This window comes from Aegilops tauschii, chromosome 5, assembly GCF_002575655.3.
Source record: "Aegilops tauschii subsp. strangulata cultivar AL8/78 chromosome 5, Aet v6.0, whole genome shotgun sequence".
Taxonomy (NCBI): Eukaryota; Viridiplantae; Streptophyta; class Magnoliopsida; order Poales; family Poaceae; genus Aegilops; species Aegilops tauschii.
In genome coordinates, this window is record NC_053039.3 from 482390403 (window position 1) to 482462491 (window position 72089).

General features: G+C 47.2%; 1 protein-coding gene and 1 pseudogene across 1 annotated transcript; both read right to left on the minus strand.

Moving 5' to 3' along the window:
* Positions 1–27961: 27961 nt before the first annotated feature.
* On the minus strand, positions 27962–38611 carry LOC109783719 (COBRA-like protein 3; annotated as a pseudogene).
* Positions 38612–40583: 1972 nt separating this feature from the next.
* Positions 40584–41729, minus strand: LOC109783720 (uncharacterized). The gene has a single exon (XM_020342311.4). The coding sequence runs from the start codon at positions 41384–41386 to the stop codon at positions 40787–40789; it is 600 nt and encodes a 199-aa protein (XP_020197900.1). The 5' UTR covers positions 41387–41729; the 3' UTR covers positions 40584–40786.
* Positions 41730–72089: the final 30360 nt, after the last annotated feature.

The following is a 72089-nucleotide window of genomic DNA, read 5'->3' on the forward strand; positions in this document are numbered from 1 at the left end:
CCATTGAAGGTATTATTCAAATAAACAAAGTAACCATTATTCTCCTTAAATGAATAACCGTATTGCGATAAACATAATCCAATCATGTCTATGCTCAACGCAAACACCAAATAACAATTATTTAGGTTTAACACCAATCCCGATGGTAGAGCGAGCGTACGATGTTTGATCACATCAACCTTGGAAACACTTCCAACACATATCGTCGTCTCACCTTTGGCTAGTCTCCATTTATTTTGTAGCCTTTTATTTCGAGTTACTAACACTTAGCAACCGAACCGGTATCTAATACCCTGGTGTTACTAGGAGTACTAGTAAAGTACACATTAATATAATGTATATCCAATATACTTATGTCGACCTTGCCAGCCTTCTCATCTACCAAGTATCTAGGGTAGTTCTGCTTCAGTGACCGTTCCCCTTATTACAGAAGCACTTAGTCTCGGGTTTGTGTTCAACCTTGGGTTTCTTCACTAGAGCAGCAACTGATTTGCCGTTTCATGAAGTATCCCTTTCTTGCCCTTCTTGAAACTAGTGGTTTCACTAACCATCAACAATTGATGCTCCTACTTGATTTCTACTTTCGCGGTGTCAAACATCGCGAATAGCTCAAGGATCATCATATCTATCCCTGATATGTTATAGTTCATCACGAAGCTCTAGTAGCTTGGTGGCAGTGACTTTGGAGAACCATCACTATCTTATCTGGAAGATTAACTCCCACTCGATTCAAGAGATTGTAGTACTCAGGCAATCTGAGCACATGCTCAACCATTGAGCTTTTCTCCCTTAGTTTGCAGGCTAAGAAACTTGTCAGAGGTCTCATACCTCTTGACGTGGGCACTAGTCTGAAATCCCAATTTCAGTCTTTGGAACATCTCATATGTTCTGCGATGTTTCAAAAAACATCTTTGACGCCTCAACTATAAACCGTTAGCATTATGCACTGAACTGTCACGTAGTCATCAAAACGTGTATGTCAGATGTTCGCAACATCCACAGACGACGCTCGAGGTTCAGCACACATAGCGGTGCATTAAGGACATAAGCCTTCTGCGCAGCACTGAGGATAATCCTCAGTTTACGGACACAGTCCGCATAATTTCTACTCTCAACTTTCAACTAAATTTTCTCTAGGAACATATCTTAAACAGTAGAACCAAAGCGTAAGCTACGGCATAATTTGCAAAGACCTTTTGACTATGTTCATGATAATTAAGTTCATCTGATTATTTAATGAACTCCCACTTAGATAGACATCCCTCTAGTCATCTAAGTGATACATGATCCGAGTCAACTAGGCCGTGTCCGATCATCACGTGAGACGGACTAGTCATCATCGGTGAACATCTTCATGTTGATCGTATCTACTATACGACTCATGTTCGACCTTTCGGTCTCTTGTGTTCCGAGGCCATGTCTGTACATGCTAGGCTCGTCAAGTCAACCTAAGTGTTTCGCATGTGTAAATGTGGCTTACACCCGTTGTATGCGAACGTTAGAATCTATCACACCCGATCATCACGTGGTGCTTCGAAACAACGAACCTTCGCAGCGGTGCACAGTTAGGGGGGACACTTTCTTGAAATTTTAGCGAGGGATCATCTTATTTATGCTACCATCGTTCTAAGCAAATAAGATGTAAACATGACAAACATCACATGCAAATCATAAAGTGACATGATATGGCCAATATCATCTTGCGCCTTTTGATCTCCATCTTCGAGGCGCGGCATGATCACCTTCGTCACTGGCATGACACCATGATCTCCATCATCATGTCTTCATGAAGTTGTCTCACCAACTATTACTTCTACTACTATGGCTAACGGTTAGCAATAAAGTAAAGTAATTACATGGCGTTTTTCATTGACACGCAGGTCATACAATAAATTAAGACAACTCCTATGGCTCCTACTGGTTGTCATACTCATCGACATGCAAGTCATGATTCCTATTACAAGAACATGATCAATCTCATACATCACATATATATAATTCATCACATCCTTTTGGCCATATCACATCACATAGCATACCCTGCAAAAACAAGTTAGACGTCCTCTAATTGTTGTTGCATGTTTTACGTGGCTGCTATGGGTTTCTAGCAAGAACGTTTCTTACCTACACAAAAGCCACAACGGTGATATGCCAATTGCTATTTACCCTTCATAAGGACCCTCTTCATCGAATCCGATCCGACTAAAGTGGGAGAGACAGACACCCGCTAGCCACCTTATGCATCAAGTGCATGTCAGTCGGTGGAACCTGTCTCATGTAAGTGTACGTGTAAGGTCGGTCTGGGCCGCTTCATCCCACAATGCCGCCGAATCAAGATAAGACTAGTAACGGAAAGCAAATTGAACAAATCATCGCCCACAACTAATTTGTGTTCTACTCGTGCATAGAATCTACGCATAGACCTGGCTCATGATGCCACTGTTGGGGAACGTAGCAATAATTCAAAATTTTCCTACGTGTCACAAAGATCAATCTAGGAGATGCTAGAAACGAGAGAGAGGGAGTGCATCTTCATACCTTTGAAGATCGCTAAGCGGAAGCGTTACAAGAACGCGGTTGATGGAGTCGTACTCGCGGCGATTCAAATTGCGGCAGATCCGATCTAGCGCCGAACGGACGGCGCCTCCGCGTTCAACACACGTACAGCCCGGGGACGTCTCCTCCTTCTTGATCCAGCAAGGGGAGAGGAGAAGTTGAGGGAGGACTCCGGCAGCACGACGGCGTGGTGGTGGAGCTTGTGGTATTCCTGCAGGGCTTCGCCAAGCTCTACGGAGGAGAAGGAAGAGTTGGAGGAGGGAGGGGTTGCGCCAGGGAAGGGGTGCGGCTGCCCTCTATCTCCCTCAATATATATAGGGGGAAGGGGGGGGTGGAGGAGGCGCCCTAGGATTCCCTAGGGGAGGGGCGGCGGCCACAGGGGAAACCCTAGATGGGTTTGGGCGCCCATACCCCTAAGAAAACTTGCCCCCAAGCCGGGAGGGGTGGCTGCCCTAGGGGAGGCGCCCCCACCTCTCCACTTTACGTGAGAGGGGTTGGGAGGGGCGCACAGCCCCTTAGTGGGCTGGTGTGCCCCCTCCCCTTGGCCCATAAGGCCCCCAACGCTTGCCGGGGCCTCCGAAACACCTTTCGGTCACGCTGGTCGTCACCCGGTACTCCCAGAACAATTCCGGACTCCAATACCCTTCGTCCAATATATCGATCTTCACCTCCGGACCATTCTGGATTTCCTCGTCACGTCCGGGATCTCATCCGGGACACCGAACAACCTTCGGTAACCACATACTATTTCCCATAACAACTCTAGCGTCACCGAACCTTAAGTGTGTAGACCCTGCGGGTTCGGGAACCATGCAGACATGATCGAGACACCTCTCCGGCCAATAACCAATAGCGGGATCTGGATACCCATATTGGCTCCCACATGTTCCACGATGATCTCATCGGATGAACCACAATGTCGGGGATTCAATCAATCCCGTATACAATTCCCTTTGTCTATCGGTATGTTACTTGCCCGAGATTCGATCGTCGGTATCCCTATACCTTGTTCAATCTCGTTACCGGCAAGTCTCTTTACTCGTTCCGTAACGCATGATCCCGTGACTAACTCCTTAGTCACACTGAGCTCATTATGATGATGCATTACCGAGTGGGCCCAGAGATACCTCTCCGTCATACGGAGTGACAAATCCCAGTCCCGATTCGTGCCAACTCAACAGATACTTTTGGAGATACCTGTAGTGCACCTTTATAGCCACCCTGTTACGTTGTGACGTTTGGTACACCCAAAGCATTCCGACGGTATCCGGGAGTTGCACAATCTCATGGTCTAAGGAAATGATACTTGACATTAGAAAAGCTCTTAGCAAACGAACTACACGATCTTGTGCTATGCTTAGGATTGGGTCTTGTCCATCACATCATTCTCCTAATGATGTGATCCCGTTATCAATGACATCCAATGTCCATGGCCAGGAAACCATAACCATCTATTGATCAACGAGCTAGTCAACTAGAGGCTTACTAGGGAGATGTTGTGGTCTATGTATTCACACATGTATTACGGTTTCCAGTTAATACAATTATAGCATGAACAATAGACAATTATCATGAACAAGGAAATACAATAATAACCATTTTATTATTGCATCTAGGCCATATTTCCAACACCCACCACCGCCCCCCCACAACCACCGTCCCCACCCGAGCCCCTCCATTCGCACCGGCGAACTCCGGCGGGCTCTGAAAAATCGACTGACCCAATTTTGAAATTTAGTCTACTGTGATTTAACTAGTGTGGAATATAAAAGGGGAAAACAATAAGCATTGGGAGTATAGTGTTGAGCGTGCCATGGAGGATCTGAAGGTGCAAACCGGACAAAGGCAACTTCGCAACCAATGTTTGCTTTCAACTAGCAAGTAAGTCATGGACAAGAAATCAGAGTAAAGCAGTGGCGATCTATTTTCTTGCTGCGATAAATAAGTTGAGCAGATACAAAAGAGTACCGCCTATGGTGTGGCGCCGTGTATGCATCTGCTGACAATTTGACGGTGTTGCGGTAGCGATGGCTGTCAGCGGCGTGGAAGCAGATCTAGGAGGGTAGACGGTGGCGGCGGGGCGCGGTGGACGAGACGGTCGTAGGAGCGGCACCGGCAACGTGGACGACGACGGGGAGGAAGCGAGAGGAAGGGATGCAAGGATCCCTGTCCGAAGCCGTGGATAAGAGAGGTCGATCTCTTGTAATGGACGGCGGCGTCGGGGTATCAGCTCCGGCATGGTGGAGGAGGACGGTGGTGGATGGGGTGGCGGACAGAGGAGGCTGGGGTGGAGAGGGTGTTTTGGCGCCCACGGAGTACGAATGGGGAAATGGAGGTAGAGAGGAAGGGGGGAACCATGTCTTCAGGGCGCGCTTGTCTCAAATGCGAGTAAATTTACAAACTTAGCCCCCGTTTCAAATTTCCTACATCACAGCAATATTAGTCGGTTGGGGATAGGACGGTAATCTTGCATACACCGAATATTTGCCGACGAGAGTTTGTTTTTGGTGCCCACCGTGTATGAATCGGGGAGGGAGTCGATTTCGGCCAAGGACACACTATGTTTTGGTGCCCACCGTGTATGAATCCTGGTGAGAGGCGGTTATGTCAGGTTTGAGTGAAATTACAAACCTACCCCTATCGAAACCTATAGAAATCGAGCAGATAAGCTTTACGTGGCAGGGATAGGCAGTAGTAATTTCCATCTCGCAGATTTTGGTTTCGGGCGGTTATTGCGACTTTCCCCGCTTCGTTCAAATTTTGCAGAGTGCACGTTTACTGTGCCAACTCAATTCGATTCCCGTTTGTATTCTATTTTTTTCGGGCGGGATCCATTTTCGATTGGAATAAAATTCTATATACATCATTTTTGATATATAATTTCAGAAGCACAACACCCTTTATACATAAATATAGTTTACAAATGGCATGATCTCAGATTCATAAGGTTGTATCCATCAATTTGGATTTTCAAATATTTGAAACCACTTTATGTTGAAATCCAATGTATGCATTCATCGCTAACTGTCTCCAATTAATGTGTGTTTCATGCGGTTTTTTTACTTCTCAAACATGTATAATGTGTTTCACACACGCAACATATAGTGTAATCCCGTTTAGACATTAATTGCATATAAACCATGCAGTGTTTCTAATTAAAGAATCTATGGATCACCAATATTGATAAACTATATAACATTACACGTGTCCCCAAATTCAAATGAATATGCATGTTTCATACACCAATTTGCGTTATGATATTATCGATGTCGTGATCTCCAGTTTAAATATTTGAATCCCATTTAATCCATATATTCGTCTCATATAACTATCACTCATGCTTATATAGGACTATCTCTCTAGACCTATATGCGTTCATCGTCTCTCGGGTATCTCTCGTGCTACCTGTATGTCGATAATGATCTTTTATCTTCGTAACACACTGACGGTACTCTCTCCCTCGACCTTCATCACTCTATCTCTCTCTAAGTATATCTCGCTCCCTACTATGTGTCTATAACTATGATTCTCCATGTGGAATCTCTTTCTCTCACACAAACACAAAACTTTGTCTCCCGGGGTCTCATTTCTCTCTACTATTCCCCTGTGTGCCACTCGCACACCCCTCATACAAAGATGTCTTTCGCTCCTTAGGTATGAGAACCTACGACTCTTCCTCTTAAATATCTCTTTCTCACACACAAACACAAACTCTGTCTTGCAGGGTCTCATATTTCTCCACTGTTCTCTTGTATGTCGCTCACACACACTCTCTCTCCCTAGAGATATCTTGCGTTCCCTTATATGTGTCTCTAGCTATCACTCTCGTTGTGGAATATCTTTCTCTCTCGCAGACACAAAACTCCGTCTCTCGGGATCTCATTTCTCTCCGATATTTGTTTGTATGTGAGTCACATGCACCCTTTCTTCATCTCTCTCACACCCACACACATAACTCAGCCTTCTGATCCACTCGACTCCTATCTCTAATGCACACTAGCTAGCATCTTTATCTTTCTATTTATCTGTTTCTCCATCAACCTTCTTTCATTTATAGGTTGATCTCTTTTGCACAATCATTGTGCCTCTCTCCCTCTACTCGCCATAGATGCATGCTCCAGCCCACGCCACTATCTCTTAAAGACAAAAACACATGCTCAATTGTCGGGCCTTCTTCCCTGCATTCTCACATGCATGCATATTGTCATACCGACCCGTCTCTCCCATGTCGTTGACCTTATGACTTATGTCTTCTTTCTTTTATCTCGATCATGCGGGCGCACACACACACATCCCACATATACATGTATACCTCTCACACATGCACGTTCAAGGTCTCTATGTCTCCATATAGTTAATTACCCTCAACCCTAACGCCACATCGAATCGTTCTCTTCTTGTGTGCACATAACTTCCGCCTGGATGGGTAAAACACACACTCACACTTAACAATCTCCTTCTAGCTACCCCCCTCTCACTCTTCCCCTATATCCCCGAAACCAATAAGACCATCCCTTCGTTTAATTCCCGCCTACATGCACCATCGATATATAGTAGTCTTCCTCGATGTCTCTCGAACAAACACGTTCTCTCGATGTCGACTCCTCTCACGCGCACACACCTTCTCTTCCCTCTCAACGGGCATTTTCTCTCTCGCACCCCATCGTTGGTGGCCTCTGCCATACACATCACCTCTCTATGATGAAGCCATGCACACTTAAATTACATCCGCCACCAAGGACCCCGCGACACACACACACACACACAAACACACACACACGCATGCACGCACGCACCCACCCACCCACACACACACACACAAACACACACACACACTAAGACTCCATCAAACACACACACGCACACACACACACACACACACTAAGACTCCATCTCTCTCTCTCACACACACACACAAACCCACACCCCCACACACACACACACACACACACACACTAAGACTCCATCTCACACACACATGCTCTAGGTGGAGCATTTGTTCCTACCACCCTTCATCCAACCTTACCCGTATGATAAAAATTCACCTTAATTTACTTGTATAACATGGACAAATTCCACTTCACTTTAGTAGTTAGCAAACTTATCATCTGTACCCTTATAAAAACCGAGTTGGCGATGATGGTGTGCCGGCCATCTTGTAATATAGACCGTCTGATCTATATCTGACGGATAGAAAGCAAACTATGATAATTTTACAAAATATACCCACACCTCTCTCCACATCCTTATCTCCCACAACCTCATTGCTGAGCAATTAAAAAAGAAAGTCTCTGGAACAATCTAGCATGGTGGGCGCTGCCGCCTGCTGGCGCCGTCCACCCCCATGCCTCCGCCCATTCCGACCATCAGTCACCACCACGCTCCACTCCTCCTCACCTTATCTCTCATCTTTCATTTTTTCGATGACATTCTCGAGATACCAGTTTTCCGATAAAATTCTCGAAATATCATTAGTTTTTACACATGGGATTACTCCTGCATGGGTAAATCACAACAGGTGTTTTGTAAAAAAATGCATATTGATGTTCCGTACAATGCACGAGCATCTTGCTTGTAATTATATAACGCAAATCACGAGCAGGAGTGACATATTTTTTACACAACCACGTTAACATGGCCACGTAAATCACTAGCTAAAGTAAATACCATTATACTTATATCCCGATGCAAAAGGTTGAGTACATGTCTGAAGAGTAGAGTCGCGCACACACACTCTGTCTCTCAGAATCTGTCACACACACACACCAGTTACGTGACGCCCACTTAAGCAGACACGTATGTTACAATTTGTGCACCCGCGGGTACACGTGATGCTGCGCATTTATGTAAGCCGGGCGGCGAACCCAAACAATAGCTGCATTCATTCCCCTCCCGGCTGCCTCTTCTCTGGTCGCCGTCGCCCGGTAGCCATGGCCCGGCCGAAGGTCATACGCCATATTCCCGCCGGAGGTGCGCTTTAATCTGGAAATTTTAGTGGTCATGGCTCCATCTTTTGTGCTAGCACTCCTATATAAGGGTTGACCGGTCGCTTCCCGCGGACGTGCGCGGGCGGTGGAAGAGGAAGGAGAAGGGAAGCAGGCTGTGTAGTAACGTTTTTTACCACAATTTCTTAGGAAACTAAGTGCAATAATTGAGTGGTTTTGCAAACTACCAGTACTACACCTGAAACGGTTCAAAACCTATACTCCCTTGCCAGCGTGCGCTTCCTGCGTGAAACGGTCAGCGTCGCCCTGGAGCGTCAGTGCCGCATTAATGCCCGGCCAGAGCGGAGGCGACCTCTCACTGGCGCCGGCTTTGAAGCGGCGCGACGACCGAGAGAGCGCCGCTTCCCGGTGCACGCGACTGCTCCGCGTCGAGGCTGGCCATAGGCCCTATTTGGATCCATGGGTTAGAGTTAGTTTGAGCTAGTTGGGGCTCAAATAGCCCTAAAGTATCCAAGCATGAGGGTTTAAATTGGAGCAAGTTGCACCGAACCCACCAAAAAAAAACTATCCCACCCAAGAGGTGCTAACTGGAGATAGTTCTCATCGAGACCACTGAAAAATCACTTTTCTCTCTCCATCAGGTGCATTTATTGTCAACCTAACCCTGTCACCCAAACACCTCTTTGGCTACAGTTAGTTCAGGGTTAGTCATGAGTTAGTCTAACCTCTAGCTAAGTTAGAGTATCCAAACAGGAGCAGTATAGGACATGCAAGTTGCTCAAAGCATACAGTCAAATTCGTACGTGAAAGGATTTTTTTTTTCTTTTTGAAAACGGAACGTGAAAGGATTTTTTTAGAATGCTCTTGGCATGTCGCTAACATGTGATGAGTTAACTGACCTCAATAGACGGCAAAAACGCCAGCCCGCCGCACTTTGAGAGAGACGAGGAGGGAGAAGCGATACGGGCTGCTGGATTACTAGAGATAGGTGTTGCACAGAAGCCAAGAAATATGATGATAGCGTGGGTTAGCCTTGTACTAGTATGATGTAACTACACTGGGCTGCCGTGTTTCGTACTCTTCCAGTCCACTGTGGAGATGATTGGTTGATTTTATATCGCTGAATAATATAAAATATTATGAGTGCAGATGCTCCACCACGAGGTTCCTTGCTCCTTCTCGGTCGTCGGGAATCTATGTTCTTCCACTCTGTTTTTTTACGTGAGCTTTGTTCATCCATTTGCCAACACGCGAGACATCTAGCATCAAGGTGCACGTGTCATGCAAGGATCGTTCCATCTATATGAAGAACACGTGGGACTGGAACTACGAGACGGACATGTACCCACTAGTGGACGTGCGAACCTGTGTAATGTAGCGCAGTAAGTGAAGTAGAAAGGCACAAATAGTATGAACATGCGTGGCATATAGGCATTTCTCTCTTACTACCACTAAATGTTGTGCGTGCAATGCCCGGTGATGTTATGGAGTACGTGAATAAGTACTCTACTACTACTATATTAATTGGAGGCACATATTAGGAATGTGCAGTCATCTTGGCATAGTAGTATTTATAACCGAGTACTACTAATACGCTCCTAAGTGGGAAACCGTTTAGGTTGTGATCGGTGTGAACAGGTTTGCAATTAAATATAGCATGGTACTACCTCCGTCCTAGTTTATTAGTCCCCTTTGTAATTTGTGCCAAATTTTAACTAAATATTTAACTTAAAAATGTTAGTGCATGTCAACAAAAATTATACTATCGCTGTTCTGTTTCAAAAAAAAGCATATAAGCTGTTACTTCTTACCCAAAGGATCTTTATATCCAACAACACAAAATATCCATTCGACTGTTCGAAATTACTTTCACTGCTGATCTGATGTCGAGGTAATTGATGCATCGCCACCAAAACCCACCATCTCTTAAGCTAAAGTAGGCCGAGCTAACCCCAACATTAGCATATTACTAAGATAAACAGAAGGCACTGTAGAATCATTTAGGACGTGAGCTTGTCAATCTGAATGTGGAGGGACACCAGCTTAGCCCCGGCCAGCAGCTTGGGTGGAACTGTGAAGAAGGTCAGCTCCTGCACGGCGACGTCGCTGGGATCCCTGCTGCTTGTCACCTCCATTTCCACCTTGACGGCGTCGGTCCTGCCTTTGGGCTCCCCCGGCGGGCCGTTCGCCCACAGCTTGGCCACGTAGTGCGGCAGTGGGGATGCCCCCGCTCTGATGCAGACGACCGACACGGCGATAGGCGCACCGATGTCGAGCACACCGCCGACCAAGAAAAACGCGCGGCCGTCCTCCTCTGCGAACAGCAAGAGCCGTGGCTCCGACAATGGCACTTGCAGCTGGAGCGCCTTGCCGTACTGGATCCTGTGCACGGGCATGGGATGCACGGTGCTGATGTGGTGGGAGAGCACCGGCGGCGGGCCTTCGTAGCTGCAGACGGGCACGGGGCATTTGCAGGGCGCGAGCGGACACACGCTCTGGTAATCGGCGAGCTTGTGGTAAGTGACGTAGAGCCCACAGCCTTCATGCGGGCACTCCACCCTCACCGAGGAGAGGACGGCGTCCACCGCCGTGTTCCGCACGTCGAAGCCACCGCCGCGCTCGCACTTCTGGCACTGCCGCTGGTTCCCGGGGCGCTCGACGCGGCAGTCCGCGCAAGCCAGGTGCCCTCCCTTGTACTGCACAAATCAATCGAACAACACATCAATCAAGAAACCTGCACCTTGCTCGATTAGCCGAACGGACGAGGTGTATTCGAACCTCATACACTGGAGGCTTCAAGGGGCGGAGGCACAAGGGGCAGTGGAGCAAGGTGAGGTCCATCGAGACCATAGAGAGCTCCATCGTCGGGTCCTGTTCCGTCTGCATGATCTCGCCCTCCTCGTGCACAACCATCTCTCGCTTTATTAGTGCCGGGGCATTACAAAGCTTTACCGTCACATATTCATACTACTTCAAGGTGCATTAAATCAACACATGCAAGTATCAAAAGGAGAGTCACGGCATGCATGCATGCGTTGTAATTAATGCATCGGTAAACGCAAATTATTGAAATATATCGAGTGCAGTGCTTTGATGTGTCGCGTCAACTCGGACAAGACCGAGAAGTTTGATTACTACAACGACCTCTCGCCTTAACCGCACCTGCCTTTGGCTGCATGACAGGTGGGCCACCGACCTATTGGGCCCACCTCTCATAGACGCAAAGGCAAGAGAAGTAAGTCAATGAAGCTGCGTCCCTCCCTTGCCCATGAGCGTGGTGGCTGGCAGGACTAGGAGAAGCTTTCGCTCGCTACACGCTCTCCCTCCCACATGCGGTGGACATGCAGCAATTCAATCGGTGTCAGATGGCCAGAAGCATACTGTAGTACTCCTCCACTACAGTAGTACTCCATCATTGTTCGACTTCCCGAAGAGGCAAAGAGCCAAGCGCAGCCCGGACGCTCGTGTGGCAGTTTCATGTGTAGAGTAGTCTAGGATAGCGTGTACCGTGCCTGTAAGCTTAAAATCATTGGGGTCGGCTCCATGCTTTATTTTTTTGATTAAAATAATCTTCTGGCCCTACCTGTCATCCTGGTGATTCTAGTTTGCACGCTCATCTGGTCAAGACATGAATATATATTTTAATTTGTGGTGGGATAAATGTTAGAGGTTGCAGCAAATGGAGTATTGTACACTGCGGGTCTTTCAGCCAGGTTTAGAGGCAACCATGTGGGGCCAGTGCTATGATGTGTCGCGTCAACTCGTACAACTAGGAGAAGCTTGATTTTACTACTACACGCCTTCTCCCTCGCCCATGCGCGCGGTGGCTCGCAGACGAGGACAGGCTTTTGCTTATAGTACTACAACAAGCTATCCCTCCCGCTCGCGGTGGACGGACATCCAGCAGTGGATTCGATACTATAGAAGCAGCAGTAGTAGTAACAACATTGTTTGTCTTCTCGAAGAGACGAAGAGGCAAGTGCAACCCGAACATGGCAGTTGCGAACCTTGGAGCACGCATATAGCCAGGCTCTTGCATGAGACAAAATTGCTATGTGAGCCCACTATTGTAGTACTTGCTAGTATAGCCCTGTAAACCAGAAAGGAGTATTTGCCTTTCTAGAGATTTCAACAAGTGACTAGACTACACCGAGACGGAGTACATATGGAGCAAAATGAGTGAATCTACACCGTAAATAAATACGTAGTTCTCTCGTTTTCCTCTCGGCCTTGGTCGCGGTGCACAATATTGAGTATACTAGTACTATCGTCTTGAAATTTACGAAGTCACCATAGGCACCTCGTCGTCGACGGGAACGTCTCCTGACACGCGATAGACGCGAGCGGCAGTCGCCTCCATAGGTGGTTGAATGCCAAGGAGGGAGAGGGTAGCGGTTCCCGAGACGTTGAACGGTCAATGATGCATCCTCAAATTACATGCAGAGGGAATTAATTGGAGAAGCAGAATAGATCCAGCACGATGTGAATGCAATAGAGTTTGGATTCTCATATAAAGGGGCCCCACCACTCCAATCCATCTACTCCTTAGTCTCTGCGCAACACTGCTCACTCCAATCCAAGACCAAGAGACCAGAAGCCAGAAGCACCTATGGAGGCGATGGACGCGAGCGGCAGTCGGCTGTGCCAAATCATCCAAGGCGCCGGCTTGCGGCCCCGCACCGCGCAGCGTTTCCAGACGGTGCTGGAGACCGCCGGCATCGTAGCCCTCGCCGACGCCGGCTTCGCCTCTCGCATGGACGACATGATGGCCAACTCCATCCACAACTTCGCCGCCGTCAAGAAGCGCGCGGACGACCTTGCCGTACTGCTCCAGCCCGCATGCCCAGGCTCCTCATTGCCTGCCACCCTCATCGGCCTCCATGGTGACGAACTCTTTCAAGCCCTGGTGGCCCTGCAGGTGCCGGAGGTCGCGATGAAGAATGTGCACCTCGAGGCTGCGCTCGTCACGCAGCGCCTCGCCATGCAAGAAACCGTCGACTTGCACATCCACGTCTACGAGGAAATCGTCTACATAGGCCACTACAAGGCCAGCGAGGACAGAAAGACATTGGCCTTCTTCCAGCGGCTGGAATCTTTGGACGCCATTGTTCAGAAGCACGTCGACCTGGCCACGAAAGCCGCTGCTACTTAGCCGCCATTCGGTGGGCCGGCGCCCTGAGTCGAGGAGGTGGACGTCGTCGATGGATGCATCTCTTCTTCTTGCCTCCTGTAACCAGCACTGCATCGCCTCGTGGCCTTAATGTTTTATTAGTATAGGAGTATATGCCATTTTTATTCCAGTAGTAACGTTTTCACTGTGAGGTGGGGCCGCAGTTGAGCAAACCGACCATCGGCAAATCCCCACCCCGCCCACCGGGCGTCGGCTGAGTTTAGAATTAGAAGAGAGAAACGAGGGAGAAGAGCTGGTGCGGGCAGGGGAGATTTTTTTAGTTCTCTTTTAGTGGGCCCAAGGAGAACTAACCCAATTAGAACCTCTCCACCGGGCTAGTTTTTTTAGATGGGTTAGAGCAAACTAGCTCAAACTAACCCCTCCTGTTTGGATAATTTGAGGCTATTTCAACCCAAACTAGCTCTAACTCAGGGATCCAAACAAAGAGGAATAGTACTACACATGCTACAGTCTGGACCGTGGCACATTGTTTTTTATGGCCATATCAGCACATTGTTTTCTGCTGCTGATTCACTGGGCTGCCATGGTTCGCACTCCTCCGACGTGAGTAGTAGTACTACTACTCCTTCCGTTCCTAAATATAAGTCTTTTAGACATTTCAAATTGACTACAACATACGGATGTATGTAGACATATTTTAGAGTGTAGATTCACTCATTTTGCTCTGTATGTAGTCACTTGTTGGAATCTCTAGAAAGACTTATACTGCATGATTCTTCGCTCCTTCTTACTACTACGTACTACTTCGCCGACATGTGGGACAGCCAGCAGCATCCGGGTCGACGTAATACGTGTCATGCACCAGATTAGAGTGCGGAACGGAAGGGGGGCATCACCCCGGTCGTACTGCCAGTAATTCATGACTATAGTGAGTAGTCATATCACAAGTCTTTCCAGCAGTAACGCGCCGTCAAATCACACAGCCCGACCTTTCCAGCAGTACGTAAGTTGAATCCGCTACTCCCTCACCCTCCTCGCCTCTCTGTCAAACCGCCTACGCGAAAACTGCCACGCGTACTGCCTGAGAAAAGCCCCGCCCTCAACTTTTAACTACGCGAAAATAGTTCGAGCTTGTTCGTTCTATATAAATACTAGTACTGTATGTTTATTCACCCGTGGGGTTGTTCAATGAATGGAGGGCCGGGGAGCACAAGTGAACAATACTACTACTAGTAGTAGTAAGTAGGAGTCGTACAGTTAGTCACCTTAAATAGAGAGTTTCTTTTCTTTAATGCCACGTACACAAATTGAAACGCTTGTTGTGGTGAGAAAAAGATAATCACTCCACTATATATGTACGCAGGGGCCTGAGCGCTTGCTTTACTAGGGTTGCTCTCTTCATTCTCTCATCCTCTCCAGATATAAACAAGACAGCGGTAGCGACATTTTCTCTCTGCTCACCGCCGGTCATAGATCTGGCCGGATCCCTTCGGCTGGTGTGTGTAGAGGACTAGGTGCATCGTTCACGCGGTCATCGCCGGCGAGGGAGGAAACCCATAGCTGCCGGAGGGGCCCGATCCTCTGTCCGTGTCGTTCTCTCAGACACAGCGCCTGCTCGGGAGGTCCTCCGACCCTTCTTCCTCCCTACCGTATTGTCCGCAGATCCGACCTACCGTCGCCGACATCCCGATGACCCTCAGGTATAAGTTCTTCGAAAGCGGCCTTGCTCTACTGCCCCAGCTCCCCACGTGTCTGCATGTGCATCTTTTTCTACTCCCATCAGCTCTTCGAAAGCCACCTAAATTTTTAGTATTATTAGAGGTAAAGCTACTTCATGCATTCGAATCTAGGACTTTGTTCAAACAACGAAGAAAGGGGGAAAGTTGTAGCATGAATCTAGGACTTGATTCAAAGAGGAAATAATATGGTGAAAGTAGTAGAGACCGGATACCCAACCGGTCTCTTGGTTGAAAAGGGAAATAATGGGAAAACGCAGTACAAACTGGATAAGGAACAGATCTATTATTGGTTGAAAAAAGGATAGAAAGTGGCGGCTGGTGGACAAGTCAACAGAGTATGTCGAGGATTAGATTTGTTGCCCTCACATAGTAAAAGATCTCCAGGATTAGAATTGCTGCCCTCACATAGTAAAAGGTCCCAGGATTAGATTTGCTGCCCTCACATAGTAAAAGGTCTCCAGGATTAGATTTGCTGCCCTCACATAGTAAAAGGTCTCCAGGATTAGGTTTACCGCCCTCGCATAGTTAAAGGTCTCCACGATTAGATTTGCTGCCCTCACATAGCATGAACAAACTCGGCATCACCACTTTATGCCTCCTTGTAGGTACATTGTGCTGATGCGTCCACTGTCGCATGTCCTTATACCAACCTTTTGTTGTTGTTAATGTAAGGGCGCATGTAAAATGAAGCGATCACACTGTTACCTTAGGGACATGTCTAACCAGTGTTATTGTTAATCTAATGCCTCCAGTGATAAGATGCAATTAAACTGTGTTACAAATGGTACTCCTGCTGTTTTCCCAGTATGATAAGTAAGTTGCTCCTTTACGCTGCTAAGTGTCCTGGTGTCCCCACGGCCCCATGCCCTTAAACCAACTCTTTAGCTGCTGTTGATTTACTGTATCTGGTAAACAAGCAATGCCACCATTAAAGTAATCCCATATTTGACAAATGTCATTATTGTCGTAATGCTTCCGGTAACATGAAGCATTGCTGACGTTTTAAAATTTCTACTGTCCTTGCGTGATTGCCATGAACATAATTAAGATGCTTCTTTTCATTTCGTGTATGTTTCGTATATTCTTATTGACCAGCAACTGTTTACTTTCTATATTTTTGTGCAGATAGGGATAACCATTTCACCTTGTTGCTATTGTGACCTTTTGGTGAACTGCACAAAACACTTTTTTTGGAATGAGTGTCTTGTGCAGTTCAACTAAAATGTCACGTGGGCAACATCTCTCAATTTTGGTGTAACTGCACAAAATGGTGATTGGAGTTTCCAAAATCTTCGTCAAGTTCTGCTGGTAATCTCGTGCAACATTTTATTAGCCTTTGCAAAATGAGTCGTCACTGTCACCACAATGGCACTTTATTTTAGTGGAACTGCACAAAAGGATAAGCAAATTATAGTTGCACCTTACATGAGCCGGATAGCCATCCTTAATGTTCCTCAATTTTAGTGCAACTACTAAAGAAGAACCTACCAGCTCACGAGAGCAAGTACTTCTTGCTAGCTGAATGATGCAATCTTTGCTTCATTTCAGGTGAACTGCAGAAAAAGGCGCCTGAATTGAATCATGGAACTCAAGGCAGGCCTCATCCGAGTGGAGCTTCATGTTGAGTTCAAGGAGTGCCACAATTATAGTAATCATGCTCTTCTTGTTTGTGTTGTGCAAATAGGAATACTCAACTACAGATGTTGTGACGGTCAAGAGCATTCGCCAAGTTCTTCGGTTGTATGACATGGCTAGCCAAGATGGATTTAGTCCCGATATTCACTTTATCAAAAGCCTCTAATGGGTTGGTTCTGACTCTTGCAAGCTGGGAATCAATGAGATGTGTAGGCATATTTGTTGTACTTATTATTTGAATCTTATTTGTTGGTTATGAATCTTGCAAGCTGGGAATCAATGAGATGTGTAGGCATCTTTGTTGTACTTATTATTTGGATCTTATTTGTTGGTTCTGGATCTTGCAAGCTGGGAATCAGTGAGATGTGTAGGCATCTTTGTTGTACTTATTATTTGGATCTTATTTGTTGGTTCTGAATCTTTCAAGCTGGGAAACACGGCATGATGATGCAGAGGACAACAACCATAACAAACAGTTCAAACTTGGTAGTATTATCTATGTGAAAGTGCGACAAATGTGCTGATCGTGTGCGTCCTGAGAATAATAATTCTAATTGTTGTGCATGTTGATCATGTGGCACTGATAGAACGAGCCAATGCATTGCTTGTTTTAAGTATAAATTTCTATTAAAGCTAATTAAATTTAAGTAAAGTGACCACTAACTCCTGTTATTACAGTACCAATACAGACCCGCTCGTGAACCGACGTGTGGCCGGAGTAGGTTTCTTAATGGAGGCGTTTGAATGCGCCGAGGGTGCATCTTCTGCCGGGCGTGCAGCGGACGAGGGAGGGGTAGTAACTGTTGTCGCGTGTACACACTCAGTTTACTGTTGAATCCAGTTCCCCAAGAGCTAAAAAACGAACTGCTGCCGCTGCCTACCCACTCGTTCACTTGAAGAGACTCCAATGGCGATCCGAGGGGTGAGCCTACTGGATATGGACTTCAGCAAGGAGTTCCCATTTGAGTTCGCCATTCAGTCCTATGGCTGCACCAAGTTGAATGTGATGTACACCAACGATCCGAACTCGGTGAAGCTCTGCCTCGCCGAGTTCAAGCAGTACCTACAGGACGAGAAAGCACAAGGTTGCAGGACTAGACCTTGTGCCCATCCATTCGTCTCCTGACAGGGACCAGCGGATCACCGTCGCCCATGTATGTGTGCGGGACGAGGTTCTCATCTACAACTTCTATAGGGCCATCAGAGGTTCTGGAGCATTCGCCCTTTCATCGGCAGCGCCGACTGCACCTTCGCTACGGTGGAGAGAAGGAAGAACGTGACGATTCGGCCATCTGGTGCAACAAGCTTGTCGACATCTAGAAGCAATACAAGATCATCAGCAACGGGCAGGAGAAGGACTCCGTGGTTGACCTCGCCGAGACCATCATCGACCCCTGATACACCAACATGAAAGAAGACAACGATACCAAGGACCTGAACATGTGGGAGGTACCTTTGAATCTAGCCTACATAACCTACGCGGCCAAGGACGCATACGCATGCTACGACATGTACAGGAAGATCTTGGAGATGAGGGCATGTCTGCTTCCCGTAACCGATGAGTACACGGACAGCCGCAACGTCATGATCAAGCGTGCCAGGAAGGTCTAGATGTTGTACTTTATCTGTTTATAAGCACCTTTATCATCTGAGTGTTTCATGCATTAGCCTATGTATTGTAATTATCTGTTTTGTCCGAAATATTTCTTTTAAGAACCCATTAACCTGTTTGCTTTTTTTAGTGGCTATTTGCTTATGTATGTAACTAGTTCACTTGTCCGTTAACAAAAAAACTAGTTCACTCGGCTGCCGTGCTTTGAATCTCCTTCCTCCCAACATATTCCCCTCCTCAGGTGGACCCAGCAGGTCTCGTACACAGACATATGGGACCAACCACCTATCCATTTGTATTTCTTTATTTTGTTCAATCTTTCGTCCTCTTCGTATACAGCGGTTGGCCATCATAGCCTATGGAGTTGGCCAGGCCATCCCTCTACTACCACACATTGTCCGGCGGCAGCAGCTCCGCCGGCCGACCCTGCACCCGAACAAGTCAACACTTGTACTCCCCTCCGCCTGCGTCTTCCCCCGCTCTGGTTCGTCCGGTCCGAGGTCTCGACGTCGTCCTCCGCCTTGGTGCTCTAGCCGCGGCGCCGCCGTCTGTCGTTCCGAACATGCTCAGCAGAACAAGAGGAATTGGGAGACAACTGTTCGTTGAGAGGCTGACAGTCCCGGGCCCACCAGGTCCATGGCCTAGGTTTTGTTGTTTAACATGGGCAGCCCACGACATGTTTCAACATTTTTTGGATCCAGCAGGTATCAAGCGGCCTCCGGGCCTCCCAACCTAGCTTGTCTATAACATCAGCAGCCCAAGTTATGTTTGTTTTTTCAAGACGACGCACAGCTCAGTTCTATTTTTCTATAAGAATGCAAAACTGAACCTATGTTTTCTATAAGAATGCAAAACTGAACCTATATTTATATCTTATTTTATTACATATTAGAAACAACATAGGTTTCCGTTCAACTTGTCATTCGTCCAACCATTTTATAGACCTTCCCACTTCCTTTATTTTTCGTTTTCATTAATCCTATATCTGAATTTTCTCCCACTTTCTTTTTCGATGTAAACTGAGTTTTCTCCCAGTAATTTTTCCTAGAACCAACTCAACTGTCCCATGATATTTTATTTTGTAAGTTGAAAGTTCTTACAAAATAATAATAATAATTGTTTATATATAACTTGGCAAGTTAACTCCTAGTGATTGCGTACATAAGCTTGCAAAGACTTTACTGACCAATGCAGTAATAGACGTGCAATCATGTGTTTATGTTTTTATAACATTTCTCCGTCTATCCCAACATGATATTTTCACCCAGCCCAGCAAGTCCATGAATTTCGAGAAAAATGCAAATGGGCTTTAAATTCTACCATATATATAAACGGGCTGCATAGATGCTACATCATTGTTTCACCACCCACCAAATGGACTAAAAACACAAATGGACTGGCTGACATGTGGGTCAGTAGGTCGAAGCCTAAGAAGGCGTTGGATTTACATCCAACGGCCGGCATTCTTCTTCAATCTCTCGTCTTCTTCCCCCAGCGCCGCCGGGACCGCCTGCTCCAGCCTCCGGCATCAGCGGCGTTGTTTTGCGCGCCTCAGTGAAACGCTACCCCTCCGATGGCCAGGCCATCCCTCCACTCCGCACCTCCTGTTATTCTCTGCCGAGTGTAGGCCCACCCCGCACCCGAACCAGTCAAGTTTCCCACTCCTCTCCGTCTGCGACTCCACTGCCGCGTCTTCCCCATCTCCGGGTTGTTCCAGTCTGGGGCCTCGCCGTCGTCCACTGCCTCGGTGCGCTTGGCGTGGTGTGGTCAACATACGAGAGTAATCGGAAGAGGACTGTACGTGGAGAGCCTGACGGCTAGGACCCACGAGGTCCATGGTCGCACGCAAGGAAAGTTCCTCCTTATTAAGCTGTTTCCTCCCCCTGACAGCTGGGACCCACCAGCTGTATCTTCGCACGGAAGGAAGTGCCTCCTTGTTATGAGAAAAAAATATTCCTCCCGTTGACAGATGGGACTCATCAGATTTGGTGGCTGACTTGTGGGCCTACTAAGCGGACGTGTACGCAGGGCTTTGTCAACTTAATCAACAAATGATTCTTGCAGCTGGACCGTTGGATGTTAATCCAACAGCCGTGCTCCTTCTTCAACCTCTGTTCTTGCTCGTGTCTCCCGTGGGCGGCACCGCGGCAGTGCTGCCGCGCACCCGAACCAGTCAAGTTTCCCACTCCTCTCCATGTGCGACTCCACTGCCGCGTCTTCCCCATCTCTGGGTCGTTCCAGTCTGGGGCCTCGCCGTCGTCCACCGGCCTTGGTGCGCTCGGCATGGTGTGGTCAATGTGGTCAACAACCGAGAGTCATTGGAAGATGACCGTACGTGAGAGGCTGACAGTGGGGACGCACCAGGCCCATGGACGCATGCATGCAACTGCATCCTTTTTACCCTGAAAAATAGATTTTTCTCCCCCTGACTGCTGGGACCCACCAGCTACATCTTCGCACGCAAGGAAGTGTGCCCATATTACAGGCAAAAAAATGATTCGCCCCCTGACTGCTGGGACCCACCAGCTACATCTTCGCACACAAGGAAGTGCGCCCATATTACAGGCAAAAAATGATTCGCCCCCTGACTGCTGGGACCCACCAGCTACATCTTCGCACGCAAGGAAGTGCGTCCATATTACGGGTAAAAAAAAACGATTCGCCCCCTGACTGCTGGGACCCACCAGCTACATCTTTGCATGCAAGGAAGTGCCTGACTGTCGAGACCCACCCGGTCGAAGCGTACGTAGCGTTGTCATTCTGGCCGAACGTGTACGTACATACTGGTCGATCGGTCTGTCTGCAGGCTGCAGTGATGAACCGTGGCCGTGCAAGGAAGGGCACGTGTGGTAGTAGAGGCGCGCATGTACAGCGGCCATGTTGCAAGAAAGAAAATACGGCCACATACGTACATACGGGCGGGGTCTCGAACGCCTACTCGCGCATACGTACGGCCAAGGCTCGTGTACATGGCTGGGTCAGAACGGAGAAACTGCGTCGTCGTCGTGTTCATCGAGAGCCAACCGGCTTGGATGGAACAGGCGATGGAAACGAGGCCTGGCGTACCGCAGAACGGAGGAAACGGCCTTGTATGCGATCGGCCACGGTGGAAACGGGATCCTGTTCATCGGGAGGGGTCTGGTGTACCGCAAAACGGAGGAAACAGACCTCCTACGGTCGAAACGGGGTCCTGTTGATCGGAAGGGGTGTGGCGTACCGCAAAACGAAGGAAACGGACTTGTGTTGGAACACTACGGTCGAAACGGGGGTCCTGTTCATCGGGAGGGGTGTGGCGTACCGCAAAACAGGACTCCACGGGATACTGTTCATCTCCACCGTCGACTACCTCCACGGGCTACTGTTCATCCACCGTCGACCTCCTCTAGCCTCCACCTGCGACTGTTCATCCACGTGCTCCTGTTCATCCAGCCTCCACCGCACGCTCCTCCACCGGCTACTATTCAACCAGCCCTCTCCACGGGGTCCTGTTCGAGCACCCCTTCACGGGCTACTGTTCATCCAGCCCTCCACCGGCTACTGTTCAACCAGCCCTCCACCGACTACTGTTCAACCAGCCCTCCATGGGGTCCTGTTCATCCAGCCCTCCACGGGGTCCTGTTCATCCACCGGCTCGATCGATCGGGGTACTGTTCATCCAGCGGCAACGGCCTCTACTACCACGGGGTCCCGTTCATCCAACCCCCCACCGGTAACTATTCATCCAAACCCCCTCAACAATGCTCACTGTTCATCCAGAGACAGCACCGATTGGCTTCAGTTAGCAGCAGTAGCAAAGGAATCACTCGGGTTCAGTTAACAGCCAGGGATCGATCACTCGGGTTCAGTAATGTAGCTAGTGCAATCGCTCGGGTTTAGTAAGCGAACGCCTCACTTGGTTTCAGTTAGAGCCCAACGCCTCGCACCCACGGGCGTACGTGTACGAGAGAAACGCGCAAACCTCCGTGCATCGCTCGGTCCCGACCACCCACCGTAACCGGGAACTCCCCGATATTTTCCTCGCCCTCGCTTCTACCATGGTTTTTTCCATCATGGACGGCCCAAAGAATGTCATGCAGCTGCGTCTCCGGCCCGCCCAGGACGAAAATCCCATTTTCTGTCATGATTTTTTGTCATAGAAGTAGGACCCCACCACATCTATGATGACACTGGATTTTGTCACAATTATTTTATAGAAGTGTCATAAGTATGACAGAAAAAATTCGTTTGGCCCAAAATGTCACGGATGTGTCTTTTTTTTGTAGTGTGATCCAATTGTCATCCGCATCCTTGCTCCCATGATCTCGGAGTGAGACCGCGAGAGTAGTTAATCTCCGATAAAGCTCACGAGGTTATTCATCTTCTTTCATTGCAAACTCATCGGCTTCGTCTTGCACCACTTCATAGTTGGAGCGTTGAATGCTTGCGCTTCCCCTGTAGAGGGAAACAACATGGCGCCAAGCATCCTTGGCCACGGTGAAGGGCCGAAGATGAGCAAGATCTTCGGGTGGAATTGCATCTTGGATGATGAAGAGAGCATTCTCATTGAATTGATTATCCGCGGCTTCTCTAGGGGTGAAGTTGCTTCGGTCAGGCGGATAAAAACCTTTTTCAGTGATTCTCCAAAGATTAGTATTAACATGGTTTAAATGACGCTTAAAGCAATAAACCCAAGAATCAAAATCCTCATTTTTCACAATCTTAGGGGGAGGACCGGCATGATTCAAATGAGTGGAAGGAATCGGTCCACCATAAGTAAGCGGAGGATCCACATGGGCAAAGATGCTGTTGCCATTTTTACCACTAGAAGAAGGAGCCTTTTCACTAGTAGCTTCCCCCTTGTCGGAGTTAGCATCCGTCACCTTGTTAGTGGGATCACCCACTTTCATCGGTGCCGTGGAAAATTTAAGCCCTTCTAAGAATTTGTTAAACATGCTTTCAACCTCGGTCGTCATGGAGGTTTTCAATGTGTCCAAAGCCACATTGAATTCCTCACGAGAGACCGCGGTTCCCCCATCGGCTGTAGACAAGATTGGATTCACACTGAAGTGCTCCTCTCCACTTTCTACGGTGTCAACCATACTCTTCGGACGGCAAAGTCCTTAATAAAGAGACGAGGCTCTGATACTAATTGAAAGGATCGAATAGTTGACTAGGGGGGGTGAATAGGCAACTAACAATTTTTAGCTTTTCTTTACCAATTTAAACTTTGCATCAAAGTAGGTTGTCTAGATATGCAACTAGGTGAGCAACCTATATGATGCAACAACAACAAGCACACAAGCAAGCAAGGGATATAACACAAATAAGCTTGCACAAGTAAAGGCATGAGATAACCAAGAGTGGAGCCGGTGAAGACGAGGATGTGTTACCGAAGTTCCTTCCTTTTGAGGGGAAGTACGTCTCCGTTGGAGCGGTGTGGAGGCACAATTCCCCCCAAGAAGCCACTAGGGCCACCGTATTCTCCTCACGCCCTCACACAATGCCAGATGTCGTGATTCCACTATTGGTGCCCTTGGAGGCGGTGACCGGACCATTACAAACAAGGTTGGGGCAATCTCCGCAACTTAATTGGAGGCTCCCAACGACACCACAAAGATTCACCACAATGGAATATGGCTCTGCGGTGACCTCAACTGTCTAGGGTGCTCAAACACCCAAGAGTAACAAGATCCGCAAGGGATTAGTGGGGGAATCAAATTTCTCTTGGTGGAAGTGTAGATCGGGGCCTTCTCAACCAATCCCTAGAAAAATAACAAGTTTGATTGGCTAGGGAGAGATATCGGGAGAAAATGGAGCTTAGAGCAACAATGGAGCTTAGGGATGGAAGAGGTGGTCAACTCGGAGAAGAAGACACCCCTTATATAGTGAGAGAACAAATCCAGCCGTTATCCACTTAACCAGCCCGCGACCTACGGTACTACCGCACCAAACGAGCGGTACTATCGCACGGTCTCACGGTACTACCGCAGTGGACCGCGGTACTACCGCAGCCACGGCAGAGCCTAAGTCCTGTCCTGACGCGCTAAGGCATGGAGCGGTAGAACCGCTGGCGCGGTACTACCGCGCCCCCTTGCAGTACTACCGCAAGGCAGCATTGGACTGGGCTGGGAAGGCACGGACATATAAAAATATATCCGTGGCAACTTCCGCTGAGTTTTGATCCATGCAAAAATCCAACATGGTACTACCGCAAGCGTGGAGCAGTACTACCGCGTGGGGCGCGGATGTAAAAAATTACATCCGCCCCTACTGCCGCTCATGCTGCTGAGTCTGGCCAGAGCGCACGGTACTACCGCGCCCATGGCGCGGTACTACCGCGTAGGGTGCGGATGTAAAAAATTACATCCGCCCCTACTACCGCACTAGCAGCAGCGCCTGGCCAGAGGGTGCGGTACTACCGTGGGCACTTGCGGTACTACCACGCCAGAGGCTGGTACTACCGCAAGGGCCTGCGGTACTACCGCTCCGAGGAGCAGTACTACCGCATGCCCCAGTTCAACAACACGACATTTTGCATAGACAAGAAAGGACGGAGGATGCTCCAAAGTGCCCAAGGAAAGGTGGTGCAAAAGAAGTAGACGTGTACGTGATGATTCCACCCAAACCTTTCCAAAGCGGACCCCCTCTTAATAGTACGGCTTTCCTACGACTCAAATCCACCGAAAAGAAACGTAGAGAAACGCCGTCTTCAATAGTCTTTGAGGGGCATCAAATCATCTTGTGCCTAGTCATGATATGTATGAAATATTCCATGCACACGATTAGTCCGCAAAAGCATTGTCATCAAACACCAAAACAACTAAGGGATAAATATGCCCTTACAATCTCCCCCTTTTTGGTGGATTGATGACAATACGGGATTTGCACAAAGGGAGATAAAGAACGAACATGGGCAAACCCCACATCTATAAAATATAGACGGGCTCCCCCTAGATGTGTGCTATCAAGAGAAGTGCTTTGGACTGCACGGCACACATAATAGGATCAACACTCCCCCTATATTTTATAGACAAGGCATATCTTGCAACAATAAAGCTAACACTAAGCAAGATAATAACTATGAGCATAAAGTAAAGTGCACAAGATAGCATAGGCCCAATAAGGTACGGTAGAGTGCATATGTCTTACACCATACGAAAGGAAGGTCTCACAAGCACAAACCAAACCAAAGCAAACGAGGTTCAAAGGAACGAAAGCAAGGCGACAAGACGAAAACACGACACACGACTCGCAAATCCTACACTCTCTCCCCCTTTGGCATCGAGCCACCAAAAAGGCAGAGAGGACACCTACGACACAAGTGGTGGCTCAAGCTGAAGTGATCACTCGTCACGCTCCTCGTCAGACTCGGCAGCGGGGATAGGCTCCTCCTCAGACTCAGTCCACTGATACCCCTGCTTCGCCATCCATTCGGCCTCTGGAGTGATGTGCTTCTCGGACCCACTGGATATGTCCTCACCAAACGTCCTCAAGATCCTCTTGTCGCGGCGGCGACTCTCCTTGGAAGCAACATGAGTCCTGTATTGCCCCTTGGCTTGCATGCAGAACAAGGCCTTCATCTTGGCCTTCAGCTTCTTAGCCCATGATGGCTCAGCAGAGGGAGGGGCATACCCAGCAGAGCTGTCCTCATCTGCTTCCTCCTCCTCAATCTCCTCCTCATCGACATCCATCCTAGCAGCCTCTTCCTCAGCACGAGTAGTGGTGTTAGCCCACTGGGGCTTGATGCGGAGCTTGATGGGGTCGTGACGGATCCAGTCTGGGGCAAGAAACTCGTCATGAGGATAGAGCTTCTCCCAGGTCTTCGAGATCAAGAGAAACAGGTAAGGTCCATAGATGGGTACCTTACGGTTGAACACCGCAAACCGAAGCTCGCACCACATGATGTGAGAGACGTCAAGAGGTTGAGTCTAAGAGAGACGCGCCTCCTCATAGATGAGCATCATATCCACAAGATAGGCATGCACCTTGTTCTTGTCACCAATGCGGGGAAAGAGGGAGTTGCGGAAGATCCGGTGCATGATGTTAAGGAATGGTTTCAGCACCCACGTCTTCTTGTCATTGGGAAGCTTCTTCTCAACAAGGTACTGCTGGAGCCTGTTCTTGCTAGCTGACTCGGGGTTGGCATGAGGGCGAACACCAACATGCGTGTTGAGCCCCTCATCAGGTACGTGGAGGAAATCCATGAAGTCCTTCCACTTAGCAGTCATCTGTTTTCCATTGGTCATCCAGGTCATCTTCCATTCCTCATCAGTATGATGATCAACATAGTTTCTCACGTTGCATGGATAGCATGGTTTTGAGTGGCCGGACTTAAGGTGTCCGGTTGTGGACGCGGCCATAAGAGGGCTGACCGTTCACTGTTCGCGAACGCATCGGCGGATCTTTAGGAGGGCGGATTTGTTATATTCGGGTGCGTCTGCGGACGTTTAGGGGGGGGGGGGGGGGTTTGCTATATCTGGCTACAGATATACCAGCGGGGGGGGGGGGGGGGGGGGGGTTTGATCTTTATCAACCTATCCATCATGTCGTGTTGTGTCCTATGATGATGCGGGAGTAGTCCATCCTCGGGTTGAGGTTTTGTACCAGTAGCAATGTGTTCTATCTCTCTCCCTTATTATGAAAGTTTTCATAATGATTGTGATCATGGGACTTTGTTAATGAATTTGAATTATGTGATATATCCCTTCATATTATGTTTATAGTGAATTGCATCTTGCTCTTGCTATGAGTTTCTTTATGTTGAACTGAATCTGTTGGGAATCAATGAGATAATGTTCGAAGATGCATGCAGTGACATTGGCGTGACTCTATGGATACTAGATTAGAACGATTAAGGTCAAGAGGTGATTGTTTCATATAATTTCTAGGGTTGTCTAAGGTGACGTTGGGGTTGTCCTATGGATCAAGACTAGAAAGAAAAACTTAAAGGTGTGCCTAGCCATACCTACGCTATCTCATCCTAACAAAAAAGGAACTTTAGAGTAATTCTTTACCGCACTTTTAGAGGATATATGATATAGTTTAACAATGTTAAATATATCGAGTTTGCACTAGTGAAAATATAAACCTTAGCCCTTATTTCCAAGCATTGAGATATCGTTTTACTCACTCTTACTACTGTTTACCTTGTTGGCCATATTTATTTCAAAAATATAAAAATATTATTATCGTCCAAACTATCGATCTATAACGCAAATTATCGATCTCTTCGCTGAACTATTATACTTATACAGTCAACAACTTTATTAGGTGTGTTAGGGACACAATAAACTCCTTGTATTTGATTGTAGGGTTGTTGTAGAGAGAACACTTTCAACCTATGCCTCCCTCGAATTGATAAATCTTAAGTCATCCACTTGACGGAAATTGCTGTCGTCCTATAATCTCTGCGGATTGTTAAACCTTTGGTTGGAGTCTTCCGAGCAAGAAATTGGGATTATGTGCAGGTTACATCCCATGACACTACAAATACAGAATTTATTTTGTTAATACCCACTAAATAAAGAACATTAACAGCAATAAAGCATAAAAACATATATGGAACCAATCCGATGTTTCCTGCATTTGACATGCATTATTAGCAAGCAAAGAAAACTAGTTAAGATATTATCAGGCTTAGCGGTGACTTATTTTCAAATAAATACCAGCTAACATCGATTCTAGGTGATGAACTCATCTCCTTTTTCAAGAACAAATCACTTCTCGTTTCAATGGTCTCACTCCGTTCACTAATCCTACACATATAATAACATAGCATTCATTCATGGTTAAGGAGCAGAAACATGCAAAACAGGTATTAAGATGTGTTTAGTTCAACTGGTTTAGCAAGCTAATGCATTTGCGCAAAGTATTAAAGCAATATAGAGCAAGCAGTGAAGAGCAATAAGTGGGCAACTTACTGAAAGCTTGGGTTACCCTGCGCCTGCCCGAGGAAGAATACTTGGTAGGCACGACAACAAGAGCACGCCCACAAGTGTACCGCTGACCTGGAGCCTTGAGAGTGATTTTTTTGGGCAAAATAACCGTCCTATTGGTAGTCCCAGCAAGGCCTACAGCAATCTGAAAGGAGGAAGCAGCATTTCCTGGGTCCTGGTTAAATGTCTTTAGAACTCCTGCCTTGCAACAATTGGCAACTTGCTGGTTGAATGGAGTGCCTGGAAGAAGATCGACAATCGTCGGATCTCTCTTGCAGCAATGGGGACGGCTGCGCTTGAATTTTGAGCAATCGCCCCGTTTAGTTGCCCGAGCCCCCACAATCGACCAGAGGACCTCTTTCTTTCGCCACGACCACCCTAGCCGCCACCCGGGTGCAGAAATGGTTCGGAACTGCTGGTAGTTGGTCATTGTGACTGTTGCCTACACATGACGAGTTTGGAAAAAGGATCATGATACAGCTTCGGGGTGACTAGATGTCCATAATCTGCTGATGATTGTACTTGGTGGCTAGGTTGAGATGAAAGACAGAGCTGTTGATGTGAAGAGGTGCTACTTACAACATAACCATCCGGAGTCCACGAAATGATATCCCATTTTATCGTGATGTTGCCATTTGGATCCAGCGAATCATAAGCGTCTGCGTGAACAAACAAACAAAGGGTGCAGATGTGAGATATATATGGAAACAAACTAATGTTCACTTCCGCTTCAGTTGACCCCCTCCAACACAAAAACGGCTAAGATTGTCCCATACCCCTTCATAACGAAGGGCACGATGGGCATAATGAGGAAAAGAGGCCGCCCGCCCAGCCCGTAATCTTGTACGTATATGAATATGTTTTTTTTTCATCCGGTCGTCCCGTCAGCCCGCAAACGCCGTCTCGATGCGCCCCCACCCCCACGACACGAGTCAAACCGCGCGCTACACGCCGCGGAGATGCATGCATGCATGCATGGCGCGGTTATCGCCTCGGCCGCCGCGCATGGCCTGCCCCGCTGCCCTGCTGATGCCTGCCGCGCTGCCGGCCCGCTGCCTCCTCGGCCGCCGCGCATCGGCTGCCCCCTCCCCCCCCCCCCCCCCCCCGCTGCCGCCTGCCGCGCCGCCCGCTTCCGCCTCGGCCACCGTGCATCGCTGCTCCGCTGCGGCCTCGCCTCGCGTCGACCGCCCCCAACGCCCTCGTTCCCCGCGCCCGTCCAACGTCCCCCGCGTTCCATGCATAAATCACGCACAAACCGCCCCGACCCGCGCTCTCCTCACACATTGAAACCTAGATCGGACTGCCGGCGGCGCGGCTCTCTCCGACGCGATGCCTCGTGGACGCGGTTGTTTCGGCCGTCGTTGGTTCGGCTGGGGAGGCGGCAGTGGAGGCGCAGGGAGCAGTCGCCGGGCGGGAGGCTCTGGCAGCGGCGGTGGAGGCGGCGGCAGCAGTCGTGGAGGCGGCGGCAGAGGTGGTGGTCGCGGCGCCGCACCGGGCGGTTAGTGGCCCTCTAGCCTCACCGGGCCGCAGACGGTAGATATCTACCGGCATGGCATCCCCGTGTCGCCGTCGTGTCGCCTAGCAAACGGCTGGCACGTCACCACCGATGGATATGCCACGCCGGGGCCCGCACAACCTGGTCCATGGAACCCCCAAGGTCGCAGGGACTTTTGAGAAGGCCGCGACTTCGACACCGTCGTCGCCTTCTACAAGTCCCGAGGCAATCGCGCGGACGCTCCAAACGCGCCCCTTGCGCCCCCGCCGTCCCGGTAGTGCAGGCCCGTGCCGGTCGGCGCGCTCGCGCAGGTGCGCCGGCCGCTCCCGCCGCTCCAGCGGCCGCCCCTGAGTTTCACATCCCGCCGGAACTGGCGGCGATGCAAGAGTAGGGCGACCCGTTGGAGTCGCCGGGTTTCATCCGAGCTATCCGGAACTCCACGTCGGAGACCAGTTGGATGCCGCCGGCGGATGTTGTTGACCCGAGGGACCCGGCAGACGAGCCGGGATACTGGCAGGCGATCAGGGAGTCGACCGATACACTAGCGCAACCGTCGTCTACCGCGGAGGAATTTTTCGGATACTTCGACAGTTCCGATGACTTAGACGGCAGCGAAGACGGCGGTGAAGACAGCGGCTAGACCGTAGTGGTTGATCTTGTGAGTAGCGAGGAGGAGTAGTTAGATTTGTTTTAGTGTTAATCTTTTTTCATGTAAAATTTTGTTCGAATGTAAAATATCCTAAATATGAACGAAATTATGTTGCTTTAATGAGTATTGGAATGGTTTCAATAATGTATCCGTTATTGAAAATGTTTTTGTTATTAATGGGATATTTCGATTTTGTAAAAAGATGAAGTAAACACATGAAAGTAAAAAAGATGAAGTAAACACATGAAATACCGGCAAAAAATTTAAGTTACTTAAAAAAATGCCCAACCACCGATGTTGAGCCATAGTAGCTTACAGAACATACCCAAATCAAGCCCGAAGGCGACTCGGGCGGCTGATTGACCCCACTAAAGGGCCCAACATCGGGGTGCAACGGGGCAGTGGTGAGTAATAGCAGAGGAGTTCGAAAGAGGGGGCGGAGGCAGCTATTTAAGTCGCTCCTCGCGCCCCTCCGCTTCCGAGGTGGGACTAAAATCGCGCTGCAACGCGTCCCTCAGTGCACGCGGCCGCCGCAGGGCTCAGGAGGCCGTTTTCTGCGCTGTCACCGGCCGGCCCAGTTCGGCCCATAGAGGCAGGGCGCCACTCGGCCCCTCCCATGGCCCACGGCCCACGCCCCCCTCCCCTCGCCCGTGCGGGGCAACACTCAGTGTTTAGTCCCACCTCGAAAGCGGGGGCTGATGTCTACTACGCAACCTTCTTCTTGTAGACGTTGTTGGGCCTCCAAGTGCAGAGATTTGTAGGACAGTAGCAAATTTCCCTCAAGTGGATGACCTAAGGTTTATCAATCCGTGGGAGGCGTAGGATGAAGATGGTCTCTCTCAAACAACCCTGCAACCAAATAACAAAGAGTCTCTTGTGTCCCCAACACACCCAATAAAATGGTAAATTGTATAGGTGCACTAGTTCGGCGAAGAGATGATGATACAAGTGCAATATGGATGGTAGATATAGGTTTTTGTAATCTAAAAATATAAAAACAGCAAGGTAACTAATGATAAAAGTGAGCACAAACGGTATTGCAATGATAGGAAACAAGGCCTAGGGTTCATACTTTCACTAGTGCAAGTTCTCTCAACAATAATAACATAATCGGATCACATAACTATCCCTCAACATGCAACAAAGAGTCACTCCAAAGCCACTAATAGCGGAGAACAAACGAAGAGATTATGGTAGGGTACGAAACCACCTCAAAGTTATTCTTCCCGATCAATCCATTGGGCAATTCCTATAAGTGTCACAAACAGCCCTAGGGTTCGTAGTAAAATAACATCTTAAGACACACATCAACCAAAACCCTAATGTCACCTAGATACTCCAATGTCACCTCAAGTATCCGTGGGTATGATTATACGATATGCATCACACAATCTCAGATTCATCTATTCAACCAACACATAGAACCTCAAAGAGTGCCCCAAAGTTTCTACCGGAGAGTCAAGACGAAAACGTGTGCCAACCCCTATGCATAGGTTCATGGGCGGAACCCGCAAGTTGATCACCAAAACATACGTCAAGTAAATCAATAGAATAACCCATTGTCACCACGGTTATCCCACGCAAGACATACATCAAGTGTTCTCAAATCATTAAAGACTCAATCCGATAAGATAACTTCAAAGAGAAAACTCAATCCATTACAAGAGAGTAGAGGGGGAGAAACATCATAAGATCCAACTATAATAGCAAAGCTCGCGATACATCAAGATCGTGCCAAATCAAGAACACGAGAGAGAGAGAGATCAAACACATAGCTACTGGTACATACCCTCAGCCCCGAGGGTGAACTACTCCATCCTCGTCATGGAGAGCGCCGGGATGATGAAGATGGCCACCGGTGAGGGATCCCCCCTCCGGCAGGGTGCCGGAAAAGGGTCCTGATTGGTTTTTGGTGGCTACAGAGGCTTGCGGCGGCGGAACTCCCGATCTAATCTGTTCTCCGATCGTTTTAGGGTATATGGATATATATAGGCGGAAGAAATACGTCAGGGGAGCCACGAGGGGCCCACGAGGGTGGAGGGCGCGCCTAGGGGGGTGGGCGCGCCCCCTGCCTCGTGCCTTCCTTGTTGATTCCCTGACCTGCACTCCAAGTCTCCCATATTGCTTTCTTTCCAAAAATATCTTTTCCGAAGGTTTCATTCCGTTTGGACTCCGTTTGATATTCCTTTTCTGCGAAACACTGAAACAAGGGAAAAAAACAGAAACTGGCACTGGGCTCTGGGTCAATAGGTTAGTCCCAAAAGTAATATAAAAGTGCATAGTAAAGCCCATAAAACATCCAAGATGGATAATATAATAGCATGGAACAATCAAAAAATTATAGATACGTTAGAGACGTATCAGGGGCGAGTGAGGAGCGGCTTAAATAGCCGGGCGTGCAGTAGCTGTTGAACGCCTCTGAAATGTCACTGCCCTGTTGGACCCACATGCTGGTCCGTGTGTTGCCGTCCTGAGTCGCCTGTCCAGTATCGCGGTCGGGCAATTTTTTGTGTGTGGGCGCTGAATGGGCAGTACACGTTGCGGGAGACGTGTCGGAGGCGTGCATGGGGACGGGGAGATCGAGGAGGCTGTGGACGTTGCGGGAGACGTGTTGGAGGCGTGCATGGGGGCGGGGAGATCAAGGAGGATGCGGTGGGGCGGCTCAGAGTCACTGGGCGCGGGGAGCGAGGCTGATCCGGTCGGTGCGTGGTGGCGGGATCCAAGGGAGGCGCTGGTTGGCTGGGATGAGGTAGGTGCGATTCGGTGGGTGCGATCTTCTGTGCATGCGCGGGTTTGTGGCGACGTGTATGTGAAAAACATGCATGAGACAATAATAACACGGCAAAAACATGGCATGAGACAATAACACGGCCGGGTGCGTTTTTTCACCACGTCGGTCAACCCAGGTAGTATAACACATACAATGGCATCATCATCATGAAACGACAGCAAACAAAATAAACGGAATTTTGAAACTACAGACTATTTCACATAGGACAGTACAAAATACAAATTTATTACATAAATATTTTGAGGAAACATAAACAAATCACTTATCAATTTTTGTGGCACGCACTTACGAATAAAAAACAACATAGGTTATTCAGACAAGACTCGGGCAACCACTTTTATTCTCTGTAAAAAAATTGGCGTACCATTCTTTGTAACGTCGGGGCATTGAGCGCCGGAAAAATATGCAAATTATCGTGGGTGCTGTCGACGGTGATGCCAACATGTGGAAAAAGTTTCGTGCAATTTGGCAGAGTCAAAAAAAAACATAGTTGGGAAACCCCCCCCCCCCTCCGGCAGAACGAACCGGAGCTGGCTGCACTAGGTGCACATGATCGCATGCATGCAATTGCATGAAAGTGTGCGTACATGTCGGCACGGCCGACGTAGGGCCCCACGCAAGGTTGGAACGAAAACGGACACAAAACAAACGTTGCATCATGTCCGGTAAGTGTTTTAGGCGTTTTTCACCGGAAAAATCCTAGGAAATGCATCGAGCGTCGGAAAAATATGAAAATTGGCGTGGGTGCTGTCGAGGGTGATGCCAACGTGTGGAAAAAGTCTCGTGCCATTTGGCGGAGTCAAAAAACCGTAGTGGGTAGACCGAAACGGGGCTCGTTGCACAAGGTCCACGTGATTGCATGCATGCAATTGCACGAAAGTGTGCGTACATGTGGGCACGGCCGACCTAGGGCCCCACGCAAGGTTGGAACGAAAACGGAGACAAAACGAACGTTGCGTCACGTCCGACCAGTGTTTTAGGGGTTTTTGACCGGGAAAATTCTAGGAAATGCATCGAGCGTCGGAAAAATATGAAATTTGGCGTGGGTGCTGTGGTTGGTGATGGCAAGGTGTGGAAAAAGTTTGGGTCCGTTTAATGGAGTCGAAAAGAAAAGTAGTTGGGAACCCCCTCTCCGGCACACAGAAACGGAGCTGGTTGCACTGGGGCTACGTGATCGCATGCATGCAATGGCATCAAAGTGTGCATACATGTGTGCAGGGCCAATATAGGCCCCCACGCAAGAAATGAACGAAAACGGATACAAAACGAACGTTGCGTCACATCCGGCCAATGTTTTTGGCTATTTTGGCCAGGAAAATCCTAGAAAAATGATCGTGCCCCAGAAAAATATGAAAATTGTCATGGGTGTTGTGGTTGGTGATGGCAAGGTGTGGAAAAAGTTTGGGGACGGAGTCGGAAAAAAAAGTAGTTGGGAACCCCCTCTCCGGCACAAAGAAACGGAGCTGGTTGCACCGGGCCTACATGATCGCATGCATGCAATGGCACCAAAGTGTGCATACATGTGTGCAGGGCCAACATAGGCCCCCATGAATGAAAACGGACACAAAACGAACGCCGCGTCACGTCCGGCCAGTGTTTTAGGGGTTTTTGACCGGGAAAATTCTACGAAATGCAGCGAGCGTCGGAAAAATATGAAAATTGGCGTGGGTGCTTTCGAGGGTGATGCCAACGTGTGGAAAAAGTCTCGTGCCATTTGGCGGAGTAAAAAACATAGTGGGTATACCGAAACGAGGCTCGTTGCACAAGGTCCACGTGACCGCATGCATGCAATTGCACGAAAGTGTGCGTACATGTGGGCACGGCCGATGTAGGGCCCCACGCAAGGTTGGAACGAAAACGGAGACAAAATGAACGTTGTGTCACGTCCGACCAGTGTTTTAGGGGTTTTTGATCGGGAAAATTCTACGAAATGCATCGAGCGTCGGAAAATATGAAAATTGGCGTGGGTGCTGTCGAGGGTGATGCCAACGTGTGGAAAAAGTCTCGTGCCATTTGGCGGAGTCAAAAAAAACCGTAGTGGGTAGACCGAAACGGGGCTCGTTGCACTGGGGCTACGTGATCACATGCATTTTCACCGAAAAATCCTAGGAAAAGCATCGAGCGCCGAAAAATATGCAAATTGTCGTCAGTGCTGTCGACGGTGATGCCAACGTGTGGGAAAAGTCTCATGCGATTTTGCGGAGTAAAAAAATGTAGTGTGAAAAAAAACACTTTTATCAATCAATGTATTATCGATAATGTTTTTTTAAAACAAACACAATTAATGGATGGGGCCGGCGTATATCTGCATGTCCACCGGGGGTCAAAGCCTAACTGAACGCCGCCTCCACGATCGCCAATCCACGCCGCCCCCCCGATCACCCTAGCAGCCATCTGCGCCCTCCGCGACTTATACGTGGACGAACGGCATACCGTATCTGTTCATCTTATACGTGCTATCAAACACGACCACATCTCCGTAGTCCTGATAGTCCCTCCGCTACTGTGCATCGCACCAGAACATACTCTTCGGTCGCCCTTCCTTGTCACGCACATACTCAAAACAAACTCCGGGTCCTTCTCCTTCCTGCTCCTCATAATGCCAACTGCCGTCTCTGCATCACCCTTTGCAATGAGCTTCATTTTTTCTCTGCAACAAAGATTGTAAATGTCCCTCCTGATAAGCCCGCACTTATCGTACGAACCGTATCTGCTGATGAAGTTGTCCATTATAATATGCTTTCTTATCCCGGCTGCTTCCATCGCCAATATATCAGCCCTCTGGCCATCTCCAATCCGTCTGTGTGACCACAAAAAACAAACCTCGTCGGGCCGAGCCATCGCGTGGTTGTGATCATCCACGAATGATGCGACGAATCAAACGCCACGTTCTCTGTCCAGCTTCACCACCATATGTGCACCGTAGTCTCAACGAGTCTCCGGTCTAAGCTTGCGCTTGCGGCCCTCCATGGTTATGAACTTGCTCTGTCTTCTCCCTGCCCTGGGGAAAAGAAACCGCCGGTACCGTATCATTCCCGAAGCACCTCGTTTCACCTTCTGTTTCCTGATGCTAAACCCGTGCTCTCTGGCGTGATTGTTGTAGAATATGTATGCATCCCCTTGCGACCGAAAGGTCATAGCCATGACCTTCCAATGTGTCTCAAGCATCTTCTGCTGCCTTTGAGCCTCCTCAATATCGATCTCTCCCTCATTGTGATCAACGCTAGGACCATCTGACTCCTCCTACAACATTCATTTGAAAATATATATGTCAATTACTATCATTTAAATCATACTATTGATCGATGTACAACATCTATCAACTAACCTGGCTCAAGTTATCTGCAAATGATTCTTGCCAACTATGTTGCACATTGTCAACATCCACATCTTCCTGCAAATTTGTACACAAAGATATATAGTTAGCCATGCCATACTTTGCAAATTCAAAAATAAAATCAAAATATACGCCACTTACGTTTTCGCTATTTGCGCCATGTTCATTATTATCAAAATCCTCCGGAGGTAAGATATCATATGACGAGACGGAATCGTTGTCGCTGCTGTCATCATCTTCGTTCAAATTATCGTTATCGGTCTTAGTCACCTTATCAGTACATTCCCGTCCCTCCCGAATGCGGATTCTTCGTCCATGTCAACACGCCTAACTCACAGAACTGCAAAACATCGTGTGTTAGGTTTAGTACACTGCATCATGCCCAAAGCAACGATAGTTCTCTAAATCATGCGGTAGTCCGTAGAGGCGGCGCTGCGGCAGGAGGTTTTGATGAACCCTAAACCCTAAATCAGTACATGCACGAACTATCCCTCACTTCTATCCATCATGCCCGCCCCATGCCCGCTAGGTTTAGATGACAAACCTTGGCCCGCGGTGTAGACGTCGCCAGCGTTCGACGACGGCCTTCAGGCGGTGACGTGCACGACGATCAACCGGCCGGATGCTTGGCAGGATCCGCGACCGGGGGGGGGGGGGGGGGGGGGGGGGCGACCGTGGTGCGGAGGCGGCGTCGGACGTCGACGGTGAGAGGCGGCCACAGACGACGTTGGGACGGCGAGGGCGGCGACGGAGGACGACGGTGAGAGGCGGCGACGGACAACGACGGTGACAGGCGGCGACGGACAACGACGGTGACAGGCGGCGACGGACGACGTTGGGACGGACGGTGAGAGGCAGCGACGAACGACGTTGGGATGGGCGGTGAGAGGCGGCCACGGACGATGATGGTGCGAGGCGGCGACGGACGAAGTTGGGACGGCGAGGGCGGCGTCGGGCAGGGTTCGTACGGCGGCGATCCGCGGCGGCGGTGATAGGCCAGTTGGAACTACTGTGATCGGGCGACCAGATGGGGCGGGCGAGAAGATTGGGCGGGCGAGTAGATCGTGGCATTTTTTTGGCCATGCGCGAAGTATACGTATGCCCGATACAACTGTACAATACGAGGTGGGCATACGTTTCTTCCGTATGACCATTTTGTCCTTCTACGTTTTGTTAGGGGGGTTGTTCTACCCAAGCAAGCCCCACTAATGGTATATCCTAATTCCAATTTGCAGGATCTATATATCCGCTGAAGTTCACCGCTGAATACTTTCTAGCAGCAAAACAACTGAGCGATGTGTTTTTACTAATTCGCTTCCCTCCTCGACAGATCTATCGCCGCAGAGGTCGTCACGAGCAAGTTCAGAACAAGAATCAGCAGACAGTGGCAGCGGGGAAGCTTGACAGGTCGCTCGTCTCACAGATACGGATAGCTTCCTAATTTGGCCTCAGGATTCGGACAAGCTCGAAATGAGCGGACAGAACTAACCCAGTGCGATCGAAGCCACCATACACTAGCGGGACGGGAGTAGCATTGACCCGCACGCAAACAGAACACGGGCGACCGCCTCATCTCAGCGATGCACGCCGGCGATAGGGATCTGTATACCGATTCGCCAGCTCCAGTCACGACGACGAGGCTCGAGAGAGGGAGAGAAGGACCCGTGTGGGTGGGAATGAGAGGAGCCGAACCTGTGGTGGCCGGTGCGGAGAAGAACAGCACGGCCGCCAGCAGCACGGCGCAGCAGGCCGCGGATCTGGAGCTACCGGTGACGCCCGCAACCGCCGCCATTTCCTCCCCCGCTGCTCCACCGACACTCTCCCTTCTTTTTTGGCGACTATGCAAAAGATTTGCGTATGTTTGCTGATAGGGGAAGAATGGGTTGAATATCACAGTAGTCAAAGCCTCATGTCAACGGCGCCTTTGGGGCCAGGCAAGGAGGCAGGGGCCTTCTTCTTTGACAATGGGGCTGGGCGGATGTGTCGTGTCGGGGCTGCTGGTGATTAGGCGACGGCGTGCCCTTCTTCGTCGCCGGACGTGTTGATCCAGTGCGGGCATTCTCCTTCTTCCCTGACGCTCTGTCCGCGATGAGGACCTCTTGGTCTCCAAGCTGTGCTTCCCCCTGTGGATCCTTTCTATCTTGGTGTATATGAGGCTTGTGAGCTGCTTACCACCACCTTTCTATCTTGCATTCATTTTTCTTTCTTGTGTTGGTTTCAAGTCTATAATTCTGGCCGGTTGATGGCTTTCCGAGCTCTTTTTGAGCCACCGTTCTAAAAAAGCTTCATACAAGTCCGAACGAGTAGGGACGGCGAGAGCATGTGAGCATGTGCGTAGGGGTTGGGCATCCCTGCAAAGAAGGGCTCCGAAGCTAGACGCGCCCGCGCGAATCCATTCGCTTGCGTCCTCCTTTATCGTGCTGATGAGCCGGGTGATCGAGGGGCGCTCCCTGTTAGGGATGCAAGAAAAGCTCGAGGCTCATGAGCCACTCGAGATCAACTCGTATTTTGGCTCGACTCGAGATCGACTCGAAAAAAATAAATTGAGTATGAATATTTAATGTAGCTGGATCGAGAAATGAGTTAATCTAGAGCCAGCAATTTGCTCGATGTTAGCAAGATAGTTCGAGACCATATAATTATATTTCATAATTTTGATATATATTTAAAAGAAATGAGATAATTATTACCATATAGATAGTCAAAAAAGTATTTCCATACCATATAGATAGTCAAAAAAGTATTTCCATATATGTTGTGTACCATTTTTCTCTATTTTACCTATGAGTACCAACACATGGAAGCTTAATTAAGTGCGAAGAAAATTTAGCCCCGCATGATATGTGGTCAGCCATGTGTTAAATATCATATTATTAGCGAAAGTTTGAGAATAGACGCACCTTTGTTTTCTTCTCTTCCTAGTTCATCCATGATCTGTCGCTATTAAATACTAGTCTCCAGTTGAGAGAAAATATTGAATTATATAATGATTTCTTATATTGTGTTGTGGCCTACCTTGTTTTCAAAATTTCCATAGATTATTAAAAAAAATCATCTTATTTAGCTCGAGATCTACTCGAGATGATTACCGGCTAAGCATGAGCCACTTTCTACAGCTCGATGTTAAGTTTCACTCAATTTGTGCTTGCTTGAATTTTAGTATAAGTTGAGGTGGGCCTACTCCAACTCGCTCGAACTCGACTCGTTTAGAGCCCTATTCCCCGTTGAAGACCCAACTATTGCGAAGCTTTCAGATTCTCTAGACCGTGATGATGAGTACAGAGGCAATGCTGCGACACGGGTGGGTAAATGCACCTGCGACGGTGACCGCCGTCCAATCCAGAAATGGGTCATCCGCCGTTGGGGAGGGTAGCTGTCGAACAACACCATGCTAGAACATGAAGCATCAAGCGGATACAATCACAATGAGTGAAACCCCGGCCTCTGTATAGGTAGGATGCACACAGTCAACACCAACAAACAAAAACTCACGTCGGTAAAATCTAAAGTCATAAAAGACCGAAACTATGCCTTGGCAGAGCAAAAAGAAGAGAGAAAAACATGAAGCGATCAAACAACGATAGACGATATACAACAACAACCGTGTATTTTGGTTTGTGCAACGGGGGAGGCTCGGTTTCAAGAGAGTCGGCTTATTTTCATTTAATCCGGCACTTGTGGTCGGAAAAACTTAGGTCTTTGTTTTTTCTTTTTCTTTTTTGCCAAAGGGAAGAACTTAGGTCTTGAATTGATGTTATCCTTCATATACCAAATCAATCTTCATTACTTCATATATGTGTTGAATTATTCATGGGTGCAAATTATACACACTATTACACATGCCACCTTATTCATCGTTCGCCGCCTACACTTATTTTATTTTTATACAACCGCATGGAGGCGATCCATTTTAAACACACACCAACTCACAATATATCGCTTTGGTAGAGTGGCACGGACGCGTATGCAGCGGACGCTCACTTCACTTGCCATGCCCGCTGCCAGCGTAGGAGCCAGCCCTGGACCCCGCGTACGAGCCGGCCCCGGACCCACCATGTGGGCCAGCACCGGACCCTGCGTACGAGCCAGCCTCAGAGCCGGCGTACGAGCCAGCGCCGGAGCCTCCGTTCCCGGCGTTGGAGCCCGCGTAGGAGCCAGCCCGTGAACCGGCGTACGACCCTGCGTCGCCTGGCCCTGCGTTCGAGCCCGCGCCCGACTCGGCGTACGAGCCTGCACTTGACCCTGCCGATGACGAGCCAGAGCCCGACCTTGAGCCTGAGCCAGACCAAGACCCAGACCCGGAGCCTGAGCCTGAGCCTGAGTAAGACCCGGACCCTGACCCGGAGCCAGAGCCAGAGCCGCCACCGCCACCGCCAATGCCGACACCGATTCCTGAGCCGATGCCCACGCCACCACCGGTGCCGACTCCCAGACCGCCGCCCGTGCCGACCCCGAGGCCGCCGCCGCCGCCGAGGTCGAGGCCCAGCCCCAGGTCCTTCCGAGCAGCGCGGCCCTCAGTCGCGAGAACAAATGCTGCCAGGACGGCGGCGCCAAACACAATGGCCTTCACGTGACAAGCCATGGCGTGAGGCCGGCCGGCGCACTTCCTGATTGGCTTCTCCTTGTCTCTCACCCAATGCTGCAGCTCTGGAACTGGAAGTATGATGATCGATGCAAAGATGGTGGGATGCCGCGGCGGTATTTATAGGATGCAGGAGGCGCGACACGATAACACGCCGCGTCAGTGGGGCTTGTAGCGGTGGCGCGGGCCTGTGGCAGCGGCCGGCGACGTGCGCGCTCTGGCTGGCTAGTGGAGCAATCCGACCGCGCAGATTGGGGGTGGGCTTCCGTCCGCCGCTCGACACGCACGTCCGGACTCCGCGTGCCGCTGGAACGGCGGGCACTGCTGCGAGTGCGCGGGGATCGTGCCTCACAGAACGCACGAAACGGACGGACGTGTTATGCAGACGCCCACCGTGGGTGTTCGTACGGGGTATGTGCGAAGGATCATCGGTTGATGATGAGCGTTGATTGGATGGTTCGGGAAAGGCAGTATAGCTCGTCTTATCTCTGACTTATCTTAGTGACCATGATCGGCCGTGCGCGTCATTGATTGATTAGCTAGTAAGTCAATTTTTCAGACCACCATTAGGGGGTAGCTAAAGTAGTGCTCCGTATGAAGGACTGCTTGCGGTGGTTTGGACTTTGTATGCACTGGGCTAGTGCTCGGTCAGTTTCCCTTCTCAAGTTGTCGAATGTGTTTACTTCAGCACTAGTTCTTGGACTGGACGTCCTAATCGTTTGCCTTCCTATATGTGTGGCACTTACAAGGGTCCTTTGACTTTTGACGCGCTGGGAGTCGGTCTAAATTCGGCCGGCCGTCTAGTAGCCGACCCAATCATGCGAGACCGTCTAATTGCTGCGTGCATGCTTGTTTTCTACGGGGAAATACCCCGTCTCTCCACAACGAGACTCCATTCCCCCTGTGCTGCTCCGGTGAGGCAACGCTTGTCGGCCGGCGGCTGCTCGCACCCCGGCGCTTCACAGCCCCTCCGTTGCTCGCTGAAGAAACTCCCACCGCTCGTCAATTTTGGTTGCAGTTTGCCGTTGACCAGTTGCAACTCCTACCGTCAAGCTCCATGGTTGCACCACCCCGATGCATTGTCGCCGCCCCTCGCCATTGACGCTCACTGCACGGGGTTACACAAGCGATGGCCAAGAGTCAACATTGAATGAATGTAGCAAAAAAAAAAGATCGTCGGTCATAGCAAAGAAGGACGACGGTTGCAGCAAATTCGCCGTCGCCGCCCTGGGTCATGGCTCCGCCATGATGGATGTAGCAAATCCCTCGCTTGTAGTAGCAAAATTCAACGACGATTGCAACGATTCATCGTCGCCGCCGTCATAGGTCGCAACTCCACCATGATGGATGTAGCAAATCCCTCGTCAGCAGTAGCAAATCCGAGGACGGTTGCAACAAAAAGTCACCACCCTAGGAGGTCGCGGCTCCGTCGTGATGGATGTAGCAAATCCGTCACCGATAGTAGCGAAATCCGATGACGGTTGCAGCTTCTGGCTCAATTGGTAGCAACTTCCAGGGGTGGAGGTCGGCTCATCGTAGTGGAGCTAGATGGATGGATGGAGCGGATTCCATGGCGGTGTTGCAGGGGCGCATGGGCGGGCTCACCAGCGTTGAACCAAAAGAGGATGTGAAAGCACAAGTGCTCCCTGGATGATTTTGGTAATTAATGTAAAAATATTTCTTGTTGGACTAATAGTTTTATCTAGTGTATTTCAGACAAGTTCAACAATGGTGTGACAAAGACAAAAGGATGTGTAACCCCTTCAAAATGCTAAGGATAAAGATTGGCAAAAGCTCAAGACTCTTCGTCTTTATTTTAGTGATCCAAGATCACATTGAGTCCACAGGAAAGCCAATACTATTAAAAGGGGATGCGGTGTTGCTTAATGGTCTACTTGCTCAAATGCTTAGTGATATTACTTCAAAACCCTCAGCCACTTTCTCCATCCAAATATGTGCAAAATCAAAACTTCAACTTGGCCCCATCGATTCTTTCTATCCGGGGCCACCGAGTTCACATGACATAGCCACTGCCAGAAACCCTAACAGTTCGGTCTCACCGATACGGATCTCGGTCTCACCGAGATGGCCTTGCCAGCGCTCTATGACTTGTTGCATTCATTTCAGTCTCAGCGAGTTATGCAATCGGTCTCACCGAGTTGGCTTGACACATTCTCTGTTGCTTATTGCTTCACTTCGGTCCACCAAGTTGATGTAATTGACGCCGCCGAGATGATGTTTGCCCTAAGCCCTAGCACATCGGTCCCATCGAGTTGTTCCAGTCGGTCCCACCGAGATTTCTAATGTTCACATTTTTGAACTGATCGGTGCCACCGAGTTTAACCATTCGGTTTCACCGAGATGAGTCAAATGTGTGTAACGGTTGGATTTTGTGTGGAGGCTATATATACCCCTTCACCCCTTCTCCATTTGTCAGAGAGCCATCAGAACGTGCCTACACTTCCACCATATATTTTCCGAGAGAGAACCACCTACTCATGTGTTGAGACCAAGAAATTCCATTCCTACCATTTGAACCTTGATTTCTAGCCTTCCCCAAGTTGCTTTCCACTCAGATCACTCTTCCACCATAGCCAAATCCGAGAGAGGGGGGGGGAGAGAGAGAGAGTTGAGTGTTGGGCAGACTATCATTTGAAGCACAAGAGCAAGAGTTCATTATCAACACACCATCTATTACCTTTTGGAGAGTGGATCACCTAGATTGGTTAGGTGTCACTTGGGAGCCTCCGTCATGATGTGGAGTTGAACCAAGAAGTTTGTAAGGGCAAGGAGACTGCCTACTTCATGAAGATCTACCCGAGTGAGGCAAGTCCTAGATACGTCTCCAACGTATCTATAATTTTTTATTGTTCCATGCTGTATTATTATCAATCTTGGATGTTTTATTATCATTTTATAGTCATTTTATATTATTTTTTGGTACTAACCTATTGACATAGTGTCAAGTGCCAGTTGCTATTTTCTGCATGTTTTTTACATCGCAGGAAATCAATATCAGACGGAGTCCAAATGCCACGAAACTTTATGATGATTTTTTATGGACCAAAAGGAAGAAGTTGGGCCTTGGTTGCACATGGGGGGAGTCCCGAGGAGGGGACAACCCACCAGGGCGCGCCAGGAGGCCCAGACGCGCCCTAGTGGGTTGCGCCCACCTCGGGTGCCCCCCGGACCGCCTCTTTGCTCTATAAATACCCCAAAAATCCAGAAACCCTAAGCACGTCGACAAAATATTCATCCAGCCGCCGCAAAGTCCAGAACCACCAGATCCAATCTAGACACCATCTCGGATGGGGTTCACCACCTCCATTGGTGCCTCTCCGATGATGCGTGAGTAGTTCTTTGTAGACCTTCGGGTCCGTAGTTAGTAGCTAGATGGCTTCCTCTCTCTCGCTGAATTCTCAATACAATGGTCTCTTGGATATCCATATGATGTAACTCTTTTTGCGGTGTGTTTGTTGGGATCTGATGAACTTTGAGTTTATGATTAGTTATATCTTTCTAATTTGAGTTTCTTTGATCTCTTATATGCATGATCTCTTATAGCCTCGTATTTCTTCTCCGATATTTGGGTTTTGTTTGGCCAACTTCATCTATTTATCTTGCAATGGGAAGAGGTGCCCGGTAGCGGGTTCGATCTTACGGTGCTTGATCCAAGTGACAGAAAGGGAAACGACACGTATGTATCGTTGCTACTAAGGATAAAAAGATGGGATCTATATCTACGCAATAGATAAACGGATCTTGTTTACATCATGTCATCGTTCTTATTGCATTACTCCGTTTTTCCATGAACTTAATACACTAGATGCATGCTGGTAGCGGTCGATATGTGGAGTAATAGTAGTAGATGCAGGCAGGAGTCGGTCTACTAATCTTGGACGTGATGCCTATGTAATGATGATTGCCTGGATATCGTCATAATTATTTGAAGTTCTATCAATTGCCCAACAGTAATTTGTTTACCCACCGTTTGCTATTTTTCTCGAGAGAAGCCACTAGTGAAACCTACGGCCCCGGGGACTTCTTTCTCATATATTTGCTTGCGGTCTACTTTTCCTTTGCATTTTTATTCAGATCTATTAAACCAAAAATACAAAAATACTTTCCTGCACTTTATTTTATTTGTGATCTATTATTTCAATCTATTACAAATTTCTGGCATCGTTACCCGAAAGGGATTGACAACCCCTTTAACACGTCGGGTTGCGAGGTGTTGTTATTTGTGTGCAGGTGTTGTTTACTTTGGGTTGCTTGGTTCTCCTACTGGTTCAATAACCTTGGTTTCATCATAAAAGACCCAAGTGGAATGATGAGCTTATCATGCAGTTTTACTCCACTGCCCACTTCTACCCAGATGGGAAGATCATTTGGATGTCAGAAGGTACTAGGTACCAATCCTCTGTTGAAGAATGGGCTCAGTTGATCAATGCACCAGAAGAACATGTGGATGACTTGGATGTTTATGTCAAGAAGAAGAAAGACCACAACACTATGGCACACATGTACAGAGAGATCCCAGATGATGCTTTAGAGACTCATAAGCTTGGATCTGTCCACTTCTTGTTGTCTGGTCTGCCTACCATCAACTGGATCCTAAGGCACACATTGCTACCCAAGTCAGGTGATCACAAGATGATCAGCGGACATGCTATCAATTTGCTACATTTGTTTGATGTGCCTCAAAAGTTCAAAGTCATGAGTCTGATTGTAGAGACAATCAAAAGGATAGCAGCTGATCATAAGAGAAGTTGTGGGTATGCCCCACAAATTCAGGAGCTCATCAACTCCAAGATGGGAATAGGCAAATATCTATTGGATAAGGAGCACCTGGCCATATACCCTGAATTTGAAGACAACACAGTTGTGATGGATGAGAATGAACCATCATTAGTTCAAGCACAGGAGAAGAAAGCCAAAGCTAAAGCTGAGAAAGCTGCCAAGATGCCAAGTGTTGAAGAGGCATCTCAAGTTTTCCTGAAGAGCAAGCAAGATCAGCTAGCATATCTGATCCAATCCACCTTGAGGATTGAGAAGGGCTTGGCCACCCTGACTCAAAACCAGGAGAGCTTGGAGAGGATCAATGAGCAGAAATTCTATGATCTTGATGTCAAGGTAACTGAGATCCAAACCGCAGTTGAGCAGCTTCAGGAGGAAGCAGAAGAGAAGAAGGGCAAGGCAACCACTGATGCATTTGAGCGAGTGCCTAGAGGTCAGAGATCTGCTGCAGTGCCAGTGAGAGATTCTCAAGCTACAGCATCAGCACCAGTAGCTACAGCTCCAGTGCCACCTCCAGCAGCCACTCCATCAGCTCCAGCTACTTCAACTAATGCCTTCATCCTTGGAGTTCTCTCTACACTACCTCCCGAAGATCAAGCCTGAGAGACGTATAGCACTATGCATTTTTGAATTTTTTGGTAACTTGTTGCCAAAGGGGGAGAAAAATGTATAGATCATAGGCTTCGAGAGAGAGAGTGTTGCTTTTTATCTCTCTTGTTTCTGGTTGAACTTCTTGGTTGTGTGCTTGTGTGAGATACTTTATGTTCTTGTGAGATACCTGTTTGATCATGTTTTTGATCATATGCTACCCTTAATGCTTGTTGGATGATATTATCTCTTATATCCTTATATGATCATTCACTTGCTTGGTGATGAGTGCATGCTTTTAATTTCTATCATTTTGAGCGCTCCACCAAGATGTACGTGACATGGAAGAGTAACCCATGATCCTAATCGATTGTGCATTTGCATTCAAAAGCAAATTTTAAATAATGCACAAATTTAGGGGGAGCTCTTGCTTATCACATACTTCTCAAAGCGACAATGTTTTTCAATCTTATTATCATTTGTCGAAGCTTTGATCTATATGTTGTCATCAATTACGAAAAAGGGGGAGATTGAAAGTGCAACTATCCCTGGGTGGTTTTGGTAATTCCTAACAACATATAGCTCATTGAGCTAATGCTATTTCAAGATAAATATTTCAGGAAAGCTCAATGATTGGCATGGCATGGATTAGAAAGTGGACCCCTCACAATGCTAAGGACAAAAGGATTGGCTCAAGCTCAAAGCACAAGACTACATTTTTCATTTTAGTGATCCAAGATCACATTGAGTCCATAGGAAAAGCCAATACTATCAAGAGGGGGTGAGGTGTTGCTTAATGAGTTTCTTGCTCAAAATGCTGAGTGATATGCTCCAAAAACCCTCAACTACTTTCTCATATCCACATATGTCCCAAACCAAAAGTCAAACTCGGCCCTACCGAAACTTTCTATCCGGCGCCACCGAGTTATCTTGACATAGCCACTGCCAGAAACCCTAGTCTTTTCGGACTCACCGATAGGGATCTCGGTCTCACCGAGATGGGATTGTAATCTCTCTGTTTCCCTTCGTAAGGTTTCGGTCAAACCGAGATGAGCGATCAGTCCCACCGAGATTGCAATGCAAACTCTCTATTTCCCTTTCGTAACCTTTCGGTCCAACCGAGATGAGCGAATCGGTCCCACCGAGTTTGCCTGACCAACTCTCTGGTTAGTCTATTACCAAAATCGGTCTCACCGAGTTTGTGTAATCGGTCTCACCGAGATTACGTTGTGCCCTAACCCTAACGAAATCGGTCCCACCGAGTTGACGTGTCGGTCCCACCGAAAATCCTAACGTTCACATTTTGAACTAAATCGGTCCAACCGAGTTTCATGATTCAGTCCCACCGAGTTTGGTAAATTGTGTGTAACGGTTAGATTTTGTGTGGAGGCCCCTCCACCCACTCTTCATTCGTGGAGAGAGCCATCAGAACATGCCTACACTTCCAACATACATTTTCTGAGAAAGAACCACCTACACTTGTGTTGAGGTCAAGATATTCCATTCCAACCACATAAATCTTGATCTCTAGCCTTCCCCAAGTTGCTTTCCACTCAAATCTTCTTTCCACCAAATCCGATCCTATGAGAGAGAGTTGAGTGTTGGGGAGACTATCATTTGAAGCACAAGAGCAAGGAGTTCATCATCAACACACCATTTGTTACTTCTTGGACAGTGGTGTCTCCTAGATTGGCTAGGTGTCACTTGGGAGCCTCCGTCAAGATTGTGGAGTTGAACCAAGGAGTTTGTAAGGGCAAGGAGATCGCCTACTTCATGAAGATCTACCCGAGTGAAGCAAGTCCTTCGTGGGCGACGACCATGGTGGGATAGACAAGGTTGCTTCTTCGTGGACCCTTCGTGGGTGGAGCCCTCCATGGACTCGCGCAACCGTTACCCTTCGTGGGTTGGAGTCTCCATCAATGAGGATGTACGATAGCACCACCTATCGGAACCACGGATAAAAAATCTCTGTGTCAACATTGCGTTTGCTCTCTTAAACTCCTCCCTTTACCTTCATATGCAATTGCTTTACTTTCCGCTGCTATACTCTTAGAATTGCATGTGTAGGTTCATTGCTTGACTTGTGCAAAATTGCTAAAATCTGCCAAGAACTAAAATTGGAAAAGGCTAGATTTTTATTTGGTCAAGTAGTCTAATCACCCCCCCCCCTCTAGACATACTTTCGATCCTACAGGACCTGTCGTGGAATTGTCACGACAGATGTCCTAGTGTGAGGACTTAGTCGTGAGGTCAACGCATCTATGTGGTAGCTTGAGAGGGGTTGAGCGGAATCAAGAAACACAACACAAGACAAGGGTTTAGACAGCTTCGGGCCCCGGGAAACATCATCCGGTAACAACCCTACATGCTGTTTGTGGCTAGGTCTCATTATCATCACGAGGGAGTCGCCGCAAACCGGCTCTCCCAGTTATGTCTAGCCCTAAGATTATTTTTTCTCTCTCCCCCTCTTGGGGTGCCCTGCCCCTCCTTATATATGTTTGAAGGGGCGGGTTACATGTAGAGTCCAACTCGGATTAAGACTTAAACTATTCTGACTTCTCTTCATGGGCTTCTTAACGTCTTGGGCTTCATAACGTCTTGGGCTTTATAACGTCTCGGGCTTCATAACGTCTCGGGCTTCATAACCCCAGGCGACTCTATCTGCCGGGTTATGACTGTCAACCAGTTATCACTGTCTGCCGGGTTATGACTGACAACCAGTTATCACTGTCTGCCGGGTTATGACTGTCAACCAATTATCACTGTCTGCCGGGTTATGACTGTCAACCAGTTATCACTGTCTACCGGGTTATGACTGCCTGCCGGTTTATGATGGTCTACCGATTTATGATGGTCTGCCGAGTTATCATCTGACTTAACATCTGCCGGTTTACCACCTGCCGGTTTACCGTCTGTCTTAGCCATCTGTCTTAACTGTCTGTCTTAGCTGTCTGCCTTAACTGTCTGCCGGTTTACCATCCGCCGGTTTACCAAGTCCCAGCCGGGTCATACCGCGGGGTATATCCCCGACATTAGCCCCCAGTTTAATTTGGATTTATCCATGTTAAACTGATCCGGCAAAATAAACACAAGAACAAATTTGACGGATTATGCTCCGGTATAAGAATTCTTGTAAGCTGACACCTGATCATCCTTAAGTCCTTGTCATTTCCTTCTTCTAGAAAATCCGGGTCAATAGGCCAGCTTCATAATCAATTTGCTGACATTGGTTTGTCAAAGAAAAATATTGTGAAGAATAATTCATCTGACTCAGCTCCCAATGCTTAACAAAAATATTGGTCCTTCAAATACTCATCTGATCTTCAACCGGTTTAAGGTGTAGAACTTGCCGGTTTATAAATATTGATGGCACCGGGTCATAATTGTAGTTAACATCAAGCTTGAAAAATATACCTCTTATATGCCTATCACTTGTAGCCCCCAAGTCTTAAGAAGGTAGCATAGCAACAACTTAGGACTTGCTTCAATATAAATGTCACAACCTTGAAGAAATCCGATTTGTTCATCTCAATCCTTGGTCATAAACTGAGTATTCCACATATATAGCCCCCAAGTGTCGGGTTGTCATGCTTGCAGCAACCTGGGACTTGTAATTGCCTTATGCTTATAAAAACTTCAACCAGTGTAGCCCCCAAGGGCCGACTCAGTAAGATAATATTGAGTTGGGACTTTATATATACTTTATTGAAAATAACATCATATGATGTAACCCCCATCATGGGGCTTGAACCCACGTCCACAAGGTTAAGAGCTTTGTGCTTTACCAACTGAGCAATGAATCTTTCAATATAATGGATTAAGGCTTGTGTACCTTGAATTTTGATAGGAGCAATTGGTAGCCCCCAAGGGCCGGCTCACTATGATGTGATGAGTCGGGTCTTCAATGAGGTGAGCAAAAAATGACTTTGCATTAGCCCCCAAGTGCCATGGTACATGCTAGCAGTGACATGGGACTTGCATACTTGATGTAATCTCAACTTGAATAATGTAGCCCCCAAGTGCCGGGTCGTAAGCCTGTAGTGACTCGGGACTATTTCTTCCACCATAGAATAAATCATATCCATCGATAAAATAATATCCATTGCGCTAAAGCGACTTTGAAAACCTCAATCATAATACTGGTCATTGATAACCCTAATAAAAATCCAGCCATGTTGGCTATTAAAGATTTGAATAATATAATCCAATGATTTATAAGTGCATGCTTCCAATGGCGCAATCCAATATATACTGGCGACTTAATGTCCAAAGCCAGACCGGGTTAATAAACACTGGATAATTACCTTATCTCATACTGACAACTTGTAGTTGAAAGCCAAGCCGGGTCAATAAACGCCGGTTTATCATAAGATATTATAAATCTCATCAAAGGAGAAAAAACTTGGCAAATAAAAGCATAAAAAGAACTTGCGAGGCTTTTCATGGGCTGCCAGGCCCAAAATCGAGGCTTTTCATGGGCTGCCAGGCCACTGAGTTAAACCATTTTACAAAGCCTTTTAAGATGGACCTCACATTAACCAATCGTCGTTTTAACTTTGACAAGTTCAGGGTCTATGAGATTGACTTGTCAAACGTTCGGCGGGTCATACCAGGATTACCTGGACGGAGTGGCTTACTTAAAAAGGCAGGATAACCCGGGGTTTTAGGTGAATACACCTGGCTTCCAAGCCTGGCTTGATAGCCTATTACAAGGGTGCAGACTCTTTGTTCTTTGCGAAGCAAAGAGCCCTCAAGCAATATTTTGAGCTGTGCTCGATGGGTGCCCATGTTTGAGTTGTGCTTTTGCAACACTTTCTTTGGCCCCTGAGTGATTTCCCTGGTGGCCTTACGCCAATCAAGAGGTGTAGCTATGGTTCCAATACGACCAAGCCCCCAAGTGATTTCCCTGGTGGCCTTACGCCGATCAAGAGGTGTAGCTATGGTTCGAATACGACCAAGCCCCCAAGTGATTTTTTTGAGCTGTGCTCGCCGGGTGCCTATGTTTGAGTTGTGTTGTGCAACAAACTCTCTTTGGTCCCTTTAATTTTTCCTAAGAACTCGAACTTGCGAGAGATTATTCTTTTGAACCGGAAATTCTTAAACCGGACATTGAGAGCTTCAAAGCTTTGCGGGAGACAGCTTTCCCTTGAGCCGGATTTTAAACCGGAATCCTTCTTTTTAAGCCGGAAATTTTCTGACGGCCTTTAAATTTGCACTAATATGGCGATTTAGGGTCCTGCGTTAGATAACTTTGCAAGCCGGAGTAATTGCTCTTTTAAAGAAAGCAATATATAATACAAAAATATACTAGGTGGATTTCACCTGATATATTAGGCCAGAAATTATCCACCGCGGAGTTGATCATCACCATGGTGAAGCTGAAATCAATCACGGCTGAGTCGGCCGCGGGAGTAGACAGATGAACCGTCCGCAGCGTTGTAAGCTGGTGCGGACAGGCGAATCAATCGTGGGCGCGGTAATCCGCGTGGACGGGCGAGTCAACCACGTCATGTTGACGTAGCAGGGCGGCGATTTGCACATGTATCCGTCGAGCAGCAGGGCACAAACGAATGCCAGTGCAAAAATAATGTTGGCGCATGCCCCTTTGCAACACCTTTGTAATGAATCATGGTCCTGCGAAAAAAATATCACCGACCAGAGTAATTGTTCCTTTTGACAAAAACAATAAGTGCTTAATAAGATAAATTTAGATGGATATCACCTGATGTTTATGAACGACAGATTATCTGTACGTGAATTTTTTGCACATCGTAATAGCAATGCGCCACACTCCTTTTTTGGGCTGATGCAGTACTTGTAGTAGCACTTTAGACAGAATTGTCTTCATCTCCAGCGATTCTCCAAGAAATAGCTGTACTTGTCCACCGTCAAAGTGAAAACTGGAGATATTTTGTAGCTTTGCTTTCTATCACTTGTAGCATGGAGCACCAGGACACCTTCAGATAGCTGAGGCGCCGCAGCATAGCAGGCATCTTTACGAAAATTATCTCACTACAACTGCTGACTTCAAATCGCTCCAAGGCAAAAGAACTAAGTGGCCGAAGGGCACCGGCGAGGCAGCTTGTAACCGGTTCAAAATGCAAGGCAGCAACGGATACACGCCAGCGGGTCATGGCAGAGGTGAAGCTAAGGTGACCCGGCCAGGCGGTTCAGAGCCGAGGGGATAGACCGGCGAGGCGGTTGCGGCTCGACCGGGGCAGCCCAAGGCAGACGGCGAAGTGGGCGAAGGCGACGGCCGCTCGGAGCGGCGACTCAAAGGTGGCAGTAACTCGGAGGCGGGGTCACGCACGGACGGTTCGGAGGAGAACGACTGTGACTCGTCTCGCTCGACGGAGACCGGCAACTCGGCCGCGGAGTCACGCAACCAGCGGCGAAATCCGAATCCATCCCCCGTCCGGTGGCGGTTTAGAGGCAAGGCCGGGCCGCCATACCGGAGCCAGCCGAGGAACAACTTAATCCGGCGCATGGACGGCAACTCGCGGCGACAGGGCCGGTTCAATCCGGTGGATCGACGAGGTGCGTCCGTGGCAGCGGCGAGGCCAGCGTAAGCGAAACGGTCCGGGCCAAGACAGTAGCCCGACTTGTATTCTTCAGTTGTAGTAAAAAATACTTGCTCCTTTAGGAGTTTCAGAGAATCCGTCGACTTCAGGCGATTCGGAATCCATCGAACAAATCACCGGATGGCCGCAGCTAATACAGTATAACCTTTTCATCCAGGCGAAGATGCGGCAGCTCTCCTGCAGCAGAGATGGAGCGACGGGTGGACGGGGTAGCTTCAAAACTAGCGGCTCATGGGCACATCACAATGGCGACCGACGACGTCGGCCTGCAACGTGGCTGTAGAGGTGGCGGTCGGCGAATTGTGAGCCATCAGGCGGATTAACAGAGGAGTGAAGGGTTGAGGCAAGCGCGGCGGTACGAGGCCGGGCGGCTCAGGTGCGGAGAGCCGGCGGTTTGAAACAAGCGCAGCGGTCAGACACCAGCAGAGTTGAGTAGAGGCAGGAGCGGCAACCCGGTTCGGGCACGCAGCTCGGAGGCGACAGGGCCGGTCTAAGGCGGTGACTCGCAGGTGGGGAGGTCGACGAGGGCAGCCCGGTAGCAACGCCGGCGAAGGAAAGCAGCGCGACCAGACCAGGTCAAACACTGTCTCCAATTCCGGGTCGTAGTTGTATCTGCTTTCCGGGTCGTGGGCTGTTGCTCTGGTCCTTCACGTGGGGGCGGGGGTGTAGCTTCAGAGATGTGTCATTGGTACTGTTGCAAGATTCGCTGGATGGCTTTGAGAGCATGCGTACAGAGATGACTTGTGTTTTGATAGCAGGGCGCAGCGGCAACTTTGTGTCCACCTCGGCGGACTGCACGTACAAGAATCGATCTCCATCGCTGCTTATGCGTTGAATCGGCACTTCGGCAATAAAAAAACTTGTCGGTCTCGGCGACTCACGGCGCATCTCCTTTTTTCTGTAAACCGGACTCGGCGGATTATCGTGGCGCATGTGGTAGACACTGAACATGCGACCCTGACTCTCTTGACCTTGTTTTGACTGCTCGCGGATGATGTGATTTACTAAACCGGCTCTTTTCTCATTCGGAAAACTACAACTTCCCGATCCCTAGGACTTGCAGCGGCAGCGGAAATTAATCCGGCCTTAATGGATCATCTGGTCGTGTGCGCTGGCTTCAAATTTGATCATGTTCCCGATCACAAAACAATGAACTTCCCGGCTCTTCCTCATCTAACGGAATGACGAGCTCCTCGATCCCTAGGAGAGATCCCTCCAAGAACTCAACACCACCGTGTGCGGGCCCCACGGTGGGCGCCAACTGTCGTGGAATTGTCACGGCAGATGTCCTAGTGTGAGGACTTAGTCGTGAGGTCAACGCATCTATGTGGTAGCTTGAGAGGGGTTGAGCGGAATCAAGAGACGCAACACAAGACAAGGGTTTAGACAGCTTCGGGCCCCGGGAAACATCATCCGGTAACAACCCTACATGTTGTTTGTGGCTAGGTCTCATTATCATCACGAGGGAGTCGCCGTAAACCGGCTCTCCTAGTTATGTCTAGCCCTAAGATTATTTTTTCTCTCCCCCCTCTTGGGGTGCCCTGCCCCTCCTTATATATGTTTGAAGGGGCGGGTTACATGTAGAGTCCAACTCGGATTAAGACTTAAACTATTCTGACTTCTCTTCATGGGCTTCTTAACGTCTTGGGCTTCATAACGTCTTGGGCTTTATAATGTCTCGGGCTTCATAACGTCTCGGGCTTCATAACCCCAGGCGACTCTATCTGCCGGGTTATGACTGTCAAGCAGTTATCACTGTCTGTCGGGTTATGACTATCAACCAGTTATCACTGTCTGCCAGGTTATGACTGTCAACCAGTTATCACTGTCTGCCGGGTTATGACTGTCAACCAGTTATCATTGTCTACCGGGTTATGACTGTCTGCCGGTTTATGATGGTCTGCCGTTTTATGTTGGTCTGCCGAGTTATCATCTGACTTAACATCTGTCGGTTTACCACATGTTGGTTTACCGTCTGTCTTAGCCATCTGTCTTAACTGTCTGTCTTAACTGTCTGCCTTAACTGTCTGCCGGTTTACCATCCGCCGGTTTACCAAGTCCCAGCCGGGTTATGACTCCGGCCGGGTCATACCGCGGGGTATATTCCCGATAGGACCCTTCGTGGGTGGAGCCCTCCGTGGACTCGCACAGTCGTTACCCTTCGTGGGTTGAAGTCTCCATCAACGTGGGTGTACGATAGCACCACCTATCAGAACCACGCCAAAAATCTATGTGTCTCCATTGCGTTTGCAAGCTCCAATACCATCCCTTTACTTTCTTGCAACTTGCATACTTTACTCTTTCCGCTGCATATACTCTTGTCATGCTTGTTTGAAATGTATTGTGAGTGCTTTAACATGTGCTAAACTCAACCTTAACTTGAAGAAATTAAAAACTGCCACTTTTACTTGTTAGGTGTCTAATCACCCCCCCTCTAGACCCATCTTCTCAATCCTTTCAATTGGTACCAAAGCTTTGGTCTCCATTGCTTTGTTTTACTCACCATTGGAGGAAGATGGACGAGTCTACGTTCGGGAGTATTAGACGTAGAGTGCCTATTCTTGATGAGGAGTTTTGTGGTTCATGGAAAAATGAAATGCTTGAGATTTTCAGTGAATATAATTTGAACAATTATATTCTTAGCCCTTATGTGCCTCCTATTGATCCTTTGCATCCTACCCCCGATGAGTATCTTGACATGGTTCGCAATCTTAGGACTATTGATCTTATCATTAGAGGATTGCCTAGAAATTTGCTTGTGTGCTTGCCTACTTTTGAATGCGCATATACTATATGGAATTACCTTGAAGAAAACTTTGTGAATTATTCCTTGAAAAATCTAGATGAGATTCTTCAAAAGTCTATTGCTTTTCAAAAATTGGATCCTAGTGATCCCAAGTTTGATGAATGTCTATTTGAGCTGCGTGATCATATATGTGCCAAAGGAAATGTTGGAGTCATTAGTAGCATCATTTCGGAGACAATTAGAATTCATAAACTTGAACGTTGCCATGGTCATAAATCTAATGAATCACTTGCTCTAGGTGATGATCACATTGAGCATGGATATTATGATGAAGACGAAGAAAGTGATATTGACTTTGAGGAGACTATGAGAAATCTTAGTCTCATGGCAAACTTTCTTGACTACATGGCTGGAGGGAAAGAGTGGATTCTCGATAGTGGATGTACTGATCATATGACTGGAGATAAAGACATGTTCCATGAGCTTGCTAAAAACTATGGCCCACACAAGTATGTAACTTTTGAAGGTAACTCCAAGGGTAAGGTACTTGGCCTTGGTAAGGTGGCCATTTCCAATGACAACTCTATCCAAAATGTTATGCTCATTGAATCTCTTGATTACAATATCTTTTCCGTATCTAGACTAGCTAACTTTGGTTTCAATGTTCTATTTACCTAAGTAGATTGCCAAGTGTTTCGTAGAGGTAATCATAATATGGACATATGGTCTTTACCAGTATTGTAGAGGTGATCATATCCTTGGTGTTAAAGATGTTATATTTGACAAGGATAGGCTTTGCAGTGCTTGTCAAGCAGGAAAACAGGTTGGAGGAAGTCATCCCGTGGAGAACATCATGACCACGAGAAGACCACTCGAGCTACTGCATATGGATCTTTTCGGTCCCAACGCCTACAGGAGTCTCGGTGGTAACTCGTTCAGTTTGGTCATTGTTGACGACTTTTCAAGTTTCACGTGGGTATTATTTCTTGATGACAAATCGCATGTCCAAAAGATCTTCAAGAACTTCGCCAAGAAGGCCCAAAACCAATTTGAAGTGAAGATCAAGAAGGTTCGAAGTGATAACGGAACGGAGTTCAAGAACGCCAATGTGGATACCTTTCTTGACGAAGAAGGGATTTCACATGAGTCCTCGGCTACGTATACGCCCCAACAAAATGGGGTTGTTGAGAGGAAGAACCGAACACTTATCGAGATGACGGGAACGATGCTTGATGAATACAAGACAGTAAGACACTTTTGGGTGGAAGCGGTTGAGACAGCTTGTCATGCTACGAATTGACTATATCTTCACAAGCTTCTCGGCAAAACGGCATACGAGCTACTCACCTATAACAAACCCCAAGTCGGATACTTACGAGTATTTGGCTCAAAGTGCTACATTCTTGATAAGCATCATCGTTCGAAGTTCGCTCCTAAATCTCATGAAGGTTTCCTACTCGGTTACGGTTCAAACTCTCACACTTATCGTGTCTACAACAATTTCACCCGAAAGGTTGAAGAGACGATAGAAGTGAAGTTTGATGAATCTAATGACTTGCAAGTAGAGCAATTGCCAATTGATATAGGAGACAAAGATCCATCGGAAGCAATCTAAGATTTGTCCATTGGAAAAATTCGCCCAACGGAGGTGAATGTAGCGACCAGACCTCAAACAGTCTAGTCTCCGTGCATCAGTGTCATCCCTGGATCGGTAATGCTGACACGCACAGTACTTTGAAGGATTTATAACAGAGTAGCAATCACACACTTATTACATCGAATAGTTCAAGAGAACTCAATACAAATAAATATGGCTTAAGGCCATCTAAAAACGATAACAGCGGAAGGCTTGGAAGATAAAGTGAGTCCATCAACTCCAACGGCATCACTGAGTATAAGACCACGACCTAAGGCTCCTTACTCGTCGTCTGAAAAGTCTGCAACATGATACGTTGCAGCCCGAAAACGGGTCAGCACATGGAATATGCTGGCAATGTAACACATAGAGAGTAATGAACAGAATAATGCTATCACTACATGCATATTTGGCTGGTGGAAAGCTCTATGGTTACAGTTTTGCGAAAAGCCAATTTTTTCCTACCACAAAGGAATAAATTTTATTTAACTATCATGGTGGTTGTTAAACATTGAGAAGGTACCTCCAACTCAATCCCAATTAAGAACGTGATTAACCCAATCAAATTAAATTAAGTAACATGATGATGAGATTCACATGATAATCCAAGAACTAGATACTCAAGATGTCCATAACCGGGGACACGGCTAACCATGACTAGTTTGTACACTCTGCAGAGGTTTGCGCACTTTTCCCCACAAGACTCGATCGCCTTCGCTTGATTTCTCGCACTACATGGTGTTTGAGAAACGGATGACCGAGACACAGTCTTTCAGAAACACTACTCTTTACTCCGGGTGGACAGTTACACCTACTTTCCCCTACATCTGCTAGCCCACCTCTTCAAGAGATCATGTAACCTACTCAACTATGCTAGAGCCCATAATAGCTTGTGGCTGCACACGGAAGTTTCTAGCATGAATAATCTCATGATCCCTTTGAGTCTGGGTGGCGGTTCATAGGATGATCACACGGGTACTCCGGGATATCCAAAAATACAGGCAACACTGGGTTCTCCAGGTGCCTCAATCCACCCAGATGTAAATTAAAGTAGCCACCTTAAGTTGAACCATTAATTAAGAGTCTCACATTTGTCATGGAAAACTCTCAAACCCAATCCACGTCTACGAGCATAGCATAGCAATATAAGCAAACGTAGAAGTAACTCCCAAAGGTTTGATAGTAAACAGGGCAATAGGTACTACCTCATCTACTTCCCAAAACCCACATATTAATCAGATCATAATCATGCAATTGTTTGAGGATTGATCTAATGCAATAAAACTGGGTGGTAAAGAGGTATGATCAAAGTGTTACTTGCCTTGCTGATGATCCGTGAAACCTAGAGACTCGTAGTAGCACGCTTCGCACTCCGGTTACTCTATCGCCAACAAACAATACATACATAAGCGATCAAGCAAGGGTGCACAAATAAAACTCAAAATAATAGATCTAACCAGAAAGTTCAACTTAAGAACTCCGGTTTGCAAAAAGAATCAAATCGAACGAAGCAACGAAACTCAAACGGCGAAAGAAATAAGCTTCGTTTACTAATCTGGACCTATGTCAAATTTTACAGTAGCAAAAACTTGTTTGAGTTGGTTAAACAGAAAGAGGGTTTCGAGATGAAACTCTAGGCGCTTGAATCGCCTGATTCCGATAAACGAGCGAAAAGTTAAACTGAAACGAAAATCGGATCAGAAATCACGATCGAAAATAATCGCGGAAATCCGAGAAAAGAAAAAACTGACGAATAGGCTAACGAACGAACGTTCGCTGTCTGCGGTTAAACGAGGAAAACCGTTCGTTAAACGAACGTATGAACGGGCGTTCGCTATTTAGTTAAACTAGAAAAAATAAACCGATCTAATAAAAAAACGCATCTCAGTTTCGAAATAAAACCGAACGGTTTTTCGAGAAAACCGGCGGCTACCTCGGTTCACGTGACGGCAGCGGCGGCGAGCAACTCCGGCGGGGCGGCGTCAGGCGAGGGGCGGCGGGGCTCCGGCGGGCGGCGTCGGGCGGCGGCGTCGGGCGGCGGGGTCGGCGACGGGCGACGGCGTCGGGCGGCGGCGGCGGGGTCGGCGACGGCGACGCGGATCGGTTAGGTTTAGGGTTAGGTGGCAGCGGCGACTTGGGCTGGCGGCAGTGTCGGGCCGCGGCTTATAAGGCCGGCCGGGCTGAGGTGTCCGGGTCGGACACGGCCCGTAAGGCGGTTCGCGATTTTTTTTTTTAAAATTCGGACGTGTAGAAAAAGTAAGAAAATAAATACTAAACGGACTCCAAAAATCCCGAAATAAATTTTTCCCGTCCTCTAAAAATAAGCCGGAGAAGATGAACATTTATTTGGGCCTAGAATGCAATTTTGAAAAACGCGTATTTTTCCTAATTCAAATAAAATCAAATAAAATCCAAATAAAATCAAATATTTGTTTTTAATATTTTTCCTCCAATATTTCATTGTTTGTGGAGAAGTCATATTATCTCCTCTCATATATTTTGATATGAAATATTTTCGGAGAGAAAAATAATTAAAACAAATTATCCTATTTTCAAAATTTGAGAAAACCCAAATATGAAAATAACGAAATCCCCAACTCTCTCCGTGGGTCCTTGAGTTGCGTAGAATTTCTAGGATCGCAAAACAAAATGCAATAAAATATGATATGCAAGAATGATCTATGTATAACATTCCAAATTGAAAATTTGGGATGTTACAAACCTATCCCCCTTAAGATGAATCTCCCCCTCGAGATTCGGGTTGGCTAGAAAATAGGTGAGAGTGGTCCTTCCGTAGATCTTCCTCTCGCTCCCAGGTGGCTTCCTCCTCGGTATGGTGACTCCACTGGACTTTGCAAAACTTGATAACCTTGCTGCGGGTGACTCGGCTGGCATATTCGAGAATCTTGACGGGTTTCTCCTCATAGGTCAAATCACTATCCAGCTGAATCGCTTCCAGTGGCACTGTATCTCTCAGTGGTATCTCAGCCATCTCTGCGTGGCACTTCTTCAGCTGAGAAACATGGAACACATCGTGAACTCCCAACAATCCTCCGGCAATTCCAACTTGTAAGCAACTTCACCCATACGCTCCAAAACTTTGTATGGTCCTACAAAACGTGGCGCTAACTTTCCCTTAACTCCAAAGCGCTTCACTCCTCGAAGTGGTGATACTCGAAGATAAACTCTGTCTCCGACTTCGTAAATTGTCTCCTTGCGTTTAGAATCCGCATAACTCTTTTGCCTGGACTGGGCTACCTTGAGCCTATCGCGAATAAACTTCACTTTCTGTTCAGACTCTTTAATCAAATCTGGTCCAAACAACTGGCGGTCTCCAACTTCGTCCCACAACAACGGTGTCCTGCACCTCCTTCCGTACAGAGCTTCGAAAGGGGCCATCTTCAAACTGGATTGATAACTGTTGTTATAAGAGAACTCTGCATATGGCAAATTGTCATCCCAACTAGATCCATAATCTAGCGCACAAGCTCTTAGCATGTCCTCCAAAATCTGATTGACTCTCTCGGTCTGTCTGTCTGTCTGTGGATGAAAGGCTGTACTGAACTCTAGCCTGGTACCCAAAGTCTCGTGCAACTGATTCCAAAACTTTGAAGTAAACTGGGTTCCTCTATCTGATACAATGGTCCTCGGAACTCCATGCAGACATACGATCCTGGTCATGTATATCTTTGCCAGCTTAGCACTTGTATAAGTGGTCTTTACTGGGATGAAATGAGCTACCTTCGTCAGACGATCGACTACAACCCATATCGAGTCATAGCCTGAACGAGTCCTGGGCAATCCTGTGATAAAATCCATGCCTAGCTTATCCCACTTCCATTCGGGTATCGGCAATGGTTGTAACAATCCTGCTGGCTTCTGATGCTCTGCCTTTACTCTCTGACATACATCACAAACTGCTACATACTCCGCAATATCCTTCTTCATTCCGGTCCACCAGAAACTGTCCTTTAAATCCAGGTACATCTTGGTATTTCCTGAGTGAATCGAATATGGTGAATCATGGGCCTCTTGCAAGATCAACTTCCTGATCTCCGGATCATTGGGCACATAAACGCGGTCCTCAAACCATAAGGTATCATGCTCATCCTCACGAAATCCCTTGGCTTTTCCTTTACTCATCCTTTCCTTTATCTCAGCAATTTCCTTGTCTGTCTTCTGGACTTCTCTGATCTTATCCATCAAAGTAGACTGAATCTCCAATGCTGCTACATAGCCTCTCGGAACTATTTCCAAACATAGTTCACGAAGATCCTCTGCTAACTCCTTGGGTAACTCTCCGGTCATGAGTGTGTTGACATGGCTCTTGCGGCTCAACGCATCGGCTACTACGTTAGCCTTCCCCGGGTGATAATGCAATCTCATATCATAATCCTTAATGAGCTCCAACCATTTCCTTTGCCTGAGATTCAACTCCTTCTGCGTGAAAATGTACTTCAAACTCTTGTGATCCGTGTACACCTCACAATGGTTTCTGATGAGAAAATGTCTCCACGTCTTCAACGCATGCACTACGGCTGCTAACTCCAAATCATGTGTAGCATAATTCAACTCATGGGGTTTAAGCTGTCGTGAGGCATATGAAACAACTCTTCCCTCCTACATTAGCACTGCTCCAAGTCCTCGACGAGAAGCGTCACAATATACTTCATAATCCTTGCGTTGATATGGCAAAATCAACACTGGCGCTGTAACCAAACGTTTCTTCAACTCCTGGAAACTAGCTTCACATTCCTCAGTCCATTTGAATTTGGTGTCCTTCTTCAACAACTCCGTCATAGGCTTTGCAGTCTTCGAGAAATTCTCGATGAATCTCCGGTAATATCCTGCGAGTCCCAGAAAACTCCGGATTTCTCCAACTGTCGTGGGTGACTCCCAATTTGTCACAGTGTTAACCTTGGTGGGATCTACTGCTATTCCTTCTCCGGATATAACATGTCCAAGGAATGCAACTTCCTTTAACCAAAACTCGCACTTGCTGAACTTAGCATATAACTGATGTTCTCTGAGCTTTCCAAGTACCAAACGCAAATGCTCCTTATGCTCTTCTTCATTCTTCGAATAGACCAGAATATCATCAATGAACACTACGACGAACTTATCCAAAAACTCCATAAACACTTTGTTCATCATGTTCATGAAATAGGAGGGTGCGTTAGTCAGGCCAAATGACATAACGGTGTACTCATATAGCCCATACCTTGTGGTAAAAGCTGTCTTGGGTATATCCTGCTCTCGAATCTTCAACTGGTGGTATCCTGATCGCAAACCAATCTTGGAAAATACTTTAGCTCCTTGTAGTCGGTCAAACAGATCATTGATCATCGGCAGTGGGTACTTGTTCTTGATTGTTACTTCATTCAATCCACGATAATCAACAACCATCCTCAACGATCCATCTTTCTTCTCCACTAGAAGTACTGGTGATCCCCAAGGTGACGAACTTGGGCGAATATATCCTTTATCCAGTAACTCCTTAATCTGCTTCTTAATTTCTTCCAAATCCTTAGCGGGCATCCTGTACGGTCTCTTAGATATTGGCCCAGTGCCTGGCAAAAGCTCAATCAAAAACTCAATGTCTCTATCCGGTGGCATGCCTGGCAACTCCTCTGGAAATACGTCAGGGAAATCCTTCACCACTGGCACTTCCTCCTGTACAACTCCTGATAAGGAATTTACTTGAGTCCTCTTCGGCACATGCCGGGAGACATACTTAATCCTTCTTCCTTCTGGGGTAGTAAGCAAAATCGTCTTACTGGCGCAATCGATGTTTCCTCCATACATCGATAGCCAATCCATTCCCAAAATCACATCCAAACCTTGCGACTCCAAAACTATTAGGTCTGAGGGGAAAACATGCCTACCTATGGCCAATGGCATTTGAAAACATCCTTGGCTTGCCATATACTCTGCTCCTGGCGAGGTTACTAACATAGGTGTTCTAAGAACTTTGGTGGGCAACTTAAACTTATCCACAAATCCCCTTCATATGTATGAATGTGATGCACCAGTATCAAAAAGAACGATTGCAGTAAATGACTTAACCAAAAACTTACCTATTACTGCATCAGGTTGTGCTTCAACCTCCTCCACATTAACGTGGTTCACCTGTCCCCTGTTGAAAGGGTTCGGCTTCTTCCCCGAGCTTCCATTGCCATTTCCGTTCTTAGCTTCCGGACATTCAGTTGCATAATGTCCAGTCTTCTGGCACTTGAAACAAGTAACGTGGCTTAGATCCCTCTTGGCTGGGGTTGATGGGTTGGTACGGTTCTGTCCATTGCTTCCTCCGTTTCCATTGCCATTCTTGGGGCCACTATGATTGTGCGAGCTCCCTCCATTGTGATTGTGAACTCCATGGTTATGCTGAAGGTGTCCTCCCGAGTTCGGGGTAAAACGAGGCTTCTGGTGAGCTCCTGTACTGTACTTTCCTTGTCCATACTTCCTCTTACGGCTCTCAATCTGCTGCTGCTTCCCTTCAATCATGAGAGCTCTATCTACCAACTCCTGGTAGTTGTTAAAAGTTGCCACCATCAACTGCATGCTCAGCTCATCATTCAGTCCTTCCAGAAACTTCTCCTGCTTAGCTGCATCCGTAGCAACGTCATCTGGGGCATAACGTGCTAACTTACTAAAATCCTCCACGTACTGGCCAACGGTACGTCCTCCTTGGCGTAAGTTGCGAAACTCACGCTTATTCATGGCCATAGCTCCTGCTGAAACATGGGCAGTACGGAAAGCTTGCTGAAACTGGTCCCATGTGACGGTGTCAATGGGGTGAGTGGCTGTGTAATTCTCCCACCATGATGCTGCGGGTCCATCAAGCTGATGTGCGGCAAAACGCACTCTCCCCGCATCTGTGCATCCTGCAGTGGTCAGCTCCCTTCCAACCTTGCGGAGCCAATCATCTGCCACAATCGGCTCGGTGCTTCTGGAGAACACCGGCGGATTCAGCCTAAGAAAACGGGCTAAGTGATCAACAGGTGGTGGTGGTGGTGGGTTGTTGTTGTTGTTGTTGTTGTTGTTGTTGCCTTGGTTCTGAACTAGCACTTGCATCAGGGCATTCTGCTGCTGAATCAACTGAGTGATCTCCGGTGGGAAAACAAATCCGGTGTCGCGTCTCGGAGGCATCTGATGGGTTTAGAAAAAATGAGAAAATAGGATAGAATGAGGTCTAGAGGGAAAACACTACCCACATGCACATGAGACAAACACAATCATATCACTCCAATCAATTCAAACAAGGCATACAATCGATCTAACTATCGTTACAAAGTGCTTGGACTATACTATATACATGGTGGAATACTACTACTAATTTGGTGGTCTTCTAGAAAAATTGCTCAGTCGAAGACTCCATGATATTTGCTCTGGCTTCATCCTCCCAATCATCATCACTGGGGTCCGAGTCAGTGTCGTCGATGATGATGTAGTTCTCCGAGCAAGTAGAATCATCTCCTCCTGGTGCGGGGTCTCCCAAGAAAACTCCTAGCTTCTGTGTCAGGTCGCCGTTCTTCTCCAACAATGTTGCGATTTCCTCCTCATATCCATCGCGTGTAGCCTTGAGTTCTTCCTCCAGTTCCATGATCCTAGTCTTTGCCTTCTTCAGTTCTATCATGTCTGCGCACATCTAGTTCTCCTGGAGACGAATGTGCTGGTTTAACTCCTGAATGAAAGCTACAATAGATCTATCCTTCCTGGTGCTGATCATCTCCCATTGCCCGTCTCGGCACCCACAAATCTGATAGATAGTATCCTTGAGATCATTGTGGTACACTTCTCCAATGTGTCCCATGGTGATGTGGGCTGCCATGCTCTTTCCTAGACTCCAGGTTGGTGCATCAAAGGAAAACTCTATGGGCTCAGTGACTGGCGTGAACGTCCTTCCTGGAACTTGAACTTGAATCATCCAGCGCTCCTCTTCTGGTAGTGTGGCGTTGTAGGTTCCGGTGAAGCTTGGTATTCCGATGTTCAGATACTTAGTAACTTCCTTCAAGTGACGTCCAAAAGGTGTATCCTCATCTGGTTGCGCGAACTTGTTCCTTGCATCCGCCATCCTAAAAGAGTGGAAGAAAGGAGAGGAGTCAGAAATGAGAAGAGAGTAGTGATCTAGGGCTTTAGCTTAGTGGTCGTGTCCTACAGTCAGCGTGTGCTCTGATACCATCTTTGTAGCGACCAGACCTTAAACAGTCTAGTCTCCGTGCATCAGTGTCATCCCTGGATCGGTAATGCTGACACGCACAGTACTTTGAAGGATTTATAACAGAGTAGCAATCACACACTTATTACATCGAATAGTTCAAGAGAACTCAATACAAATAAATATGGCTTAAGGCCATCTAAAAACGATAACAGCGGAAGGCTTGGAAGATAAAGTGAGTCCATCAACTCCAACGGCATCACTGAGTATAAGACCACGACCTAAGGCTCCTTACTCGTCGTCTGAAAAGTCTGCAACATGATACGTTGCAGCCCAAAAACGGGTCAGCACATGGAATATGCTGGCAATGTAACACATAGAGAGTAATGAACAGAATAATGCTATCACTACATGCATATTTGGCTGGTGGAAAGCTCTATGGTTACAGTTTTGCGAAAAGCCAATTTTTTCCTACCACAAAGGAATAAATTTTATTTAACTATCATGGTGGTTGTTAAACATTGAGAAGGTACCTCCAACTCAATCCCAATTAAGAACGTGATTAACCCAATCAAATTAAATTAAGTAATATGATGATGAGATTCACATGATAATCCAAGAACTAGATACTCAAGATGTCCATAACCGGGGACACGGCTAACCATGACTAGTTTGTACACTCTGCAGAGGTTTGCGCACTTTTCCCCACAAGACTCGATCGCCTCCGCTTGATTTCTCGCACTACATGGTGTTTGAGAAACGGATGACCGAGACACAGTCTTTCAGAAACACTACTCTTTACTCCGGGTGGACAGTTACACCTACTTTCCCCTACATCTGCTAGCCCACCTCTTCAAGAGATCATGTAACCTACTCAACTATGCTAGAGCCCATAATAGCTTGTGGCTGCACACGGAAGTTTCTAGCATGAATAATCTCATGATCCCTTTGAGTCTGGGTGGCGGTCCATAGGATGATCACACGGGTACTCCGGGATATCCAAAAATACAGGCAACACTAGGTTCTCCAGGTGCCTCAATCCACCCAGATGTAAATTAAAGTAGCCACCTTAAGTTGAACCATTAATTAACAGTCTCACATCTATCATGGAAAACTCTCAAACCCAATCCACGTCTACGAGCATAGCATAGCAATATAAGCAAACGTAGAAGTAACTCCCAAAGGTTTGATAGTAAACAGGGCAATAGGTACTACCTCATCTACTTCCCAAAACCCACATATTAATCAGATCCTTATCATGCAATTGTTTGAGGATTGATCTAATGCAATAAAACTGGGCGGTAAAGAGGTATGATCAAAGTGTTACTTGCCTTGCTGTTGATCCGTGAAACCTAGAGACTCATAGTAGCACGCTTCGCACTCCGGTTACTCTATCGCAAACAAACAATACATACATAAGCAATCAAGCAAGGGTGCACAAATAAAACTCAAAATAATAGATCTAACCAGAAAGTTCAACTTAAGAACTCCGGTTTGCAAAAATAATCAAATCGAACGAAGCAACGAAACTCAAACAGCGAAAGAAATAACCTTCGTTTACTAATCTGGACCTAAGTCAAATTTTATAGTAGCAAAAACTTGTTTGAGTTGGTTAAACAGAAAGAGGGTTTCGAGATGAAACTCTAGGCGCTTGAATCGCCTGATTCCGATAAACAAGCGAAAAGTTAAACGGAAACGAAAATCGGATCAGAAATCGCGATTGAAAATAATCGCGGAAATCCGAGAAAAAGAAAAACTGACGAACAGGCTAACGAACGAACGTTCGCGGTCTGCGGTTAAACGACGAAAACCGTTCGTTAAACGAGCGTACCAACGGGCGTTCGCTATTTAGTTAAACCGGAAAAAAATAAACCGATCTAATAAAAAAACGCATCTCGGTTTCGAAATAAAACCGAATGGTTTTTCGAGAAAACCGGCGGCTACCTCGGTTCGCGTGACGGTGGCGGCGGCGAGCAACTCCGGCGGGGCGGCGTCGGGCGAGGGGCGGCGGCGCTTCGGCGGGCGGCGGCGGGCGGCGGGACTGGCGGCGGTGGCGGCGGCGTCGGGCGGCGGGGTCGGCGACGGGCGACGGCGGGGCGACGGCGTCGGGCGGCGGCGTCGGGCGTCGGCGGCGGGGTCGTCGACGGCGGCGGCGGCGCGGATCGGTTAGGTTTAGGGTTAGGTGGCGGCGGCGACCTGGGCTGGCGGCGGGGTCGGGCCGCGGCTTATAAGGCCGGCCGGGCTGAGGTGTCCGGGTCGGACACGGCCCGTAAGGCGGTTCGCGATTTAAAAAAAAATCGGACGTGTAGAAAAAGTAAGAAAAGAAATACTAAACGGACTCCAAAAATCCCAAAATAAATTTTACCCGTCCTCAAACAATAAGCTGGACAAGATGAACATTTATTTGGGCCTAAAATGCAATTTTGAAAAACACGTATTTTCCTAGTTCAAATAAAATCCAAATAAAATCAAATATTTGTTTTTAATATTTTTCCTCCAATATTTCATTATTTGTGGAGAAGTCATATTATCTCCTCTCATATATTTTGATATGAAATGTTTTCGGAGAGAAAAATAATTAAAACAAATGATCCTATTTTCAAAATTTGAGAAAACCCAAATATGAAAATAACGAAATCCCCAACTCTCTCCGTGGGTCCTTGAGTTGCGTAGAATTTCTAGGATCGCAAAACAAAATGCAATAAAATATGATATGCAAGAATGATCTATGTATAACATTTCAAATTGAAAATTTGGGATGTTACAGTGAAGGATAGTACTTTGTCCATTCAAGTCGAAGACTCAAATTCACATCAAGATGAACCACAAGTTGACTTGAAGGAATCCGCAAGTGGAACACGTCAAGACGAAGGAAATGAGGAAGTACAACAAGATGAACCACCTCGACCTCCTTCTCCACCTCCACGAGCGAACGAGAACACCACCAACAATGAAGAAGAAGATGATGATGAGGATGTTCCACCCCAACCCAAGCAAAATCTCTCACGAGTTAGAGCAAGAGTCTCAAGAGATCATCCCGTCGAACAAATCTTCGACGACATTCAAACCAGGAGAATCACTCGCTCTAAAACTCGTTTGGCTAACTTTTGTGAACACTAGTCATTCATTTCTAGTGTTGAACCTATGAAGGTAGAATAAGCCCTTGAGGATCTAGATTGGATAAATGCTATGCATGAAGAGCTACACAACTTCGAGAGGAATCAAGTGTGGACATTGGTTGAAAAGACCAATGACGAGCATAATTTCATTGGAACCAAATGGGTGTTTCGGAATAAGCAAGATGAAGATGGACAAGTTGTACGCAACAAGGTCATCTCGTCACTCAAGGCTACACTCAAGTCGAAGGTATGGACTATGGTGAGACATATGCCCCCGTTGCTAGACTTGAGTCCATTATCATTTTACTTGCTTATGCCAATCACCATGATATCACTCTATGCCAAATGGACATTTAAAGTGTTTTTCTAAATGGTGAAATTGAGGAGGAAGTTTATGTTAAACAACCTCCGGGCTTTGTTAATCCCAAGAAACCTAATCATGTCTACAAACTTCACAAAGCTCTTTATGGTCTTAAACAAGCTCCTAGAGCTTGGTATAAATGCTTGACTAACTTTCTTATTGAAAAATACTTTGAAATTGGGAGCATTGATTCTATAGTTTTTACTAAAAGGGTTCATGGTGAATTATCTGTGTACCAAATTTATGTGGATGATATCATATTTGGTTCTACTAACCCCCATTTTTTTGAAAAGATTGGAAGGCTAATGTCGGAGAAGTTTGAGATGTCTATGATGAGTGAACTCAAAATTTTCCTTGGATTGCAAATCAAGCAAACTAAGGAAGGTACCTTTGTCTCACAAATAAAGTATGCCAAAGATCTTTTCAAGAAGTTCAACATGCAAGAAAGCAAAGGTATGAAAACACCCATGCCTACTAGTGGACATCTTGACTTGACTAAGGATGGCAATCCGGTTGACGAAAAGGTTTACCGTTCTATGATTGGTTCATTGTTATATCTATGTGCATCCCATCGCGATATTATTCTAAGTGTGTGCATGTGTGCACGATATCAAGCGGCTCCTAAAGAGTGTCATCTTAAGGCCATGAAAAAGATAGTGAGATACTTAATCCATACACCAAACTTTGGCATTTGGTATCCTAAGAGGTCATCTTTTGATCTTGTTGGCTATTCCGATTCAGACTATGCCGGTGACAAGGTTGATAGGAAGTCCACTTTGGGAACTTGTCAATTTCTTGGTAGATCCCTTGTCTCTTGGTCCTCCAAGAAACAAAACTTGGTATCCTTATCCACCGCCGAAGCAGAATACATTGCTGCCGGATCATGTTGTGCTCAATTACTTTGAATGACCCAAACTCTTAAAGATTATGGGATACATGTGAAACATGTTCCATTGCTTTGTGACAATGAGAGTGCTATTAAGATTGCTCTTAATCTCGTGTAACATTCTCGAACTAATCATATTGAAGTTCGTCATCATTTCATTCGCGATCATGTTGCTAAAGGAGACATCAATCTTAAGCATGTTCGTACCGATAATCAATTGGCGGATATATTCACTAAACCGCTTGATGAAAAGGTATTTTGCCGTTTGAGAGGTGAATTGAATATCATTGATGCCTCAAACTTGGAATAGAGATTCCATTTGGATACATGCAAGGCATGAGCCTTTATGACTAATCCTTGATATTTCTATTATGATGATGATCATTTGTCTTGGATATATATTTGCACCCTTGCATGTTATCTAACCCATGTAGGTACTTGGATGAGCCTCATTCTAGGAGATTGCAAGTCACTCACATCTTAAGCAATTTCTACATCACCAAGTATCTATGGTTTGGTTTTTGAATACAAGGAAGCATGAAGTCACTCAACATATCCTTTGACTATTTTAATATGTCAAATTTCATGATTGTCAATTTGGATACACAAGTGCCATTCCTTGCAAGACTAACCCATGTAGGAAGATGAACTTCAACTACAATGGGTGCTCCCAACTACATCAACCTTGAGCATCCAATATAAGTTCAACTACATGATCAAGATCAACACCACAACCCAAGGTATGTCAATCCATCTTAGAGAAGCTTTACTACAAGTCATGAGTTAAAGCAACTCAATAAGATGTGAATACATCAAAATGCTTAAACAAAAAATGGCAACCCCATTTTGAGCTTAAACGGTGAGTATGGCCTATGATCAAGTGATCTCACTTGACTCCTAAGTCAATATACTCTAACATAGGTGACTTTGTCGCCGACCATCTCTAGATGAAGTTCTCTAGTGTTCTTGTGTATGTTGAATTTCCATTGCATGTTTTCTTACTAAAGTGTTTCCCTTCTAAATTAAAAAAACTTCATCTAGATCTATTTTGTATTTTGTTTCATTTGTATCTTTATCTAAAGTTAATTCATTGCAAATCCTTATGAAAATTCCTCGAAAATCTTTGTGAAATTTTCATTTGCCAAGTGAGCTAAGTTGACAAAATTTTCCTCTGCGTTGAACTCGGTCTCACCAATCCAAGCCCATTGGCTAGACCGAAACACAAGGTTTCCTTGTACACAGTTCATCGGTACAACCGACATGGACTAACACGGTCTTACCCATGAGCACCTTCAGGGGCTCTGCTATCTCGGAGTCACCGATTGAAACAGATCGGCGTCACTGATTTCACTGTTGAGAAAATATTTTGCCATTTTATATTGCCTATTTTCTTCAGCTCCACTCAATGATTCTTTTCCTCTACCAGCATCTTAAGGTACATGCTGCTTTGTAGTGTCTCTCAAGGACCACACCTACCTGACTCATGTTCCTAAAGTGCCCTTCTTGGAAATTAATGTCAAAGGGGGAGAGAGAGCACATCAAAGCTTATCAAATCAAACCTACCAGGAGAAAGAGAGCACATCTAAGCTCTTCTAAAGATGCATGTTAACAAGAGGAGAGAAGTCACATGTCTTTAAGAGGGGAAAGACATGTTAGTATAATTGATTCTTTTTGCTCTATTTTAAGTGATTTATCTTTGCACTGATTTTATCTCACCCTACCTTCTCCCATTATCCAATGTTAGATTCAGGGGGAGAAAAAGTCTATGCTTAAGGGGAGAAAAATCCTTGGAACTTATTGCAAATCTTTAAATCTTTGGGGACATGTCTAT

What these genes read in the sequence shown, in the direction of transcription:
- LOC109783720 (XM_020342311.4), bottom strand. Translation starts at nt 41,386, where the DNA reads ATGGCTTGTCACGTGAAGGCCATTGTGTTTGGCGCCGCCGTCCTGGCA.